Consider the following 71,444-nt stretch of genomic DNA (forward strand, 5'->3'; position numbering starts at 1 on the left):
AAAAAAACATAATAATTCTTAGCATGTTTGGATAAGTTTGATATGTTCAATTAGTTTTAATGGAAAGTAACCACATTTTCAGCAGATCCTAAAAAAACAAACAAGCTATTAAATACATGCAGAATATTTGAACCTGAACTTGAACTACATCTAACTGAAGTGTTTTTGTAATGTCATAATATTGTATGTTTAGTGCAGCTGAATATGTACAAATACAACACAATTAGCGACATTGTGTGCTCTGACTAATATTCATGTATTCATGAAGTTTGTTTTTGTTTGGTCTAGACGCAGTTACATGGTGTGGCCGAGGCCGGCTGTGTCTTAGTTGGTCTATTGTGGCTTACATGGCGTGTCATGCTTTGTGGACAGGCACGGTTACACATGGCTTGTAGCGCCCTGACCTACAACTCCCCCCTTTTGTTTGTCAGCAGTTGTTTGGCCTACTTTCACAAAGACAAACACGCCTATTTGTCTTGTTGTACATTTCCATAATACAATACAATAAACAATTAACAACATGTTGTGCAGTTGTAAGGATTAACAAATGCTTAATTATTAAATATGGCTTCCATTACATTGAAACTCAGATAAAAATAAGTACTTTTTGCTTTTTGAGCACAGAATGCTTACTAGCATAAAATGAGTGCACACTTTGCAGTTGGTGGTTGTGTGTGCCTCCCTCCTCCTGTCTGTCGACAGTGAGGATGCTACAGTTTGTTAATGAGTGTACTCCATGGCTCTTAAAAAGTCCTTAATTAGTGGCACACGGGCACAGAGTGGGAGGGGCACAGCACAGAGGGGGAAGAGGAGTCAGAGTCAATGGACCAGCCTGTGGTCTTTACAAAATCTGTCAATCAAATCAGCAGCAGAGCTGTGCAGAATTTTCAGCACAAATGTTAAAAATCAATTGTTTTGACAACGGAAATTCGATCAAACAAAACTGATTAGGCCTTTGAAAAGGCTGTGACACGGATAGCTCTCTATAGGCTGGGCAGTGGACTGTAGCAAACACGTGTGATTGAAAAGCTTTAAATGGGTGTCAAACAAGCAGCGACATCATGTTTGACTTAAATTATCAGCGTTCCCCCAGGAGGGTCTGTGGGCCTCTCCCCAGAGCCGAGCTGTGAGTGGAATACCAACAGCAGACTGACTGGTGACCAGGGTCAGAGCCAGAGGAGCAGCCAGGAACACTCGGCCCTCTGGGACTTGGGTCACATTCCTACAACAGTTTTTTAATTTACTGGACGAGAGCCCCTCCCCCTCCCCAAACGGGACAGTCAGACACCCACCCGTGTGTGTGTTTGTGGGGCACTCGGGGGTGCTCTGGTCTGTTGGAGCTCCCAGATGGGTTAACAGGAAGTTATCAAACACTGATTCATTACTTGTGATTGCCTTTTTCATTTTGTTTTCTAAATGATAATATATAGTATATAATTCATATCATAGAAGTATATAATGTTCATAGAGGTGTATTATAAAATTATGCAAAGTGATTGACATTAACGTTAAATAAGAAAAGATAGATTTACAAACATTTTATTTCATTAAACATAATACTTGGAGAGTCCTCAACCTTAATTACTGCTCCACAGGGTTACCAATCCGTCAAAGACTTGCTTTGACTCCGCCCCACCCACTCTGACTCCAGCTCCACCAGTCCAGAGGACTGAAACGTTGAAGGCATAGATGGCAAGCTCACAAATTAAATTCTCCAGGTCCATTAATCCCTCACACCAGGAATCAGACTGGAGGACAGGGGGCTTGAAACAGCAAGTTTATGTTCAATGCAACTAACCAAACCATGTGTTAAAGTGCGCACACACACACACACACACACACTCTCTCTCTCTCTGAGCTATGGCTGCCAAGTATAAACTTCTGTGACATAGCTTTCCTTTTTTGTTTGTCTGAACAGTTTATAGGGAAATAATACAGTTTATTTGCCAGACTACATGAACCTTGAGCCCACCTTCATTTTTCCTGCTCATACCTCTGGCCAATGTAGCTGATACATTCACATTGCCAGAAACTTATATTAATATAGTGTTAGAGTACTAATGGTAGGCTGATAATAATTATAATATAAATAAGTCATCTTAGTGTGTGGAATGCACACAAACAAAACTCATAGGGAGCCGGTCCAGACCACTTAGGCATAAATCAGGGCATACCCAATAGTTACCAAATGCATATCATCTCTTCTTTAAGGATTGTCTCATATAGAAGAAAACAATAACATTATTGTCATTTATGACCATATAAATGACACACGTGGTGCCAGTACAAACAGACCTGTGTTTCTGCTGTTAAACATGGCTGCTGAAGACATGATGCATTTACTCATTGTGGGCCTGCTGCGTCACACACGCCATGCGCCTGCGCTGCTGCTTCGCTCAGAGGTGTAATGCCTGATTAGGGGATTACAGGAAAAGTGCTTCTTTGCAGTTCTGTGAGAAACAATTATTAACATGTTGGTGTCTCTAATCCTGGATAAACACAGCTTTTCAAGAACAACAGTGAGTCTCTTTTTTCCCCCTTTAAAATATCCAGTGTTTAAAGCCCATAGTCACTTGAACTCTAAAGCCTAACTAATACCAGCAGAGGAGACAGGCCAGTCATGTGGAACACACTGTCATTACAGAGGTTGTGCTCCTGGAAGTCAGAGCTGGCCAGCGAGAGATCCAAATTGAGCAAAGGGAGAGAAAGCCATTGTACTGAGCAGAGCTTGTTGAAAGGGCAATAGACTGAAACATGTGCACACTCTGTAATCTTTCATTTGTTTGCACTCTTGTCTCATGTAATCTGCTTTCTAGTAATGCAGAGACAGTGCAGAGACAATACACACAGAGGATTTTATGTGCAACATATAGGTGCACTTGAAGACACAGATTTATGCATTTTGACATGTAGCTTTGAGTAAGTCACCAGATACGAAGTATAAAGGGACATCGATGTTGTTGCAAAAAAATACTTTGCATTTTAAAATAAAGGCGGTGTTTTCACAAGTCCTAGGTCTGCTTGATCCAGGATGAGTCATGATGAAGACGTAGTTTGGTTCTTATCCTGGTCTACACACTTTAGTCCCAATTTGATTTGACAAAAAAATGACTTGTGGATGAAACATGTGTGTTTGGAATTCAGGCATAAAACGGTGTACAAATGGTGTCTGTCGTAAGAGGCCAAATTGGTGATATTCCCACCCAACAAAAAAAATAGGGTCAGAGTTCTTCAGTTAATTCCTTTGTCTGTTGACGAATCATCGTCTGAATTCAATCGAACATGTTTCATCCTTTTGCTGTGAATTATGAGGTACAAATCTAGAGCAGCAAGTGCCCAACACTCAGCTCATGCCTGAAACCAATGGAGACTCACCTTACACTCCCAGTCTATCATTTCAGTGTTGCCTGTGGCTCTGAAATGGAGCACATCAAAACAACCTGGAAGTTTAATTTCTGATAGCCTTGAACATGCTGACTGGTTATAATGTCCACTAACTGGCACTTTGAAGAGTACAGCCCAACTCAGTCATCTGTCCTGCTGGACACTTTCTCCTGGAACAAGACCATCAGTATTCACCACATTGTCTACACATAGTAGCACTCTTGTTTCCAAAAGCATCACTATTGGTCATTTTGAAAGTGGTCTTCTGACTTTACAAAGAATGATTTGATGTGAGAACGACTAGATTGAATATAGTAATGAAAGTGATACATTTCAACATTTTCACACATGATAAATCTATGAGACGTGTAAAATGAGTGTATCCTGAGTACACTTTGTTTGACCTCTGGTGCTGTGCAGAAAGGCCTGGTCTGCTGCACTGAAGATGGGTCGCCTTGATACTGAAGCTGGTTCTAGTGTATGATGTTAGGGATGTTTTGTGCCCATCTGGCGTGGCAGGGTTTAGCCCTAATCCTTGAGCCCCTCGGCAGGGGAGCCACAGACTGTTGATCACATCCCTCCTGCTGCTTCACAAAACTCTTCTGACCTCCTCAGTAAACAGTTACACCTCCCTGTGTCAAGGAAACAAACCAACCAACAACTGGAACACATTTTGCATGTTACAAAAGACTCCTATGAATCCATTAATTACAACATAGTATAAGAGGGCTGCAACTAACAATGATTTAATTTGACTAATCAGTTGACTAGTCGAACAATAATTTCTGTTGAACATTGAGAAGTACAGAACCAACCAAATATTAATAATAATAATGCCTTACATTGGAAAGCCTTTTACAGGATTGTTAAAACGTCTCAAAGAGTTGCACTGTTGTCATAATTCTTTCATGGTGCACTCAGTGGTAGTAAACTAGCCACAGTAGCCACATCAGAACTTGGTCCGAGGGGAATCGTACCTTCCCAGTTGATGGATGAGTGCTCCAACCACGAGCTACTGCCGCTCAGCAATGAAGGTGGAAATATGGAGACTGACGGCTTCAACATACAACAAAAAAGTGTATTATTCACTTAGTCACTGTATTTAAAGACTTTTGAGGTTTTATAGACCAGATAACGATTATTATTTCATACTAGACAGGTACCAGCATCGACACCTCGACCATCACCCCCTCTACCCTGGTACGCAATCTCGGTGTCATCATGGACCCCACCCTCTCCTTCACTCCCCATGTCAGCCACATCGTCAAGACCTCATACTTCCACCTCCGCCGCATCGCCAAAATCCGACACTGCCTCACCCTCCCCGCTGCTGAATCCCTCATCCATGCCTTCATCTCCTCCCGCCTCGACTACTGCAACTCCCTCCTCACTGGCATCTCCTCCCATTCCCTCCATAGACTCCAAATGGTCCAAAACTCCGCTGCCCGCCTCCTCACCCACACCCGGTCCCGTGATCACATCACTCCCGTTCTCCGCTCTCTCCATTGGCTCCCCATCAAGCAGCGCATAAACTTTAAAATACTCCTCCTCACCTTCAAAGCTCTTCACCACCTTGCCCCCCCCTACCTGTCTGACCTCCTCATCCCCCACCACCCCTCCCGAGCTCTCCGATCCTCCTCCTCTCTCACCCTGACTGCACCAACATCCCGACTCAAAACTTTTGGCGACAGAGCATTCTCCCGAACAGCACCCCGACTCTGGAACTCCCTCCCCCAACCTGTCCGCCACTCTCCCTCACTCACAACATTCAAATCCCGCCTAAAAACATACCTCTTCACCCAAGCCTATGACCTCCCCTACCCCTAGCCTCCTCTACACCATTGCCTACTCTTCTACCCCCTGTTACATCCCCATCTTTTTCTCTCTACTTCTTCTGTCTTGTTCATTTTATCTGTATATTAATGTGTATTGTACGTGTTGTCCCCCCTGTCTGTAAATACCCCCCCCCTTTTTTATATATGTTCAGCGTCTTTGGGTCACTGAAAAGCGCTATATAAAAAAAATATTATTATTATTACTAAACAAATCTGTACAAAGTAAAACACATCATTTACTTTTATTAACAGTTCTCCTTTATCATGCAGAACAATAACGCATTGTTGAATTCAAACTTGTGCTGCTATCTTTTCTACAGTATGTCAATAATTGTTGGGTATACAGGCCTAAGTGCACAGATATACAGTAAACAGACATTTGATTGGCAAGATGGTAATGACCCAACCGACAGAGGCATGTCCACGCACAAGGAGGCAAAGGCTTGTTTTTGTCAGGCTGTATGGAAAAACATATTTATCATACACACAAGTAGAGCTCTGATTCAAAAGCAAATAAATGTACATAATTACAAAAACAGAGACGGATAGGCAAACACACAAAGACGCCCAAAAGCAGTGAGCAAGCCGTACCCAGCACACACCTAACCACTGATAATCCTCTAGACACAGGAGCACACACACAGAGCATCATTATGTTTATCAGTGTGAACCAGCCCACCGACACCCATCACTCTAATTCCATTTGTCTGTTTAGATTTGTTTTGCTTTAATCCCCTCTTGTTTGTGCACATCTGCAAGCACTGCAATAGTACAGAGTAACAGACAGAGTAACAGACATACTGACAGAGTAAGAGACAGAGAGACAGAGTAACAGACAGAGAGACAGAGCAACAGACAGAGAGACAGAGCAACAGACAGAGAGACAGAGCAACAGACAGAGAGACAGAGCAACAGACAGAGAGACAGAGCAACAGACAGAGACAGACAGAGAAACAGACGGAGAAACAGACAGAGAGACAGACAGAGAAACACAGAGAAACAGACAGAGAGAGTAAGAGACAGAGTAACAGACAAAGTAACAGACAGACTGACAGAGTAACAGACAGCGAGACAGACAGAGAAACAGACAGAGTAAGAGACAGAGAAACAGACTAAGAAACAGACGGAGAAACAGACAGAGTAAGAGACAGAGAGACAGATAGAGAAACAGACAGAGAGACAGACAGAGAAACAGACAGAGTAAGAGACAGAGAAACAGACTAAGAAACAGACGGAGAAACAGACAGAGTAAGAGACAGAGAGACAGATAGAGGAGCAGACAGAGAAACAGACAGAGGAGCAGACAGAGAGACAGACAGAACAGAAAGAAAAAACAGACAGAAGGACAGTGAGAACAGAAAAACAAACAGAAGGACAGTGAGAACAGAAAAACAAACAGAAGGACAGTGAGAACAGAAAAACAAACAGAAGGACAGTGAGAACAGAAAAACAAACAGAAGGACAGTGAGAACAGAGAGAAAGATGGAGAGAGAGGCAGAAATACAGACAGAGGAACGGGAGAGGAACAGACAGAACAGGCAAAGGAACAGCTAGTAGGAGAGAGGGACAGAAGAATAGACAGAAGAACAGAAAAAAACCGAGAGGGACTGACAAAGAACAGAGGAACAGATGGAATAACAGACAGAAGGACAGACAGGAGCAGAACGATGAACAGACAATCAAACAGATAGAGGAACAGGCAGGATTCATGTGCAATTACTGTCGTGATCACATGCAATGGTATTTATTTATTTGTCTATGGGAGTTTTTATTTATTTATAGGAGATCTTCTACTGAAAGTGTTTTTCAGACTTCCTATAAGTGATCTGTTCTTCTGTATCTACCTCTGTATCTTCCTGCGTTGCACCAATGAAATTTCCCCATGTGGGACAATAAAGGAATATCTTATCTTATCTTAAGACCCAAGCCGTCCGGGTGTTGTTGCCCCTTCAAACCAGAGAGGAGCTCCCTGTCCCAGGCATGGAGCTGCAGCCAGGCCCGCAGGCCAATGTAATCACTGCAAACAGTCAAACATCCAGTCACACAGCTTCTCACACCAACACAACATTACAGGCTTTTTACACAGTATTACACCACATCTTATTATCCCATTCAGGTCCCTTTATTAGCTCAATTGGATGGTGGGATTTTCATTTGTAAATTGGAGGATTTTAGATTAGCTTGTCTGTCAGCAATGAAATGCCCCCTGAGACTGTGAATTATGTGACCAATCACATAAGAATCAATGCTTATGCATGCCTTAGTGGATGAATGGGTGGTGTCAGCAAGAGGAAATGAACAACTTTAACCTGGATTATGTACTATACAGTGTGTACACTAGACTAAAGGTTTTATCTCAGCAGATATCATAGCTGTTTGGCCACAGATTAGGTACAGATCAGAGGCATTAACTCTTCTCAGGAAACAAGAGGGACAAATTAGGGCTAATGTCTCAACAATGAGTGGATGACAGGATTCCATATAGCTGACAATGAGAAATGTTCGCTTTTATAAAGGCAGATCATCTAGGGTCTAATAACGAATTATTAAAGAGATGAATATTAGCTGCTCTACACACCTAGCAGCAACATTATGCAGAACTGAAGCTGGTTGGTTGAAAGGAGGCAAGTGAATTAGCCGTCTCCCTCCTCAGGCTCTCCGTTCAGACACGGAGTGAGGAGGAAAGGCAGAAAAGGCACCCCGAGCTAGAGGAGACCCGGCAAATTATGAAAATGCCTCTCTGTGTCCTAAATGGAGGCCGAGCTCTTTAATGTGGCACAAAATTAGAACCTGGGGGAGCGAGTGTGGCCTGCTTGATTGGCGAAACCCCTCCTGGCCGACTAGCACCCCACCCCCTCCTTCTCAAAGCACACAGCAGATATTATCCAGGGCCTCGTGGCGCTCTCTTGTATTGGTGAAACTGTAGCACCCCAGATAGAGCCCCGGGCCGCCTATAAAGGTACCTAATTTGTCAGTTTACTCCTCAATTATTTAAATAGATCTAAGAAGAGAGTGGAGCACAGGGCTTTTTCTGCCTCTTCACAGCCAAAGCCGAGAGAGACCTTTCTCCACGCTAGACATTTTCAATTACTCGCCGCACTCCCGTCTTTGATATACACAAGTGCCGTAGTGGAGAGGGGCTGTATCAAATAAACAAATGTGTGTATATAAGATAACAACAGGAAATGTTTACACTCGGAAGAACTCAGCAATTTCATGTCTACCATAAAGCAAACTTTGAGCACATAAGGGCTCACAATTATCAAGCACCCATGTGTTATACTGTATATGGCTGTATCTGATACTCTCTGTGACCAGTGATGCCGTTTAGGGGCAATTTGGCATTACAGTCTGGATGTCCAAAAGGTCCCGATACATTCTACAACTGACACCAGGGCCCTCTTAATCGGAATGCTTTTAGAAAAGCTCTCATCTCTCAAAACCTCTACATCTTATGTTGGCCAATACAACAGTCTAGCCCTTAGAACATGACAAAAAGACAAAGACAGCACAATCACAATTGTTCACTTTTAGTCCCTAAGACATGAAGTGACAAAAATACAAAATTAAACTAAATGGAGTGGCTACACACAGAGGTTAGGCGGTATGCCAAAAATGTATATCACCAGATCATGATCTCAATCTTATTCATATTTGAGCACAGCCTATAAAAGGGAGTCTTAAAGTCGTCACACTTCACTGTGATTGTTCAAATCCACCTATCACTCACCCAAAGAATGAAAAAAGTTGAACAATAGGAGGAGTGATTTGGGGAAAGTGTTGTTTTTGTTAACATGTGTATTAAACAGAGATACAACTATTTTACCAAAATAGCAACTTGTCTCTGGAATTAAATTACAAATGGGTTTTTATCACCAACTCTACTACAAATATGCAAAATGCAGTGTCGTAAACATACACTACCTGTACTACAGTGACACTGCAAGAGTGACTGTAAACTAACCCAAAGTCTCTCATTACATTCAGACCACACAGGGAACTTTCACTAACCGTAAGCCTGGTGGAAGAAGGAATTGCATTCCATCAGAAGCAAAAACATAGGTTTTGTGATCTTATGAAACAAACTTTTATAGAGCATAAGACTGTGGCTAGCTCAGTACAGAGTCTGTGACACTGTATTAAGCAACACATCACAGAGCTCCACCCTCTCTCGTCTCCAAGCCTCCATCCAGCCAGGGAGGGTGGAGGAGATAGGCCCAGTTGCTAAAGCTGTCTTTTCAGCCCTTGCTCCCACTTGGACTATCGGAGATACACAGCAAGCGGAGGTGTCGTTTTCGGCTGGCATTTCGGACAGTATCTACTTATAGACAGGAGAGAAAGAGAAAAGAAAAACAGAAGGGGTATTATCAGGAAGGGATGAGAGCAGCAAAGGCATTTTGTCTTTTTATTCCCCTCCTAAGCCATGGGCTTTGCTCCCAATCCGATTGGTCGATACGGCCAGGGATGTAAATGAAATGCAAAGAAGAATAAGGCTGGCTTCCCATCTCCAGAGTGTGCCCCACTCTGTATCTCACTCTCCTCTAGCTCTGTGGCTGTTTATGGTGTTGTTTCTGATTCCCCATTCATGGACTTGTGCGCTTCCTGTTCCCCCACCCCACACCTCCAGCTCCTCTCCATCGCTTGCCTCTCTCTGGCTGGGTTCTCAGCTCTTATCTTCTCAGACGCCCCACATTCCAGCTTCGCTGTGGCTCCCTGCCTGCTCCCCTGGTCACGGCGATTCCATGGGTTCCCACAATCCTCGGCAGCTTGCTGATTTAGGATGGGCTAAGAGACAGCAAAGAGGAGAGGAACAGAGAGGTTAGGAAGAGGCAGGATGTGCACTGAATGACACTAAAATGGTGAAAAAATGGGTGAATAAAACTGCAAACAATAAGAGCAACCATTAATGAAACACAAAAACTACAAACTGAATAGTTTTCAGTTGGCATTAAAATAACATTTCAACATTTCTAGTAATTGAACTCACAGGTGAAGTGGGCGTACAGATGCCAGCATGTCTATGCCTTCATCTTGCCTCAGCTCAATGTTCTAACATTTTAGCAACACTTTTAGCGTTCTGCAGAAAGTTTCTGATTCAATATTCAAAGCTTGAAACACGCAGTTGTTGTGGCAAGCTGCATCAGGAACTTCCTCAGCCTGGACATACTAGGAGAGGAAAATGCAAAACAGTGGTAGAGAATATTCAGGGGAAATCAAAACTGTGAAGAGTGATGTAAGTTTGAGGGAAACAGTCTGATGAAGGTCAGGTAAGTCATCCTTAAATGAATAAGAAAACTTTTATGTAGTAAACAGTTAACAGTAAACATTATTCCGACAGTACAAAACTTCCTCTTGTTCAACAGTAGTAAGCATGACATCAAAAAACACTGGAAAAATGTCTTCCTGAGAAAAGACCCATATTCATATTCATGTCTTTAGGCTTCACTGCTAAGTCCAGACAGGTCTTCAGAGCCGCTCATGTATTATTCCTTGGGCTCTGGTGGAGTCGGTCCTTTTCCTTGCTCAGGTGGGTGATGGCAGAGCGTATGGCAGAAGCTTGTGGATCATTGGGCTCCTTCTTTAAGTAAAGACGGAAATGTTGCACACTGCAGGTCAAGAGGCTGTCGGCACTGTGGCCCTGATGACCCAACCGAAGCAGCCTCTCACAGGCCAGGGCCAAGTTTTTGTCCCAGTTTGAAGGGTACTGTGAGTAAGTCTCCACATTGTCCTTGTACAGCTGCAAACACACAACAGGCAGTTTGATCTCAGCAGAAATAACAAATGGCACTTTTCTTGGCATGACATTTTTTGCAGGGTTCAGATATGAATGTGCGTTTGGTTACACTCACAGTGTAAGAGAGCTCAAAGAGGCGAGCTTTTGCCTCTCCCATCATCCTCTCTGCCAGGTCAAACAGAAAGAAAGCCGTCTTCATCCTAAACAAAGCACACAGGGCTCAGGGCTAAGTGCTGGATGGATGAGCCATGCAGATCCACACTGTTCACAGACGCACTACCCCAATGGAGTGATTTATGTAGATGCAGCACCAAATTCAATGTACATGTAGATGCTCTGGCACACAAGACTGGTTTATGGAGATGTTCAGGCACACTGGTATGCATCGTGACTCAGCTTTCATGTTCTCCATGCAGCTACAGGACACAACGGCTGCACAAAAGCAAAAAGAGCTGACTGTACCTGGCCTGCCACATCTCCTCATTGGCAACACGCTCCCAAGACGAAAGACTGAAACTGCGGAGGCACAACAAGGCTAATCAACGTAAAGACTAGTGAGGATGTGTTACAAATAAATTTTTCTCTTTGCTGTTCCACTATAATACAAGAAAATATGCTAGATTGGGGGGGAAATGTAAATTATAAATTAAGTTTATTTAAATGTTCAACAGTATGAGTGCAAACATCTGACCTCTTCTTCAAATAATCATTTTAAAAGGGTTGAGGAGCTAATATTTGGCTTGTTGGTCTTGGTGGATATGGTTGTCATGAATGTGTGCAGAATAATGTCACAGTATTCAGCCGTGGATATCTGAGTGAATGAAGGGCTTCGGGCAAGAGCCAGTGAATACAGAGCTTTGACTAATTCCACTTTTGACACAGCTATTGACAAAATGCAATATGAAACTCATTCTTTTCCATCTAAAGTCTCATTTCATATGGACAAAGGCCTAATGTTTTGCTGTGTCTGTCCACAGACAAAGACATTCTCACTGGGAAAATGGAGATACTTCTTTATTTAGTTCAACTTTATTTATCCAGATTGGTCGACTGTGAACAATTAATTTACAACAAGGAGCTGGTCGAGGGGACGACACTGATTAATCTTTGTTTTATAGTCTATATTAATGTAGTCTAGTAGAAATAAAACAAGTGCTAAAAATAGTCAATATAAATGATTATAGGTAGTGTTCAAACCTACAGTTAGTAAGGCACAGAAATGAGCGCACCTGCTGTGTGGCTCACTCCAGTTATAGATGTGGCGGGTCCGCTGAGCCCAATCTTCAGGATGAAATTTCTTCTGAACAGGCACTAAGTAGTCACATACACCAAAGGGCCACTGAGAAAAGCTTCGCACCCAGCTCTGGTCTTCATTAGGCAAGCCAATACAGGCAACAACGTCTCTTCTGCAAAAAGAACATTTTAACCATATGTTTTTAAAAGTTACTACCACCTTTTAGTGAGCATGATGGTCTGTGCTGTTCACTCAAACTCAGAGCCCCCAGGCCAGTGTTGCCCCGCACGGTGTTAGGCATGTTGGCCTGGCAAACACTGCCCCCTGGTGGGCTTGGTATTTACAGTCCCTTTTCCTCCTTAGGGTGATGGATATAGTGCAGAGAACTGAAATGAGCCCATCAGAGGCCTTTTAACTAAATATAGTAGATTAGTTAACCTCTCTGGTTCATCAAACTACTGTTATGGCTGTAACGGTCTTTGGAGCTTATCTTCTTCCTTCACTCACAGGTTCACAGAAATCTGCCTTATTAAGTCACCCACTTGTTCAATGGGAACAATGATAACCACCCATTAGTGCTAAAAGGGCTGTGCATTGTCTCTAATCTGACCGTTTAGTATGTATACATCCCAATAGCAAGGACAATTTATTGCAATTTTTTTTCTATGATTTTGGAGTCGTACACAAAATGAAAACAGTGATTTAATTCATTCTGTTTTGATGAGTTATTAGAGAAAACACAAAGGCAGCAGAACACAAGACTGGTATTGACACAGAATGACTCACACTGAAAGTATTGATATTTTGGTAACACTGGGCGGACAAAAGGAATAAGTCACCTGTCAATAATACAATAAATAATAATTACATAAATACAATAATTTGTACAGCGCTGCCCTGTCCTGTCCTGAAATAATTGACATTGACATATCAACTGAAATACTTCAATACAACAATGCAGCCTCATTAACATGTGATGTCATCAAAAATATTTCCGTATCACAATATTTAGGTGAATAGAGGTTTTTCTACTATCTTTAAGCTACATACATTCATACCATACATTTGTGCTGACTTACTGTGGGTTATGTGACAGAAAGTTCTTTAAGCTGAAAGCGTCATTTTCTTCGGAATGAACGGTGTCCCAGAAGCGGCCGGGAAAATGCACTCCGTGAAGGTGATGTCCTAGTTTGTCAATGTACCAGTTGTATGTCATCATCTACAGACAAAAATGAGATACAGCATAACCAAATACAGTTTAAATCATAGGCACAGTAGGCTTCTATCTTCAATAAATTCAAAATTCAAAATTAATCTTGTTCTTAACTATTCCTATAAAAAGGGCCTCACTTTTTGAGATTTTCACATTTCATGTAGTTTTGTATTGAAACGCTGCTTTGGCCTCAATTTATTGCATTTAAAAGTAATTACCGACTGTGGGTAGGGGTGGGCAATAGTGGCAAAAATTAACATCTCCATATTTTTGGGGGATTACCTCGATGATGATATTCATCTGATGTTAATGCGATTCATCAGAAATGTGTTCAAATGTGCCTGTAAATGTCATTTTTTTTGTGTTGAAGTTTTCAGGACAGTAAAATTACCCAAAAAAAGTGCAGAAATATCAAAATTGTCTTTGTATTTTATAGATTATATGGTAATGTGTCCTAAATTTATTCCTAAATTGCTTAATTTACAGTCTTTTTAATAGTTCTTATTAGATTCTAATTTTGCATATTACCAAAACAACAACTGTGACGTTATCCATTTTTAAATATACCTCCCACCTAAAGTTGTGGTCTGTGTGTTTTATTATCTTTCTGTAATGCATTTACAATTAACTTAAGTTATTTTAATGCCCTACATTTACAAACCCTAACCTTAAACTGAAGGGGAGCTACGCGTCCGTATCACATCTACATACGGCACTTATCATACTGCGAGCTCACCTCCTGATCCACTAGTCGCACATCTGGCCGCACATCTTTGCAGTAGTGCAGGTAACGAAGAGAGTTCCCAGGAAGATCTCCTCTGGTCAAGATGATGGAGTTTTTGGGGAAGGAGGCAAGTAACTCCAGGCCAAACCTTTCCACCACACTGTTGGTACTGAGATTGCATTCCCTACAAGACGCATGACATAAAAGCAGTCTTTAGTTCAACTTTTAGAATAGTTGGAAGCCTTCTTACTGCTTAGAAAGGAAGGTTATTGGTATAAAAGATTTTGAGTTTTCAGGTATGCATCAAGGTGTTGGGAAGGTAAGTTGTCAGTGCGCCCGCCCCTCCCGCTCTGCTGCACTGCACTGGCTGCCTATCTAATCACAGGCAGACAGGTGTGATGGGTGAGACAGCATAGGCCATGCACTCCCTTTGATCAAAGCTGCTTCCTGATGGCTGTCTGGCACTTCCCGGCACTACGCTGGAGTAATCTGCCTTTTCGGACAGCCAACATCTGAGACTGAGCTCTCGCGGTGGAATCTATGTGCTAACCGTGCCTCTCCTTAGCCTCTACCATGGTGTGAGCGCAGAAAACCTGACACGCAGAGTTCAGACCTGCAGTATGAAGTTCAAAAGTAAAGCAAATCAGGTTGACTCAGGAAACTTGCATGAGGGTTTAGCCTTTTTACACCAAATTTTTACACTATTTTTTTTTTACCTCAGAACCTGGCTAATTTGAAATCTGCAGAACAAAAGTAGAAAAGCGGTGTCGTGTAAAGCTCACTTGTGATTGGTGTGCACAGTATGCACCAAAAGAGTGATGGTAAGGAGCCAGCCTGTGATCTTCCATAAAGCCCCACTGCCCAGTTTCCTTTCCAAAATACTGCAGGTCCGATTTAGGCCAAGGCCTGCCAGCACACACAATGCAGCGTCGCTTTGTAGCCAAAAACGCTCAACCTGCAGGAGGGAGGACACACAAAAAGAGTTGCTTTGCCTTGGTAGGAAGACTGAATGCATGTCCATCTTTAATACAATCAATTATGAAACTGTCTCACCACTCCGAGCAGCAGGGGTCTGCCTATGTCCAAGTTTGCTCTCCATGCAAAAAACAATGAGTAAACCAACAGCATGGCAGTCACAAGCAGGGAAATGGTGCCACATTTTCTGAAAAGCAAAAATGTGCACTCAAAATAATCTCCCCTTGATTTTGTAATGTATTTTGTCAAGACAGATATTTTCAGAGTAAAATGTTTAGTACATTGAATTATACTAAAAACTAAGTTTAATTTGACATCACAAGTCAAGAGGAAAATGAGTAAGTAATCCAGTTAAGAAATGCATGATTGATATTCTAAAGCTGACTGAGTCACGTTTTAAGTTTTAAGAACTGTGATTCATAAGTAGTTACAGTACAGCAGCAATTCTAATTATAAACAGAGAAGAGTATTCTAATTATTGTTTAATTTCATATTTCCTTTCTTACTTATCCTTTATGGAGAGAAGCAGCCCATTTCCTGCCAGTACAAGCACAGGAAGTGAAAGATCTGCTACGCAGTGGTGCAGCTGGGCTCTGAAACACAGAAAGAAAAAATAATAATCATAGTACACCAAAGTCACCATAACTACTTTCAGTGCTGCAGCACTCATGGACACCAATTATGAACTGGCTGCTCCTCTATCAAAACAAACTCAGTGGACGTGCGTGTCTTCTTTCAATGGGATTGACAGATACAAATGACTGTGTCATCCACCACCCGCTGCCCTGTCCGCTCCTCACAGCTGCTGTCAGTCACAGAGCGCTTGCTCAGAGCACACACTTTTCCTGCCTCTTCCTTAATACCCATCTCTATTTGACAGATTATTGAGTCTCTATATCTCCCAATGTACACTATGTGTATCACTGTTGACTATGGGAGAGTGCTTCCACATGTGTGTTTGTGAGAGAGGGTGCCAGCTTCTCCACAGGGTTTACGTCTTCACTGTGACAAGCTTGTCATGTTCGCCTCTTTCCCCCATCTTGAAGGTGTGCTTGTCCATCAAGCAGCAGGGGTGCCGGGGAAGGGTGGGTGCCTGGCAGAGGGGGGAAGATAGTGGGGGGCCTTAAGACGTACATGTATCAGCTGAAGGATGATACTTGGTGGCAGCGCTGGTGGAAGAGAGCAGGGAGGGATTCGGGTGGAGGTGGGGGAGTTTGAGGAGAGAAAAAAATACAATTTCTCAAGCTCTATTGCAGTGTCTGTCATCACAGCTTGTCACGCTTAAACACCAGAGCTGAGTGATCATTTCAAACTGCTGGAGAAACAGAACACAGCGATTTGGCCCTCTAAGCAGGTTCACTTCTGCTTTCATGAGAGAGGTAGAAATGGGAAGAACAAAAGCTGCTGTGGGGAGATGGTGCACACATGTCTGTGGTCCAGTCCAGTGTGAGTCTAAAGCTGTGTTTAACACCAGTGACTGTCTCTTTTTATCATATATTCTTACATCTCCTAACCCACTGTCAAAGAACTGCAGTATTCAGTAAGTATTCAGATACAAAATAAATATTGGACTGCAATACTTAAGTACATTGACGACTTTACTAACCCCTATTTAAGAAGTGTGGAGGAGTGATCCTACAAAAACATGTAGTTATAGAATAGAACAGAAAATTAAACAGAAAATGAATGGTTTGATGAAGGTACGATGTAATTTATTCTTAAAATGCACTTACTGCAGCATCATGGTCATATTCACAGAGCCTGACGTCTTTGCCTAAAACCAAAATAGAACATGTAAAACAATTAAAAACAAATGGTGCCAATACAGAGCAAACCCAAAAGCCATACCAAACTGAAGGTGCCATACTCGGCCCTGAGCAGGTGTGTCAGGAGCCCGGACAGAGAGGTCTGGTCTCCCCAGCTCCAGCGAGCAGTGTTACGGTAGGACGACACTGGTATGTAGATGTACGGCAGAAAACCAGCTCCAAAACACACTGCCAGAGACACAAGGCTGCGCAGTGACAACTCCTGGAAACAAGGAACACTTTTTATACAGCAGTACAAGTAGCATCATATCAACATCAGCAATTTAAAGGGATTTATGACTGGCCTGTACTGGGAGGGTCAGGTATAATTAGGTCTCATAAATTCCATTCTAAAAATCAATGACAGTATGTTACCTTTTCCGAGTATAGACGATACAGCACCCACGGGATTATTATGACTATGTAGAGAATCAAGGTGTGCTGGTTACAGAGCCCCAAACCACAGCAGAAAGCCCCCAAATGTGCAATCTAAAAATGCAGTTTTAACAGTCATCAGTAAGAAAACAATTCAAATAAGCACCGATAGACGATGTTGTAGCTTACTTTGCTTCTTTGGGTGCCATTGTCCGCACAATGAAAAGTGGCAGACAAGAAGAAGAGCAAACCAACACAAAGGTTGTTGAGGCTGAAAACCTCTGCCACCACAGACCACTGCCAGCTCAGTCTGGACACAGCGAACATCCCTCCAGCCAACACTGCTCCAGGAACCGGGCCTTCTAACCTGTCCAAAAAGTTTCAGGAATTAGTTTTGAAGTTTATTTCAACAACATTAGCTCAACTATATTTGACTTTTTGGCAAACTGAAAAGCAATTACATTTTATTTGAACTATAATAGATCATTTTATCTTTTCTATTTGTCCCAACTTACAGTGCGGCGACACAAAAAGCTTCACAGCCGTTTCACACATAATTTAAATTTTCCAGCCATAAAAGCAGCCACTTCTCCAGACTAATTTGGAGGGCCGTTCTAATCTTTCCTCGGCCCAAGTTTGCTTCTTGGACGAGACCTTGAAAAATATTGTGAACTGAAATGTTCCGCTATCACTGGAACTCTTTCCTGAGCAGCCGGTTGATCTGGGCCAGGCTGGAAAAAGAAACCGCTGTGTGGGAGATAGCACTTTATCCTCTACTTCTTAAATATACTGTGAGTGCAAAAGTATGGCCTTCATCCTCTCCTGTTCTGTCTCCATCTCTTTTGCAGTAATTGAAGCAAACTTGGGATAATCTGTCATACGCTAAGACCCACCACTTACCCCAATAAGCGAGAGAGTGGGGAGCAAGATGCCACAAATTAATGGGGGGGGGACAAAAGTGTGCGTTAAACGGGTGCGAGTTTGTAGGGTGTGAGACAGTGTGCGGGATGAAAGATGAAATTCACAGAAAGGGAAGAGAGAAAAGTTCAGGACGAGTGAGAGGAAAAATAGAATAAAAAGCAGCCCCGGCATGCTGGCTCGGAAATATGAGCTGCAGCCTCGACAATTAGGGAAGTCAGGCAGTATGGCCCTTTCCGCCATTGTGTGGAGTGGCTTAGAGTCCTCATCAGCCTATCAGCTAACTGACAGGCAGAGAGCTGCTCTATTCAGCACCGCAGATACAAGCTGCAGGCCAAACGGCTGCCAGGTCCCTTATGACCCCACAATCCCTCGCCGGTGACAGCTTCAAGCTCCATAGCAAATTAGGCGCTCTCACATTACAATCGCACAAGACAGATTCCATTAACGGTATCTGAAATTGAGTAGAGAGCAGCCCGTTATCAGACCTGACTCATAAGCACCGCCATTAATCACAAGGCATGATACCATTTATACATTTCCAGCTCTCTGCCTGCCGCTGTGATAGTCAGCCACAAAAGGCCTGATGAGACTTAGGCGAGGGGAACAATGGAGCTTTCTGAGGGGAGCACAGTAAATCAGAAAAAAGGGAGCGCAAGAAAGGCAGAGAGAAAAGTCCTGTGCACTGACTACTTCCCCTCTTTTCTTGGGTCGTGTCTATCGCTCTCTCTCTCGCTCGCTCTCCCTCTGCGGGCTGGGGAGGGGGTTAGTCAGCTGTGTTGATGGGGCGTCTAGGAGTAGCTTTTAATAAGAGATAGCGACGTCTCTCTCGCCACACCGCTTCAGGAATTAGTATTAAGTTGAGGGGAGGATGAAGAAAGGGAGAGTGGACTTTTGTTGAGGTGTACAGACCCCCGCACCCATAATTTTGCCTCACCGCATGACAATTAACCCATATCTTATAATTCCAGCAGGGGGGCGATTTGAGGTCACACTGGGTGCAGAAGAGTGATGGGGGTCTGGGAATGGGGTATTACCCTGTGTGTTCTGGCATCTGATATCCAGCCCACTCCAGCACACACGCGCACTTACGTACATACGCAGGCAGCACATATTCTTTTCCATGCACTCCTTTATTCCCCCTGAGTGACTGACAAATCTCTCTTTTAGAGTGTGTCAGTGCGGGAGAGCCAATTGATGTGTGTACAGTGCCGCTGTAAATGACCTGTCTGTCTGTCAGGGACCACCTGGGCCCCTGGCTGCCTCTCAGCCGCTCCACAGCTCATTCTCCAGGCTGCCTGCTCCCAGGGCACACAGATAAAGCACGACATCGCCTCACCAATGTGGCCATGTTCCTTGTTATCACAACTCAATGTGGTGCTGGATGGTGCTGTGTTAAAATGTTGTGGCTCAGTGACAATGGCCTGAAGAGAATAACAACCCTCGCAACTATAGCATTCAATCACACTGCCTGTCACCACCAAAACGTGGCAAATATTATACAATTTAGCTTCGAATACCCAATAAAGTCATTTCCACCTAGTGTAAGGGGTCGTAAATATGGCTGACAAAAAGTAATTGATTAATCACAACTACTGTACCGTAATTGTTTAATCGTCAACTAAATTAGTAATCAAATAATGGTCATATACACAGACTCTAAAACATGCCATGTGATGAATGAAGAGGTTTTATGATTCCAGACAGAGCAGGAAGTTAAATAACAGAGGAAACATGTGAATATAGTGTTTGTGACTAAAAACCTGCCTCCATCTCCACATCCTCATCTTAGCTTCATCTGGGTGAAATATCGTCAAAATCATATAGCTTTCGTGTTCACTAATCAATTAAATGAAAGAATAATCGCGAGACTGTGTGAATTTTCAAGCTACTAACCAGTATTTTCAAAAACGGAATAAAAGAACTTATATATTGTTTGCAAAAGTCCAAATGGGTCTTGTCTCATTGACCCGCCGCAGAGCCGTGCCAACACCAGGCGCCTGTCCTAAATAACAGCACACAAAAAGCAAGTGTTTTGAATGAGGCTTGACAATGGAGCGCGCCAAAAGAGTGACTGTCACACACCACCCCGGGGAGCAGACAATAGCAGAGCCGTGCCACTGCAGATGAGCGCGTCTCTGTAGTCCAACCCAGGCGAGGTTTGGGGAGGCAGCGCTGGAAAGGAATCACACATTCCTTAAGAGGGTAAAGAGCCCCGTGGAGGAGGTGGCCTGCTCGGAGGCGGAGGTTTCCAGCTGGCCCGTGATAACACCCCGCGGCTCTCCTCTGGCCAGGACAACAGCAGGGTACTTAGCAGCTATTATATGGAACTGCTAAGTGTATCATATGGTGTTTGGATTTCAGACGCCAAGCTTTTGATACAGAAATGAAAGCTTTGTATCTGAGCTTTGAGTTGGTCCAAGCAGACATTGTTCTTCTTTTAAAACTAGACTGAAGAAACATCATTATTTAGAATCATTTAAGCACATACCTTTGGCTATGTAAGTAAAATATACCATATATAACATAAGTTATATAGTTATACAATAAAAAAAAATAATTAAACAATACTTACTTGCAATGATAATAGCTAATAATAAATAATAATAAATTGCCATCAGGTATTTCAAAACAAGTAATAAGTAGTGGTAGGGATTTTGTGAGTTCAAAACTGGCTTCTTAAATTTACTGTGGTTTGCTTTCCCCCCAAACGCATAGAAAATCATATACAATTTAAATAATAATAAAATACATAGTAGCAATGATTTTTCTTTTTTGTATCCCGATAACAATATTCAGACAATGCTCTCTCTCTGTCTTGTGTTGAAACTTTTCTTCATACATTTAGTTGGGGTTTAATTAACAACAACAAAAAGCAGATATATCCCCTTTACCCTTATTTTAAAGTTTACAACATAACGTTTTCATTTTTATTTTTAAGCAGCTCTTTTTGCATCGTTTGCTCTAAACGAGATACTCGATATTCAAATCTTACATATCTCAAAACAACATGTACTATATTATCTACATTTCTAAATATTTTGCCCACCTCTAATATAATGAAAAGGTATAATATCTTGTCTCTCTAAAAGGTGAGAGACTTCATGTGGAGCTGCTGCCCTGCTACAGCGAGCACTGGGGAAATGTGGCCCAGCTCTGCCTCACTCAAACCCTCCTCCAGCAGAACGCCTCAGTGCCTGTAAAATTAATCACCACAATTCAGCTCAAACAATGCAGCCACTGACATGACAATTTCTCCCGGAATGCCATCTTAATCTCCTCCTGACACACAAAAATTATAGGAAGAGGGAGAGGGGAAAAAACAATTTGCAAAAATGCGACGTTTATGCAATTCACTGTATACCATTTTGCTGCTGCCTCCTCCAACAAAGTCATTAGGCACACACCAGTGATACATAAATGTAGCTGTATAGATTCCATTAACTAATTCTGTCTGAATTGTAATTGCGGGGCCTGATCCGCCTTGGTGCCCGCTGCCTTATTAAGGCTGCCTGTGGTTGCGGAGCGCTGGGATATTGACGTCCGAGGCAGACACAATCTCAGGCCCACGGGCAAACGGAATATTAAAGTGTGACTATATTCTGCTGCCTATCTAGCCCTTCTGCCTCCTCCTCTGCCGCTCTCGCCCCGTCCCGTAGCCCGTAATGAGGAAATAACATCTTCATTAGACATCTGTTTAACTGTATTAGAGGATGAGTCCTGGGGGAACCATTGGTCATGCTGACGATGGGGGTCTGTTGGACTACAATATAACAAATGCGATACTGAAAGAATGGAACAAAAGGTCCGGAGATTGGGCTCTATTTAAGCAGACAAAACTCAAATTGACATGTGCAATTATATACAAAATGAGTGCACTGTCCCTGCCACTTGTAATGATGATTTTATCCAAATACAGCGAAGGTTTAAAAAAAATGTAAGTGTGCTACATGTGGGGAAAGAACGTTTCAGACGACACCATTTCCTCTGTCAACATTTAGAATGAAACAAACATTCTGATTCTAGATTTAAAGTCACAGTCATTCAGACATGATACTATGTATGTCTAATATTACAGGTATGTGTAGTAATCAAAAATAACACTTATGAAGAGAAATACTTCACAAAGAGGTATTGTCTGGAACCGGATCTTCTCTACTGCCGTTATGATGGGCATGACTGACCTGACAGAACAATCAAAGAAATGGCTGTTGGCTTATGAGTAAAAAGGAAGAAAATGAAAAGGAGAAGAAAATAACATAGAAGATTGAAAAACAGCGTGGACTTTTGCAAAGCAACTGTGTAAAGTAGTCCTGCTTCATGCTGATAAACGGATGCAAGAAAATGTATAGATTTCGTTCCAAATGATATAAGGATATAGGAGAAGAAATGTATTCCGCCATAAGACATGTGCTACCAATTAGCAGTTGTAATTAGATCACAAAAAACTTGTTTGGGAAATGATTTGCTTTGCGCCTGATCCCAGAATTTCCATCGTTCGGACAGAAAGTAGGAGGGGCTGGCTCGCCAGGCTACAAGGTTCTGCCCGGAGACACACAGATTGTCCAGGGATTATACCGCAAGTGATCACTTCAAATGATCTTATACCCCTTTTCAAACTGACCGGTTCTCTTTTCTGGCACAGCTGTTAAGAACCAGGTTTTGAGTGGAAAACTGCAGAACCTGTTCTATAACAGACACCAGTCCAGAACCAGTACCACAACCAGAAAACAGGCATTAGTCAGGGTCCTACAGGTGCATCGGTCTGAGTAGGTGGAACCAGACTTCCCTCATCCCAGACACTTCCTCCAGCTCCTCCAGGGCGACCCCAAGGTCAGCCGAGAAACAGCTCCTCTAGCCTGTCCAAGGAGGAGATATGCCAGAGCAGTGAGTCTGACCGGAGCTCCTCACGTGTGACCACCAAGCTCCTCACCCAATCAATAAGGGAGCAACTCAGCACCTGGGTTCTTCCCAGAGCACATAGAAGGTCAAAAAGGACAAGATAATCTTCAAAAAGATGGGATGACATCTTGCAGTGGCCCTTTTGTCCATGGCTGTGCAAAGAAACACCTCAGAATTGGCAGGTCAGTGAAAGTAAAAGCTGGACATGAAAAGAATCCCTCTGGTGTCTCAACAAGATACCCAAGAACACAGTGCAGCTTGGCCTTAGCGGTGAAGGAAACATGGACAGTGACTTAGGAGCATATGGTGCAGGACATACAGTATAAGGAACACAGGGCTGTGATGGCACCATGCCCATGCTACACTCCAAAGTGAATCAGCGGTGCAAAAGGGGACAGAAATTGGCAGGTGTGCCTTTTACAGGTAACACTGCTGTTATGTAATCATGTGATCAGACAGAGTGCTGATGATCAGCATTTTGGATTGTTTTGCTCTAGCGTCTGTCAATATGCTAACGTATGGGTTTGTGCTGTCTCAGGATAATCTCGAGAATGGAAAGAGATTCCTCACAGGTAGCAGAGATTGTGAGCAGCTTTAGCAGATAAACTGAGAAACGAGGGTTACAGAACGCCAAGCTGTCAGGATTATCTTGCCATAATAAAGACAGCATTCCTCTCAAGAGCCGTGGCAGAGGCCTTTAGCATTCTAAATGCCAAATGCATTTTTCTGGGAACCTCCAAGTGCAATCGATAGCAGTTATCACAACGTCCAGCATCCTCAAAGGCTTGTCACACCATGGTGTGAAAACATAACAAGACATGTAATTTGGCCATCAAACGACATGATCAAGCCAAGAAACTGTAATTGACAAATCAAAGGGAAGCTAAGTGCTACATTTAAACTCATGAGAGAGAAGTAGCTTCCAAGCCTATCAACTTATATTCCCTCACATTAAACACAGAACACATTAAACTTAAATTGATACATCAAAGGCTTGCCATGTTGGGAGTATTCCAGATGAATTTCAAGGTTTTACATTTCTGCCTTCCAGTCCTTATATTAACAGCAAATTATCCTTCCATCTGAAAATAAAATCAACAAAAATCATTTGTTTTGGTGTGTATATGTATTGAGTGTGTTTTCTATTTCAGATAAACTAATACAGTACATACATATTGTTTAAATTGTATTAAAACTCCTGGAAAACCAGGTGGCACAGTGGAGCAGCAGTGGCTCTAGGGCATTACTGTTGATGTGTCCTTAGGCAAGACACTTCACCCACCATGCCTATGTTCAAATGTGGTTTGTGACTGAGTGAGTGAGTGAGTGTTGGTGGTCAGGGGGGTCGATGGTGCAGATTAGCAGCCTTGCTTCCATTAGTCTACACGTGGTAACATAATCTAAGTACTATTATTTTGTGCTTAAAAGGACTGTCTATTGTCTAAAAAATATATTTTGTATTATCATTGTGGTATCAAAATAAAGCTTGAAATGTTAGTATGGTGACAATAGTAAAACACACATAGCTCCAGTGCAAAAAAGCAACAGAAAAAGAGAAACGTTGCCCAAAAAGGAGAGTAGCCACCCAACACCCATACACAAACACACACATATATACATACACATACACACATACACATATACAAAGGAGGAAAACTTAAAGGTTGAATGGACAATTTTTTGGCACAAATCTAAGTCTTATTTCCTCGTGGCGTGGACTGACGATTAGTCCTGCCACGTATCAATCATAAAACGCACCTATCGCTCACCTACAGCCGCGTGCGGTTCCTCCCCACGTTTCCGCGTGCCTAAGCGCATGGATCTATCATAATTTAGTTCCCTCAGTGTACGGGGCAAAATGAAGACGGAGAAAGACAGTTCGAGCTGACGCAGAAGAGAACAGAAATCTACAGGAGACGAGAGATGTGATTCGATCCGTCGCGCTAATAAACAAATGCACGTGTGTGTTGTATCAGTCCGCACGGGGGAGTGCACATGTGCACTTTCGCCTGAGTTCTCAAATCGCCGAAAAATTGTCCATTGCCGCCTTTAAGCAGCAGCAGGACAAATTCCAGAGTGGTTGACAGTATCACATGTTCATATGAGGTGAAGGGGTGAATGTGGAGAGACAGGAGTCTGAGAGGAGACATCAGAAGTCATGCCATGTCGGGACTGAGAGCCTGCTGGGCTGTGGGGGTGGGACCAGGGACAGGGGAACGAGGAGCAGGGAAATGGGGGATGGAAGCCTGGATAATTGTGATATACAGAGAGGCGTGCGCTCACTCCGGGTGGCTGATGGGTAAACAGGCAGGGCAGGGTACTGGGACAGAGGACGATGCCTGGCTCCTGGTTGAGAATACTAAACAGAGGATCAGGAACGTCACTGCTAGAGCGCTGACCGAAAGATTCACCATCAGCATACAACGAGTCACATAGCCGTAGTTCTGAGACACTAGCTGGAAAAAGTGCATGAGTGTGGGTCATATAAATCAGAGTGAAAGAGAAAGCAGTGAAATTCAAGTAAGTCACAAAAAGAAAAGACCGCGTAAAGCTTTTTTTTCTGTCCTGTGGTACTTTCAAAGCAAAATACAAAAATCATTTCAAAAACAAAGCAGTTCTACAAAAAGCCTAAGGAGTCAATTTAAATGACACCATGTTCAAATATAAGACAATTACCTAAAATGTATTATGTCCCTCTCCAATCAATTTTTTTTTTTTTTTTAACAATCAGAATTATATTTTTCTTAAACAGCTGTGACACTGGATCAAACTGGCCCATGATCAACGTTTTTACAGAAAAAGAGGATTTTACATTATTTATTTTGACCTGATGCTTAAACCCTGAACCCCAGATTGTTCTGGAGCATCAATGACAAACTCCTTCTGGTTTTTGTGGAAATGTGTGATTTTCATGTCACACCACAGGACACCTTTTAAATTACAGCTTTTCTTTTTTTTTTTCTTTAAAGTAGAAATAATGGTTTACATTCTTCTACTCTGCCAGGGCTGCCCTTTGTCACCGGTTCTGTTCATAATTTTTATGGACAGAATTTCTAGGCGCAGTCAGGGGTCGGAGGGTGTCCGGTTTGGGGATCACAGGATCTCATCTCTGCTGTTTGCAGACGATGTTGTCCTGATGGCTCCATCAAACCCGGACCTGCAACATGCACTGGGACGGTTTGTAGCCGAGTGTGAAGCGGCTGGGATAAGAATCAGCTCCTCCAAATCCGAGGCCATGGTTCTCGACCGGAAAAAGGTGCCTTGCCCTCTCCGGGTGGGTGGGGAGTCCTTACTCCAAGTGGAGGAGTTCAAGTATCTCGGGGTCTTGTTCACGAGTGAGGGGAGGATGACTGACGATTGACAGGCGGATCGGTGCAGCGCCTGCAGTGGTGAAGAAGGAGCTGCGTCGAAAGACAAAGCTCTCAATTTACCGGTCAATCTACGTTCCTACCCTCATCTATGGTCATGAGCTTTGGGTAGTGACCGAAAGGACAAGATCGCGGATACAAGTGGTCGAAATGAGTTTCCTCCGCCGGGTGGCCGGGCGCTCCCTTAGAGATAGGGTGAGGAGCTCAGTCACACGGGAGGAGCTCGGAATAGAGCTGCTGCTCCTCCACGTCGAGAGGACCAGCTGAGGTGGCTCGGGCATCTGTTCCAGATGCCTCTTGGGCTTCTCCCTGGGGAGGTGTTTTGGGCTAGTCCCACTGGGAAGAGGCCCCAGGGAAGACCCAGGACACGCTGGAGGAACTATGTCCCCCTGGAGGAGTTGGAAGAAGTGTCTGGGGAGAGGTAAGTCAGAGAGTCCCTGCTTAGACTGCTGCCCCCGCGACCCAGCCCCGGATAAGCGGAATATGGATGGATGGAAGTTATAATCAGAAAGAAGAAATAGAACACTATTTCTAAAAAAAATGTGTGCACTGTTGAGTGGAATTTTGGGGGAATGAAAAGATTGGACGGTCCTTACCTGCACACAGTGAGGCAGAGGGCCCCACTGGCCAGAGCCCCCAGCAGGCTGCTCATCAGGTTGACACTGTGGGCTGGAGACAGTGAGGGCAGAAGATGCATTGACAGCCAGGCTAAGAGCGTGAAGACGGGATATCCTGGTGGATGAGCAACCTAAACACACAGGGCAAAATCATAGAGAACAGTGCAAGTGTGCAAGAAAACACTGATGATAAAAGATGAACAAAGAGCCAGAACTGCAGGGGTGTCTCCAGGCCATAGTAACTAATATTACAAAGAAACGTGTTATATGGCAGCTGAAGCACAAGAGTAGAAAGTCCTCCTCTGTTTTATATTTATATTAATACTTATTATTGCATTTTTTAAAGTGTTCTCTTTTGTTCCTTGATCGTTTTTTTTATTGTGTATATTTTATGTTTCTATGTGGTTGTTTTTATATCTAAAATTGTGCATATTAATGTCCAAAAATAGAAACATTCCTCCAACATCAAAGTGTTCTTGTGCCTGTTCTTTGGCCTCTTCCCAAGGACAGTGAAGTTCCCCAGAGTCCACACAGAGAAGTGCACGTGGTGTTCTGAAGCCCCAGCCCCAAACCACCTCAGAGCTCAGTGGCAGTCGCCTGGGGGAACTCAGCAATCACAGCAATTAGCCGCTAAGTCTCCTTGTGCTGATAAGGGCTCAGTCATTAAACATGGGCTCATTTTCCGCTCTGATAAGATGAACCGGAGGAAGAGGGGCCGCTCTTCAAATAACACTGAGCACAAAGGTGAGAGCTGAACTGTACTGGTCACCTCCACACAACGATTGTGTGTCTGGGACATTATGGGCTAAACCTAGTCACATAGCAGTTCATATAAAGAAATAAAACCACTACATGTAAACACAGACTAAATTAAGACTGCACTGTGGAGGTAGACTGAGGCTGACAGCAGCACAGTGCTGAGTGCAAGCACAGAGAGGGGAGAAGAGGGAAGATGAGGGGAGGAGAGGGGAGAAGAGGGGAGAAGAAGGGAGCTTTGGAGGTCTGGGTCCAGAGAGGGCTCCAGGCCCTGGGGAGGCCTGAGAGGAGACAGACAGGCCACACGGACTGCAGCACTAACGACAGGATTACTGGCATAGTGACACAGACACAGGCTCCCTAAAAGGATCACAGCGCCGTAATAAACTTTATTAAATAATAAAACTTATTATAACTGGTAACCCGATTTACTTCATTCTTTGCGGCTTACACACACAAAAAGAGGGGTGGATATAATAAGCCTTATACCGTACATAAGGCAAAGCCTACAAAAGCTATCGCCTCACCATTGATTTTAATTGGATTTGAAAAACGGGTTGCAAATTATAGCATTCTCTCCTTGCAACTTAGTAAAATAAGTGTATAGAAAAAAGGGGGAACCTGTGGACTGAAAGTAAATTAATCTGCTTCTGCCCATGCTTAATTAAACTTCCTTAATGCTTATGAGAGTTAATGAGTGAATTGATTAAACAATACAGCTAATACTTACCCCCAGCTCACAAGCCGTGGTGATCAGCTCTCCTGTGGAACAGAATAGGAAGGAAATTAATGTAAACCCAATCATTATTATTAAGAGACAAGACTCCCAAAGTTTTCCCAAATCAAATACTTGCACTGGGGTTTTGCATTAATTTGCCAGGATCAAAACCTGCAAATCTTCCCAGTGTGACATTTCCTAAGCGGCATGCTCATTCTCTTCATCTCTCCCTCTCCCCAGACGCCTCCCTCCCTCTCTTCTCTGCACATAGCCACATCCACACTAAACATTAGGCAGGCTGCCTCTTCAGTGCTCTGTCACACAAAGACACACATATGCTGATGTGAGAAGAATGCTCCCACACTCACTGTCTCACTGTCTCCTCCAGTCCATTGGGCCCAAACAGAAAGGAGGCTGCTGACACTCACAGAATGAGCCGTAAGCTCTTAAAATAAGAGCAGGTTGCACATTTGTGATGCGCTCAGTGTGAGGTGCAGCAGAGACTGAAGAGAACAGCCCTAAAAGCTATTTGTGGAGCTTTAATGGATTTGGGCACAAACCCATTTGTGCCAGAATACATCCAAAGCGTTTCAAATTACACTGATTTCTCACCCAATGTTTGCCTCTCCCACTCATGAAAATTGAAATTTTGTTCAGATTAAATGACATTGATAATGGTTGGATTCAACACAGCTCCCTCTACTGGTTAATGAGCAGAGCCCCACTTTTCTGCATTAGGGCCAGGTCACAGGTGTCACTAAGACCAGGGACAAAGAAAGAAGTGCTAACATCTTATAGCACGTTAAGTCAAACATGTCCCATGTGGAATATGCAGTCTGGTCATGTATCTTTTTAAAATAGGACTGCAGCACTTTGTTGATGCTGCACTTGTGAGTGGAGTCTAATGGAGCATGAAGCCAGAGCTCCTCCACCTGTGCAGCTTAAGCTCTTTCACACTTCACCTGCATCAAGCAGCTGCCATCACTTTACATCACACGTTCTCATCCGGCCTCGTCTCACTCATTTCCCCTCAGTAATGGCACACTTAGCACTAAGCACAGCAGCAGCAGCAGCAGCAGCAGCAACACCAAGCCAACAGCCATCCCAGTGCCATGGAGAGGCATTTCTGCAGCCCTAATACCAAAAAGAGAAAATATTGAGTCGACGGGGAAGCTGCACGGGTGCCAAGACTCTTTGTGATGGAAGAGCATGGGCACCCACACCAGTCTGCCATAATCCCCGTCATTTCCACACTCACATTCCTAGACAACAGCGTCCCCGCAGGGCTGCGCTCCAGCCCCTCCAGGGCACAGCACACCTAAAGAGATTAAGACACAGAGACGGAGACCTGGAGAATCCAGGGGTGTTCAGCTGGCACTATCAGAGCGGGCATCCTGCACCATCCCTAAACGCTGTGGAGAAGGGGCTGGCCGGGCTTTCAAAGCAGCGCTCAGTCGACAGGCGCAGCAGCAGGGCCACTCGTCCTCCTCACTGCTTCTCTATCTGTCCGAGCTTTCATGTGCTTTCACTGCCAATGTGCATTCCCTTTTGTCACTCAACTGCCAGAGCAGCACAAACCTAACAGGCACAAGCTTCATGCTCTCACTTCTAAACATAGTTTGTAATTGTGGAAGGCCTGAACACAAACTACATTACAAGAATGTTGGAAGGTACTGCGCAAATTACATTTCTCTGAACTTTGGAACTCTGGTCCAAAACATTGGCTTATAACTACACAACTTTGTTCAATTGAAGAACAATGGAAACGGTACGTTACAGTAAGACACTGCAGGTGAATCGAAAAACAATCATTTGTAGCTTTTTCTGTAATTTACATACTGTAGATAAATGTAAGAAAACCTTATTATTACAAGATTTTCATTGCTATATTACATATTTCATATATTTGGGACAAATACATGAATGACATTTGATAGTACCAGTTTTAAATATTATTGCTTCATTATATTGATATGATACAAAAAAAAAACTATTCTAATTTCAACTTATTTAAACCATATATAATATCATAATATATTATATATAATATATATGTATGATTGGAGGAAAAGCTCATTAGGAGGAGCAAGACTAATACACAACATGCTTCACTTTGTACAGTGCTGTTAGCCCTGTACACAGGCTAAAGGAAACTTTTACTGGACTAAAAGAACCAACATGTTCTCTAAATTCATCTGACTGGAAATCCCCATCACGTGACACCTTTGATTGTTTAATAGTATATAATAGTATAACTGATGTAGATGTAAAACTGTTACACATCTACGCCTGTGTGAAATTGACTTAACCTATAATTAGATTCACATCCTAACTACAACTAAAGCTTCACTTCTTGTGAGTAAGTATGTAGTAAGTAAGTATGTAGTAAGTAAGTATGTAGTAGGTAAGTATGTAGTAAGTAAGTATGTAGTAAGTAAGTATGTAGTAGGTAAGTATGTAGTAAATAAGTATGTAACAAGGTGTTGACAGAAGTACCTCTGATACAGGGGCTGCAGGACCACGGACAGCACCGCTCATGTGGGGTGTACACACACACACACACACACACACCCCATGCACACACACACACCCCATGCACACACACACACACACACACCCCATGCACACACACACACACACCCCATGCACACACACACACCCCATGCACACACGCACACCCCATGCACACACACACACACACCCCATGCACACACACACACACACACACACCCCATGCACACACACACACCCCATGCACACACACACACACACCCCATGCACACACACACACACACCCCATGCACACACACACCCCATGCACACACACACACCCCATGCACACACACACACACACACACACCCCATGCACACACACACACACACACCCCATGCACACACACACACCCCATGCACACACACACACACACCCCATGCACACACACACACACACACACCCCATGCACACACACACACACACACCCCATGCACACACACACACCCCATGCACACACACACACACCCCATGCACACACACACACACACACACCCCATGCACACACACACACACGCGCGCGCACACACACACACACACACATACACACACACAAACACACACACACACAGATACACACACACAAACACACACACACACACACAGATACACACACACACACAGATACACACACACAAACACACACACAGATACACACACACACACACAGATATACACACACACACACACACACACAGATACACACACACACACACACACACACAGATACACACACACACACACGGATACACACACACACACACACACACAGATACACACACACACACACACACACACAGATACACACACACACACACGGATACACACACACACACACACACACAGATACACACACAGCAGCTGCTAGCTCTGTGGACAGACAGTGGACAGACCTGAGTCTCCGCCGGGCACAGTCCTCTGGACACAGGGCACGTACAGAGCGGCCACACACGCGGCCGTGGCGCCGGACAGGATCCAGCTTCTCTTCACGGACCAACACATTTCTAGAACAGAAGAAATCATGTTGTTTTTCCTCACGAACTCCAGGAGCTAACGCACCAGTGGCTAATGCTGAACCTACCTTTTACTTTCGACCACTTTAAGAGAGGCTCGGGAGGACGCTCAGAAGCCTCTACATAGCAGCTCCTGGTTGTATTTGAACGCTTCTCTGGGAGAGCAGAGACCTAAATGTTTTCAGACGAAAAGGGAAAGTTTCAACCTGAGGCAGCCTAGCATAGCCACGTGCGTAGCCGCGCAATTCACAAAGGACTTGCGCTCGCGATACTCCAGCAGCGTAAGCACGAGCCCCTGTGGAAGAGGCTGCACTGGGATCGTGCAATGGAGCTCCCAGTTTAACAAAGAGAACTAACACAAGTGTGTCACTGTCAGGATGCCAAGCACTGACTGACAGCTTCAGCCCAACAGAGCTTATAGAGGGAAGTCTCTAGATAATATGAGAACACTGTGAAAAGAGACCTTACAGCTGTTCAGCATGTAAATATTTAGTCCATAATTTCTCACCAAGAACCGTAACATCTCTTAATTTAACATTAATTCTTATTTTATACAAAAATAAATAAACTAAATGATAATAACATACTCTTAACTTGGAATGCATTTTAGAACGATTTTATATTTAACTCTATAATCTCTCTTTAAGTGAAATAGAAAGTTCAATTTTCAGTAGTGCGGCCTTTTTTTGAGTTATTACTTTTCACCGTTGGCTTTAAAGTAGATCATTGGACATTTACTCCCTACACGTTCACAATATCCGTAACTGCCCTAGGCTGACTGATCGAGACATGGCTGCCTTTCTCTTGCCAGTCACTCACTCACATGTTGGCCAGGCTGAACTGCACTCAAACTCCCACATTTCTGAGTAAAAGAAGAACATTCTACCAACATCCACTCTCTAATTGACAAAACAAAGCAAATATAGTGATTTATTCAACGTTAACCTCACTTCAGCTTTTTAAATCCACAACTTTAGTGATCATTTGGGGTTTAGTAATGCTGTTATAGCCGAACTTGAGCCCATATACCTCTAAACGTCTCACAAGTGGCTGTATTGCTTAGGTCAGAGGGTTACTGTAATAAGGAAATTGCCCTATTGAACCGATAATAATCCCTGGCCAACATAAATGAGTCTGATCCCTTGGTAAATTGAGCCCTTGGTGGGGTGGGGTGGTGTCAGCACCTAGCCCACTCTGACGACTGGCTAATCCTCACTTCCATCCCCACACCGCCTTCCTGTCTAATCAGTCCGGAGCACACATGTTTCACTCCACCCCGGCACACCCACACCCAATACCCATCATTCCTTACAATTGGGATCTGGTCTTGTCTGATGTCACCGCACTAATCTTTGCTTGGCTGTTCTGTAGGTTGCAGCACCGGAGTGAAAAGATGGACCTATTGAGCCTGAGGATGTCCCAGAAAAAAGGTGGGATGTCAGACAAAAGCCCAATTGTTTAGCAAAAGTTTCTGCACACATTTTAGCAATTCATTCACAGGCATAAAGATCACTGGAGCGGTGAGGATTACCCACCCCCCAGCCTCCCTCTGTATCCCAGGTCCACAAAGATGTGTTTTACTGACAGCCTGTCTAAAGAGAGGCATTACCCACATGGCACATGAAGCTCCATATGCTGTCTGCTTATTAACAAACATTAGTCCAGGGTAATAGCAGCGGTTTTGAATTGGTTATCGTCCCAGATTGCATGCGAAGTGCAATATTCTGTGCATGTGCCAAAGTGCGTGATTAGAGAGTTCTAATGTTGCAGCTCGGGGGATTTGAATTGGAGCATAAGATAAGGAAGGCATTAATATGAAATTGTATGGTCCAGTAGACAGAAAAGTGTTGGCGAGAGTGAAGTCAAGGGTAAAATGATGCTGCGTACATATTTTGGAGTAGGAAGCTGGAGCTGGATTTCCTCACAGATGTTGAGATCGGACTTGCTCAATCCAGAACCAGTCGGAGCAGTAGCAATAAAATACTGCCTAAAAAGGTGCACTGTATAATAGCATTGTGCAACATTGGAAAAGATTGCAATATGTTTGTTAATTACTGCAATATTGATATTACTGCGATTGTTTAGTACACTTTTTGACACAATAATTTCAGTTCTATTGAAACTGAAATGTGCATGTCTTAATCTATAAATCTATTAAAATTAAGATTAGAACAAGACTAATTTAGAAGTTTAGGGAAAACTTAAAAAACAAAACAAAATTTAGTTGTACATTTCTATCAGACCGAGAACCTTGGTGTTATTGCGATATATTAAGTGAGTATTAATTGGGCTTATTATGTCGTAGGCCAATAGTGCGATAGCGATATATTGTGTACTAATTTCCACTACCTGCTCGTCTCATGGAGTGTTCTGCAGAATGGCATTCAACTTGTCCTATATACCTATAACATTTATTCAATCAAGTGTTGCTAGAACAAACGTGACATAGTTCACCTTTAAGTCATCCATCTCTAGTACATATTTATTTCTATTATGTTGAAGAAAAATACCCTTTTCACATTTAGAACATACTGGAAATACATAAAGATTTCAGGGATTACATTTAATAACACATAACAACGACAAAGAAATATCACTGCAAGCTAAAAGAACCATATAAATACATACAACAAATGCATGTGATTTTAGACATAGAATAAAATAAAAGGTTCACATGTGGTTATGTATTGTATGGGTTTAAACAGGCCAGCCCACAGACAGTCATGCTTGAAAGAGTAGCTTAAGAGACTAGAGTGTGAAATTGGGTCTATTTGAATTTGTATTTTGCTCACTTTACCACATATCTGTTTTAATCTTACCTTAAGCATCCTTGAAATGAGGTGTAATCTAGTTAAGCCCCTTTTGCAGCCACATTACATCCGTTCATCTCTTCCAGCATCCACACAGGACTCAGCTCTTGTTCTTGTTGTTCAGATTTACAGAAGGATAGTCCAGTAGGTGCCAGTGTACTGTTCTTGTCTTCTTTCTTCCTAGTCTTGTCTGAATGTTGGTGTGGTCTGTGAATGCCCCGTGTCAGACATGTTTTGAAATCTGTTTGTTTTATCCCAAACAATGTTTTAACTGTGGAAATCTGTCATACAATTTTACCTTTGAAATGGACAAAATAAAATCTGGTTTAATATAGACATCATTTGACAATCACATGCAAAAACATGACAAACTGCGAGGTACAGAGTGACACTTACTCAGTGCTCTCACATTGTACCTAGGAGGTTGCAGGTTTGATTCTTACTTAAATCAGCCTCGGCAACTCTGGCTCCCCTCTACAATTCAAAGACTGGCAGCATTTGTGAGTTGTGACTTTTAATAGTTCATTGGGATTGAATTTGTGTCAGGGCATCTGAATATGTATTTTGTATTGCCGCCTGAGGGGAGGAGCCTATTGTACATGTTTTTATTGGAAGGGGAAATCTACAAAGACTCTTATCCTTAGGTAAGACACTTCACCCACATTGCCTATGACAGTGGTGAGTGCGTGACTGGTGGTGGCCGATGGTGCAGATTGGCAGCTTCGCCTCCTTCAGTCTCCCCCAGGGCAGCCGTGGCTACAATAGTATCTTACCACCACTGAGTGTGGACTGAATGAATAACCCACTATAAAGCACTTTGAGTGTCGTGAGGCCCTATACACAGCTAATGATTAGTTAGTTAGTTAGTTAAGATGAAGAAAAGGATATAACTTAGAGAGACTTTATTAATCCACAAGGAAAATGTCATGGACATAATAAGCATGTGTGATGTGCAGAGCAGGATATGAAGGAAATCTTCCCCCTGGAGACACTGGTGGTGATGAAAATAAAGATCTGAAAGCTCATCAGACTGTAAATATGGTGCTGGGGTGGAGGAAGCCGGTGTGAGCTGAACTGCTGTGAAGGCTGAGTTTAAAGAGCTGTGATAGGTCGAGCTGAGCAGAGCGGTGGAGAGTCAGATTGGATTTCAGTTTTGTAATTTGGAAACTCAGAGACTCATGGGAGGTTCTGATCATCTGGAATCTGGATAATCACCTTGAGTACCAAAATATCAACAATCAGCATTACAATTGCTGATCTAATCTAATTGTTAGCAAAAACTATATTTGATTTAACCCTTCTGAATTGAGTTGCAATTATTATCTGGATTTTAAAGGTACTTATGTAACATTTCTTCTGGAGGGTCCAATGTTCTGTTGTGGATTTTCTATGCAGAGACTTAAAGAATAAAACGGTCAAACTTGAGTTGTCTTGGGTCAACGGCGTGATCATTTATTTCACAGGTGCGCACAGGTGAAAAGATCTGTTCCAAAGAGAAGACACTACAGGAATCACACATTATTATAAACATGGACCATGCAAAACCTTTGTAAAGAATACGAAAAGAAGAACAATCACTACAATCATTGATTTTTATTTTTACTTTTATTGAACTGACATAGACCTTTTCAAAACAATCAGATGTTGCTTTGCTAAGGTTGAATCCAGTGGAGTGGCCAAAAGTAACTACTGACAAACTAATGGTGCACATTTTTAGGTAGAGGATCTTCTATTCTCCATGGAAATGTTGTTTTTTCTGGAATGTTCAATAAAATGACATAAAACTTACCAATGTATATGCAAGATAAGTGTATGCAGCAATAACATTTCCAAACAACAACACGCGTGACTCTTGACCAGCTCCTCTGCAGACGAAATTGCGGGACGTCTTCACATGGAGTGGCAGATTGCTGACTCTTCACTTTCCAACGTATTCCTTGTACACCAACCAGGAGCATTCCACTTGATATTTTCAGTTAGAACCTCCTCTTCAGTAAGTTTATTGGTCCGTCTCTCAGTAGTGGAGCTCTACGGATGGTTGACTCCTCCTCTGCACTTTTACACATGTTAGCAGATTGGAAACCGTATTTTCAGGACTATAAGTCGCATCTTTCGCATTTTTTCATAGTTTTGGCCGAGGTGCGACTTATACTTATATTTATACTTATATACTTATACTCCGGAGCGACTTATATGTGATATTATTTGTTATTTTCACACTTGCAACCACATTTCATACTCCAGTGCCACTTATATATGTTTTTATCTTCTCTATTATGCATTTTTTGGCTGGTGCGACTTATAGTCCGGAAAATAAGGGTACTAAGATTTATTTCGAACTACCCATTTGTGTAGCCAGGAACATTGCAGATCTGGATAAACTCACCGTCTGACTCATGCTCTGTCCCAAATATTACAGAGTGAAGTCTTGACCTTTCTCCTCAACATGCACTTCCATACGTGTCGCCAAACTGGGAAAATATTATATTAGGTATGAAAATGTGGGACAAAGTCTTGGGGACTAGCATTTACACCAAGGATAAGCATTTACTGTCATTAGTTCTTAGCATTTACAGCGATTTCTTAACACTTCAAAGGTCACTCTGGGGCTCACTTAGCTATGTGACAAGTGCGTGATCATTCTTGTTATTTTTCAAGGTATTTTGAGCAATAAAATACCTTTAATTAAATAGTAAATGCGATATGATCTAATAAAAATGTAAACTATAGAATAATCCTTCTTCAAAGTAAGTGCCAAAATGTTTATTTCCCGCCTTTCATTAATATAGCTGCCTATTCTCCTTTACAAAGCATTTGAACTAATTCCCCATTTTACTTCAAACTTGGCCAACATCTTTTATATTCTAATACGAGGGTCAGCGAGTCTTTGGATAGATTGGTTCTGCCTATGATCTCAGCAGCAGGCGTCACAAATGCACATAATAACAGGGCCGACCGCTGTTCCTTTGTTGCGTGTGGCTACCTAAATGATTCTAAATAAGATAGATGACAAGGATAAAGCCACTCGTAATCACCATTTTGCACAATGGAGCATAATAGTCGGACCGGAGACGGGGACAGCACATGGAGCAGCTTTTTTGCGTGGCCCCGAGCGGCGTACCTCGTCGAGAGCAATTAAAATTAGAGGATTCAATTTTGACAAACACCAGGAACCTCTGATAAATCTTGTATCTCATTTTCCAGCCAAGGACCCTCCCTCGCGTTTCAGGCCCTATCATTTTTCTTATTTAAAAAAAACAGCTGGTGATGGGGCAGAGTTGGTAAAACAACCTCTAATGATCTTAATCCAAGTTATTTTTGGAGTGACAACCAGGAGCATAAAGTAGCGGTGTAAAAAGATGGAGGTGTTGAGGGTGAAATGAGAGCAGACGGGAGAGGAAGGCAGAGCGCCACAGTGGGAGCAATCCACTTACTTGAACTGATAAAGATTTAATTAACACACCACTCTGCAATTACGCCTTAATTGAAGTCATTTGTCCCCTTGTTTGGGTGAGTAGGCAAGACGCCACATGCCTCCCAAAGACGTCTGGAAAAGGGCAGGGAGGTAAACTGTGCGGAAGTTCAAAAGACACTTTAAGCTTTCTTAAATTACTTTTGAACAATTTTGTGTTTTGCATCTTAAAAATAAGATATGTATGTTGGGAAATGCATCTGTTTAAAGGTGCACTATCTAACTAACTGGCTTCTGTTCATGGACATTCAGTTTAGTCGTCTCCATGGAGAAAGGCATGCAGGTGACTCCATCAGGCCAAGCCAGATCTGTGGAGAGGCGACCCACTTTTTTTCTTCTTCTTTATTTAAGCACAAAAAAGAAAAGGCGGATATAAACAGACTTGACAAACACTGACTTGATCTTTTTTTATAAATGTTGTACTTCCAGTGATGACAACTTGTATGTGGAGTCAACATTCTTAACAAAACAAAGCTAGCGTACGCTAGCATCAGCTGTTTCCTGTTCCTCCATGCCACAGGCAAGATATCAAATATTTTACTGTGAATTGTGCCTCTAACATTATCCAAGCCCAATGTAATGCACATAAAGAGCCGTTAAAATGTGGCATAGAGGTGCAGATAAATGAAATAAATGCAGAAAAATCCAACTATAAACCTTAGTTTTGTGTTAATTCTTGCGTTAGCCACGAGTCACTGAACATATTTTTGTGAAATGTTGAGATCAACCTTATGATTAAAAAGCATAATAAGTCCAGAGCATGGGAGGTAAATGCCTTTATATACTATGGGAGTTAAATGTGCTTTTATGGGAGTTAAATGTGCCTTTATATACTATGGGAGTTAAATGTGCTTTTATATACTATGGGAGTTAAATGTGCCTTTATGGGAGTTAAATGTGCCTTTATATACTATGGGAGTTAAATGTGCTTTTATATACTATGGGAGTTAAATGTGCCTTTATGGGAGTTAAATGTGCCTTTATATACTATGGGAGTTAAATGTGCTTTTATATACTATGGGAGTTAAATGTGCCTTTATGGGAGTTAAATGTGCCTTTATATACTATGGGAGTTAAATGTGCCTTTATATACTATGGGAGTTAAATGTGCCTTTATGGGAGTTAAAAGTGCCTTTATATACTATGGGAGTTAAATGTGCCTTTATATACTATGGGAGTTAAATGTGCCTTTATGGGAGTTAAATGTGCTTTTATATACTATGGGAGTTAAATGTGCCTTTATGGGAGTTAAATGTGCCTTTATATACTATGGGAGTTAAATGTGCTTTTATATACTATGGGAGTTAAATGTGCCTTTATGGGAGTTAAATGTGCCTTTATATACTATGGGAGTTAAATGTGCCTTTATATACTATGGGAGTTAAATGTGCCTTTATGGGAGTTAAAAGTGCCTTTATATACTATGGGAGTTAAATGTGCCTTTATATACTATGGGAGTTAAATGTGCCTTTATGGGAGTTAAAAGTGCCTTTATATACTATGGGAGTTAAATGTGCCTTTATATACTATGGGAGTTAAATGTGCCTTTATGGGAGTTAAATGTGCCTTTATTTACTATGAGAGTTAAAAGTGCCTTTATATACTATGGGAGTTAAATGTGCCTTTATATACTATGGGAGTTAAATGTGCCTTTATGGGAGTTAAATGTGCCTTTATGGGAGTTAAATGTGCCTTTATGGGAGTTAAATGTGCTTTTATATTCTATGGGAGTTAAATGTGCCTTTATGGGAGTTAAATGTGCCTTTATGGGAGTAAAATGTGCCTTTATATACTATGAGAGTTGAAACCCTATAATAATCATTGTGGATATGATATTACTTTCTGAAATTTGACGGGATTAAAAAAAAAAAAAAATAATAATTGAGCCTCTTTTTCAGGGGAGTCCTGGACAAAGTGTGAGCGTGCCTGTTGTAGAAATAGTCTTAAAAAGGACACCTCCTTTTGTACCTTTGTGGACATCTCTATGTGCTTTTCTCTATCTATGAGGGCATTATTCATCTGTTACAGATTTGTCCTTCTCCAACATGATCAGTTTCCTTGGTTAACTCGTCTCACAGAAACATAGAAAGGCTTCTTCAGTTTCAGGAATCAGACCGTGGACCATTTTGCTGTGAGGCAACAGTGCTGGCTGCTCAGCCACTACGCAGACAAGAGACTCATTTTAGCAGTTGCTCAAAAGCACATTACCGGTATATAAAGGCACTTTTAACTCCCATAGTATATAAAGGCACTTTTAACTCCCATAGTATATAAAGGCACTTTTAACTCCCATAGTATATAAAGGCACTTTTAACTCTCATAGTATATAAAGGCACTTTTAACTCTCATAGTATATAAAGGCACTTTCAACTCTCATAGTATATAAAGGCACTTTTAACTCCCATAGTATATAAAGGCACTTTTAACTCCCATAGTATATAAAGGCACTTTTAACTCCCATAGTATATAAAGGCACTTTTAACTCTCATAGTATATAAAGGCACTTTTAACTCCCATAGTATATAAAGGCACTTTTAACTCCCATAGTATATAAAGGCACTTTTAACTCTCATAGTATATAAAGGCACTTTTAACTCTCATAGTATATAAAGGCACTTTTAACTCCCATAGTATATAAAGGCACTTTTAACTCCCATAGTATATAAAGGCACTTTTAACTCCCATAGTATATAAAGGCACTTTTAACTCCCATAGTATATAAAGGCACTTTTAACTCCCATAGTATATAAAGGCACTTTCAACTCTCATAGTATATAAAGGCACTTTTAACTCTCATAGTATATAAAGGCACTTTCAACTCTCATAGTATATAAAGGCACTTTTAACTCCCATAGTATATAAAGGCACTTTTAACTCCCATAGTATATAAAGGCACTTTTAACTCTCATAGTATATAAAGGCACTTTCAACTCTCATAGTATATAAAGGCACTTTCAACTCTCATAGTATATAAAGGCACATTTAACTCCCATAGTATATAAAGGCACTTTTAACTCCCATAGAATATAAAGGCACATTTAACTCCCATAGTATATAAAGGCACTTTTAACTCCCATAGTATATAAAGGCACTTTTAATTCCCATAGAATATAAAAGCACATTTAACTCCCATAGAATATAAAGGCACATTTAACTCCCATAGTATATAAGATAAAAGGCACTTTTAACTCTCATAGTATATAAGATAAAAGGCACTTTTAACTCTCATAGTATATAAAGGCACTTTCAACTCTCATAGTATATAAAGGCACATTTAACTCCCATAGTATATAAAGGCACTTTTAACTCCCATAGAATATAAAGGCACATTTAACTCCCATAGTATATAAAGGCACTTTTAACTCCCATAGTATATAAAGGCACTTTTAATTCCCATAGAATATAAAAGCACATTTAACTCCCATAGAATATAAAGGCACATTTAACTCCCATAGTATATAAAGGCACTTTTAATTCCCATAGAATATAAAAGCACATTTAACTCCCATAGAATATAAAGGCACATTTAACTCCCATAGTATATAAGATAAAAGGCACTTTTAACTCTCATAGTATATAAAGGCACTTTTAATTCCCATAGAATATAAAGGCACATTTAACTCCCATAGTATATAAGATAAAAGGCACTTTTAACTCCCATAGTATATAAAGGCACTTTTAACTCTCATAGTATATAAAGGCACTTTTAACTCTCATAGTATATAAAGGCACTTTTAATTCCCATAGTATATAAAAGCACATTTAATTATAAGTTATAGAAGAGCAGACATTTAAAAGGGATGACACTTAACTGCCCCATTCACCCAGTGCCGTCTTATTTTGTGATGAATGTGTATGAATGTTGAATTAAGCAAAAAATACTTCGTGTTTCGGAATAGTAAATATCATATCACATCAGACCCCCTTTAAGGCTTGACGTTCCAGGTCTATTTCTAGTCTAGTAACATTACCCTGGCCGCTCCTCTTGCCTGTGTTTATTTGCCTTTTATTTGACAGCTCATTTGTTATTCATAGAGAAAGTAATGAGCTGAGTGGTTGAGTACAGAGTATCATAGAGCCACATGAAATAGTAAATAGGCCTGATATAATCGTAATCCTCTTCAAACCCAACTGCTGTACGAGTGGAGAGCAGGGGCTGCATGGAGCCGGGTGAAGGCAGAGGAATGTCCTCACTGCCTGTTTTACCTTAGGGTCAAATCAAACATGGAAGTGACTCAAATTATCAAGGTAAAGTTTTTGTTCAGGAAGCTGCAGAGGATTTATCATTATTTGCGAATATTCTTTAAATAGAGGAGTGTAACTTTTTTGTGGAGGGTCGGCCACATGCTGATTGCTTTTCCTGGGATGTTCCACAATATGGCATTAAACGTACCATGGAGACAAGCAGGGCCATGTTACAAGTGTAGAATGCAGGTTTACCAAAAATGAGCAATAAAAACACCAGTAATTAGATTTATCAATTTAATGCCATATAGTTTAACATTAAAGTCAAAGCAACATCATCTTCAAAGAGACATGGAAGTGGCTGAAAAGTTACACAGTGCACCTTTAATCAATCAATTTACAAGCATTTATGTCTATTTCTTTGACAAAAATATAGTGTTTTGTCAAGTTTTTATTCCAGATGCCCTTTCTGTTGCAACCTCAACCACAACATGACTAGTGACATATTACCAGTATGCATTTAGCTGAGTTGAACCAGTGACCCTCTAGGTACCGGGCAAAGACTCCACACTCTGCACCACTGTCACTCAAACAAACCTGTTTAAATGTGTCTCTTGCTGTATTTTGGATGTTTTAAGTGAACAGCCCTCTCTTATTTTCAATGGTTGTCCAATTTGCCTGCAGATAAAAGCCATTGCCAAGACTTGACTCTTTGCAAGAGCCAGGGACAGAGCGAGAGGAGCTGTGAGAGCGCACAGGCGAGGGGAAGACTACTATCTCTTATTCACACATGTCGATCTGCATATCATTGGCCTCAGATGCATGCTGGGTAATTGAGGTAAATATCACAGCCTCCAACTTAGCTCCAAAGGTGTCGTGCTGATAACCTGGCCCTGCGCCTGCAGACACCTGTGGCATTTCACATGGAGGGCTGAAAGGACACGGGACACAAAGGCACAAAGTGAGTCCTAAAGCAAAATGGTGGAAGGTCAAACCAGTTTATGATCAGGACTAAACTGTTGTTGTTTTAGAATTACAGAAGTGCTTGATTAAAGTGCAAGGTTTCTACACAGGATGCTGGAAAGTAAAAGTATCAAACTTTTAATTAGTGCCCACAGGATGACCAAAAGAGCCTGGTCCTATTTATCTCATTATTTTTTACTATAAACGCCAAAGTCAAGATTTTCTGCTCAATTTATTAATACCAATACCAAATAATACAATAACATTTGATGGATTATTTTCTGTTTGTCTGTATTATCATTTTGTGTTACAGTTAATTGACCTTAATACCCACTCACTGATGCCCAAAAGTCGAATGCATACGGAATATACCAAATAAATCCATACCCCGTAAAAAAAAGGACACCAGGGTGCTTGTGGTGCAGTGGATAAGGGTGTTGCATATGTGTGGTTGCTGCCACTGCGGTATCATGGGTTTCATTACAGCCCGTGACCATTTTCCCAAGTTTTGCCCTAATCTTTCTCCCCTTTTTTCACACTACAACTGTCCTCTCAAATTAAGCCTTTGGACCAGAAAATGCTTTTAAAAAATAATAAAAAAGGGACACCAGGATGTGAAACTGCTTCTTCTGTTCTCAGTTTAGTGCAGTTTAAGCTGTGTGGAGTGTTGAGCAGTCACATTGAACTCAGTGTGTGTCGTGGTTCTGCGTCACACCCAGGAAAAAAGTGTAAATTGGCCTTAAAAAAGAAAAGTTAGTTCTGCTAATGCCAGTGTGTTTCCTGCTGCTGGCAATAATGTCCAGGATTGTGGACAGTTAGTTACCTTGAGCAGACCATGATGGATGGAGCCAGAACGTTATCACCACTTGAATGACAAACATGCCAAGTTTATAAAGCACAATATTATAACCATTTCATTCAATTGTTGAGGGTTCTATGTATGGGTGACATATATTAAACCAGCTCTATTTCTTTATTTTGTATTTATTCTTGGAACAGCAGCAGGCCTATTCATTTACAGTTGAGGCCGGCCTTGTGTCCCACTCAGTGCAAAGCCTGATCTGATTATTGGAACACAACTGATTTAACAATTAACAATTAGGCTATATTTAATTGCACTTCATTTAAACAGACAAGGCTAATAATATCATTTACTTCCATCCAGGTGCCACCAAGCCTAAACCTATTTTTAATGGAACCCGCAAAACCTCAGAACAAGTAAACTACAAACTTTTATTTCATCACCCCCAAAATAACATGTTGAAAAACAAGTCGTGCGAACAACATTTCCTGTGAAGTTAATTAGGATCATCCAGGTTAACGCACGTGAACCCTGCGTCCCGTTAATGGCGCGAGTGAAGGAACAACAGTGGATCGTTTTACTTTATTTGCATAACCCTGCCCTGCTTAAGGCGGGGGAGCCACCGAGTGATCTCACATTAGCATCCTGTCACCTTCAGTGTCTCTGCTGTCATTCAGGAGGAGCGGCGAGTGCGCAGACGGATGAACTGCGCTCGCATCCGCCGCGGAAATGTTAATTAGGAAGCGCGGCGTCCCACGGCTCCAGTCCTCTGCGAGTGCCCAACTGACATGTGATGTATTTAAATCCCTTTCATGTGCTGGAATTAGAGAGGAGATAAAGTCACGTGTGAGAGATGGGAAAACGCCACCGTCACAATATTTTGCATCTAATAAAAGCTATTCTGATCTGCGCGTGAAAAAATAAAAATGCAATGGTGTGTGGTGGAAAAACGTAGTCTGAAATATGCGTGGTAAAATATATAGTAATAATAATAATAATGCTACAAGGAGGCCATATGGAATCGAGATAAATAACTTCAAATAAACGCAGCGTGTATAAATAGGCTGCATCCATGTTTGAGTCCAGTTGCGCACGGACTTGTACACTGTGCGCGCGAGCAAATTTAATTAATTTGTTTTGCTTGATTTAGATGTATTTACAGTGTTTTTAATCAGACGTTTTTTTATAATTAGCATCAAACCTGCCTTCCATCTTTGCACCGCCACAGGCTGAAGATGTGTGGGCTTCTTGCCAAGCGATCTATTGTTGAGGAAGCAGTGCCCCCCTGTGGATGGTAGTGGAACAGCACAATGGAGGATCCGCTGGTTCTATTCCTGGGCCCTTCAGGCAGAGAGCCCCAGATACTGTGAAGACTGTCTTTGTTCAGACTTGCTCTTCTTTGATCCAAACAGTGAGGATGTCATATTATAATAAATCATATCTTTTGCGTCATGCCTTATACTAGTATGAATGTTGAAAGTTACCCTCACTACTGTGAGACCCAGTGCGCCGAGGCCCTTTATGACGACGAGATAGACCTTTACAAGTCTTATCTCTCTATTGTGTGATAGATGTATCAAATATTGAGAGTCATTTTCTAGTAAAAAAGATCCAAGGGAAGTGTTGGCACAAAGGAATGATGAAACCCGCATGTAAGAGTGATTAAACATCACAGTTACTACAACGTGCTCTCAGCCAACACATCTGCACTTCAAAGGCCTCTGCACACTACAGGACTAGACCACATCCCCCATTTACTTTAATGACCACAGCCTTCCTGAGCTATACCTGCCCTCCAAATGTTCGAGCCAGATGTTGGGCAAAGACAACAGCACAAGGTGTACTTTTAAAAATACTTTATTTCTTTGCAAAGGAGGCATCAGGAGCATCAGAGTGTTCTATAGCTTGAGTACAGAGCTCCTTTAAGAGACAGTAGTCATGAAACAAGGCCTTGTGTGAGAGGAGGGCCCCACCCATGTTTACCAAAGAGGAATGTTAGACAGGCAACTCCTCCTGCAACTGTTACAAAGCGTCTGAAGCAACAACAGTGTTCAAGAGGGAAGGCCACAGGACAGTCTGTCTGTGCATCAGATTCAGGATGTACAGTCCCAAAACCTAATACTTTAGTCCTATAATGCTTTATTGTTGTCATTTTAAAGTGTAAGCTTTAAGTTTCATAAAAAAACTTAATTAATGCATCAGAAACCATCAACATACAGAAGGCAGATTTTTCTAGTGACATAAACTGGACAAAATCTTGGGATGTTTTAGTTCAGGGACACAAAGTCCTCTACAACTACGTTGCTCTTTGCTAATCTTTAGTAGCTTTTGGCTTCAGTTAGTATCTTTGGCTTGGTATCTATTTGATGATACAATGTTTACACAAAGTTATACATTCACATGGTGTTCTAAACTACAAAGTAAACATTCCTTTCTTTACCCATCGCTGACCTCTTCTGAAAATGTAATCCAATCAAACATTACTTTTAGAGTTATGCTACTGCAAACCAGTGCCATCTCAAGCATGAATATGTGTGGTGTGCTCGCCTGATAAGAACGCTACAATCTGCCCCAGATTCTTTGACACACTTTCTATTCAACTATATATTTTCTGGACAACACATCTTTGCACATAATTAACTCCACCAGTCTTGGCATTGTATGTGATTATATTATTCCCATGGAGCTGGGTTGTGCATCCGTACAGCCTCGACTGTAATCCGGAGCTGTCATCGTTCCACTATAGCAGCAGTGGGGTTCAAGATTATTTACAGAAAGACACTTTGGATTGCAGAAAAAAGGCTGTTGTTGCATCTTGAATGTGGAAGAAACAAGCCCTTTTATATTTGGTATAATCTTGAGAAGGTGGTGAGACAAAACCCAGTTTTCCACTGATTTAGGCCCAGCATGTGATAAAGCTAAAAACTGTGCAGATTGAAAACAGTACGTGGCGATGGGCCGGGGGTCCTTATAGTTATATGTGCATAGAAGTGGGCCTCATACAGCGCCACCTGTTGGAAGAGTTGCAGTATTTTAGCATATTCACAATAAAGCCCTGCTTTGTTTCTTTGTCTGTTGGGGGCTGCATGAGAGAATATATTGTTGTGAAATGACGCTGGGTGCCCACTCAGTCAAACCCACACACTAAACCATTCACGCACATATTATTTATGCAGAAAAAATATATATTAACATTTGCATTACAAAACAGTACAAGGAACTCAGTTTAGTTCCTCTGTCTGGTAAAATTCAGAGAATATGTGTTCCTTCCTTTTCAGTATGAAATCTATCTGCCTTTGCCTTCAACAAAATATCTCTTAATCTTAGAAAAAAAAAATCCCACAGTTCACTTGGATTTGAGGCACTGGTTAAAATCTCTATACATAAAAGTCCTCCTTGTTTTGTACTTTGGGTGAGTATGAGGGATGAAGCCGAGAGCTCCTTGTCTCCTGGCTTTTGTCACAGCCAACAGTCCAGCTGTCAGGCTCGGTATAAACTTAACTAGTGTCACACCCGCCAGGAACTCCACTATAAAGCCATGGCCACATTATCACCTTTACAAACCAGAAGTACACCTGGTCACAGATCCCTCCTGCCACTGTAATCGGACAGTGATTGAAAACCAGGAGTAGATGTAGTAGTTGTTGTTCAAGCTCAAGCCTTGTAGACAAAGATTCAGTTCACAGAGTAGGATAAATATCTGAGTTCTCAGACTCAATTCGCAGATTGAGAATGACTCTTGGATGAGTCGAAACGTTTTGTTTTTCCAAAAACAGTCCAGATGATACAACTGAATCTTTTTCTACGATGGAACACTCCTGGACGAATGAGGGATTACACCAACAAGCTCAAGCCTTGTTTCAAGAGATTAGTTGGCTGGAGCTGAAACAGTATTTAATTATAAATGAGCCAGGTATTGTGGTGAGGTGTACTCCACGTATCTGGATCCCAAAGTGGCCTTTCATGCAGCGACAAGTGGCTCCAACAGTCTAATGGCTCTGTTACGCGCGATCCACAGTATATGACCAGAACTTTGACAGTTTTTCCACTGCCCATCTTACACAAACAATAGAAAGCACTATATATTCTAAAGAGTTTCACAGCATGTTGGCACTTGTCTTAAATCCTTGAGCCAGACCAGGCCTCAGTCCACGGGGCCCTGGAAGATTAGTTTGGCATAGCCCAGAGGGAGACTGAGCTGGGTGGCACAGAAGGGGCAGGCTGCGTGGAAGGCATGGGTTCCATGAGGCAGGGGGATTTCAGACCAGTACTTAACCGACTTCTCTGAGCACACGTGCCCACAGGGCACAAAGGCGTATGTGGGGGCTCCCGTGTCCACATAGAAAGCAGGCTCAGAGCCCAGCCAGAGCGGCACATAGGGCCCCACCATACGACACATGGGGCACTCCCGCTGGGTGTTGGGCTCCTGCTCTGAGCGGTGGCCCCAGTTGTGGTAGCCGTGAACGTGGCCACAGGCTAGGTAGACCCAGGGCTGCTTGTCCTCCAGACAGGAGAGTGCACGGCTGCGCTGCATGCTCGGAAAGGCCAAGGTGTTAAGCCCCACAGGGCACTGCGGACGCGCCGCATTTATCTCCTGTCGCAAAGCCTCCAAATGTTTCTGTGTGGGAGTGTGAAAGAGCCCCTCCGCTGTGCGCCAGAGGAGTGTGGCCCCACACAGGTCCACCAGGGAACCGTCCTGAAGGACATTACTCTCATGTTCCACCTGCACAAGAGGAGCGTAAGCACACACCTTCAGTTAAATGTAAATAGCTGTAAGAGTTATACACAAGACCTTGAAGTACAAATACTGCAGACAACTGACCAGCTTTCCGGGGGTCTGTGCTGATCTGGTCTCCCTCAGCGTATACACATCTCCACACACAGAGATCTCTCTCCAGACGCCAGGTTTTGAGTCTTCTGTGAAACCACCTTTCGGGTGCATAACTAGCACACCATTGGTTGTCAGGCCATCCATGTGACCATCGGGGTTCTTCCATTTTGCAGCTTTTTCCTTTAAAAGAGAAACAAATTGATAAGTCAACTATGACAAAAAAGTTGGAAATGATGCTTTATCATGGTGCAATAACTAGTAATTACCCCAAGGAAGATGTTTTTGGAAGAGTCAAACCCGGCGGCGTAGATGCGGGCGGTGAAGGGAGGGTTGCGCTCACAGACCACACGGCAGGCAAAGCGGGAGATGGTGCTCTGAGTGATGGGGGTCTCCTCGCCCTCCTGGCCTCCAGCTACAGTGTCTGTCACCACAAAGTCTATGGGGCTCTCTGTGGAACGCCCAATCTACAACAAAGTATACAGACTTTAATATATATACAAACATGGCTGAATACATTTCTTCTTTATCCTCTTTTACCTGAAACATGTCTGTGTCTTTGTCATGGCTGTACTCTACAACTACCGTCTGGTTCCTGGACAGTGTGTAGGAGATGCTGTGCTGGCCTTTACTATTGACAGCCTGGAAAGCAGATAAATAAACATCTCATTTCACCCATTGTATGTTGCGAGCAATTGAGCACAAGCAGATGGTAACACACTATTGTCAAGTCGTTTCGTGTTTGTGGCTTTGACAAAGGAGCTGTGAAGCACTGGCAAACAGGAAGCAGCTACCAAATGTCTTACACAAACATTGCATCACAGCTGTGGTAATGACGGCTCAGGGCAAACGGTGCCCTTCCATTATAGAGTCCCTCGTGGGTTATGGATCCAAATAATGCAACAATACAATAAAAAGTCAGAACCGTAAATGACACTGTAGAATCTTCATGTCTTGGGATATAATAATGGCCTTGATCAACAATGGTTTTGAATGTTTGTAAAAATGGAAAACAGCAGACATGACTTTATTGGGTAATGACAAATGCAAGATCAACAATGCAATAACTTGCAGAAGCATGTCAAAGGGCCAACTGTCCAACCAAAACTGCAACGTGACATTTCCAAACCCCATAAAGTGCGAGTCTTGAAACGTTGTGACGTAGGAGCAGACAAGAAAGTCAGCCTCCTTCAAACCACAGAGGGCGTAATGTTAGGAAGGCCTGTCTCCAAGCTAAAGTTCCCCAATTTAGTCTGTGTGGGGTGGGGGTGTCCACGGAGCCCCGGGCACATCAACACCTTACCACATGCTATTATCATCCCAGGCTAATCTGTGAATTCCATTACCCAAACAAGCCCGGCTCGTCCACGTGTGCGGGGGACAGAAGTGGGTCAGCCGCTCTGCTCTAACCTCAGACCGACGGGGACAGATGCCACCAGTGCAGCACAAATGGCCCTCCACCTGTTCTTCCTCCACTTAAACCTATATTTTTACAGCGCTTGTACTGTAAAAATAACACCCCCTCCCCCTGGATGTCCTCAGTCCGTTTTCCTTACACTGGTAAAACGTGGGAGAGCAGTGATGGGTGAAAGCTTCATTGCGGGTGCTGCATGTTAGTGTGCGGGGGCACGTGAGTGTTTCCATCCTCGGACCATGCTGCTGGAGCTGCTGCAGCACAGCAGGGAAACTAAAAGTGTAGAGCTAAAGGCCATTCTAATCTGTCCTATGCTTACATCTTGCCTTTTGCAGTGTATTTTTGACCATCACAGCAGCTGGTATTCAGGGGTCAGCCAACTGCAAGAACTTAATGTCCACCATCTAAAAATGTCACCCATTAGTAACAGGTTGACAGAAGGGAACCGACATGCAAAGGGGAAATGGTCATTCTCAATGTTGAATCTGAAAAAACATTGCATAACCTTATAGGAGGGATCGATAGTCAGGCATCCTGTAAGCTTTATCTGTATACAACAGACATTATTGTTCCTTTTTTGTTCAGTGGGGGTAGAAGACAACTTTAAGGCTACAGTTATAACTAAAACTTTCCACTCAGCGAGTGCTATGTGTATTTACTGTGTGGTCTCTTGTTCTCTTACACCATCACAGCAGAAATACAACAGAAAAGGTATGTGTGCAAAAAGTGCACAGGTTGAGAGTAACCTGAACCAAAGGGCCCCTGGCCAGAGCTTAACTCCTAACAAATATCTAAAGTGTGGGCCTCCCTCTGTAGCTGCAGAGCTAAGCAGCTCCTCTGGCTGCTCTAGCACTTTTGCTTGGGAACCAAAGGCAGGAATGCAGGAGCCCGACACGTTATACAGGACAGTGCAGTTTTTGGCAGCCACTGCGGAGCAGAAAACGCAGTACTGGTGTACTGTAAATGTCAACATAACAGAGGCCAAGCACAATGTCAAGGCTTTTCATTTCACCCTACAAGAGACCACACCGGTGACTTACTGACTGAAGATGAAGAGTACAGAATGTTCACAGCTACAAAGCGGTTGATATTAGTGCTCATGAGTGGTGCCTGTGTACCTTGGAGGCCTGTGGTGTGTTGAGGATGTGCACTGTGCTGGGCTTAACACCGTTGGCTTTGGTCCTCTTGTACAGAGCAAATCTGCTTTTCCGTCTCCCCCGGTCTCCATTGGGCAGTGAGCCGTTGTACCTGTTATAGAAGGAAGAATAGCTTATTATTAAAGTACATATTTAGATCTTTAACCATCTAACTCTTTCTGCTTAAGGCACGCTAGCTTCACTCCATCTAATATTACAATAATGTATCAGAAATGTTCTATTAAGGACAGAACCTTAAAGTTTGTGGTCACATTGTAGGCCTGAAGTTGTACAAAATAGGATTGAAAAAGGCTTGATACTCAATACCCATTTCAATAGCATATATATTTTATATAACAAAGTTTAATATTTACCACAAAATAGTTTTAATATTACCAAGCAGTCTTATTGTTGATATAGATCAAAAAAGACCATACACATTGGCTTTTGTCAGAATCAATACAATACTCCAATTGAGTATCTAGTTTCAATACTAGTTTTAGTATTTGAGAACCTTAGTCACTACAGATTATGGTGTGACACGTACCAGCCAGGCAGGTTTAAGTCAAATTGAATAATGTTGTTTTAAATGTGTACTTTGCCAAAGGGGACAGTTTTGTGCTGCCTGAAATATGATGACTTCATCATCTTCCACTTGAACTGATTCAACAGGTTCAGCTTTTAGCAAGATGAATACTGCACGTGTAAGTTTGTTTCAGTAAAAACAGAACCATTTGCAGGTGATTTTTCCCTGTACTAGAAACTCAAATGTTGACTACAGCCCAAATATTCCAAACACAGTCGAACCCCATGCACATGTACTGCTGAGGGTTATCCTCCACTATGCCTTCTGAATGGAGAATTCCCTTCCGGAAAGACTGGAGCACCCCCACCTCCCTCCCTCCACCAGCTGGCTCCTTCAGCTGGGACACCCCATGCTCTGAAGCCCACGCACACCTTCTGTCACTCGCTCCAACATGTTTGGCACACGGCACATCAACACGATTGCTTTATTCTGGGATGATACAATATAGAAGAGTGATACATACGGTATACTTCACTTCAATAGAAATATTATTTTCTCATGTGTTAAAAGAAAAAATGTCTTCAAAAAGTCCTGCTGCCCTTGCCTTCATTCCCTCCAACGCAGCACCCTCTGTGCCCTGTCTGCACCGGCCGAGCAGGCAGGGAAACGCATGGTCCTGGTCAGAGCGGACAAGCCCCCTACAGGGACTTATCAGGCCGTCCAAGAACACCAAAACTCATATTTTGTGACCCTACAAGAAACTACCTTCTTGCCTTATAAAGCTATAACTAGAGTTGCAACGTTTAAATTGACTACTACGGTGTATATATATATTTTTTAAAAGTATAATTTATAATGTAAAGTATTTTGATCATTGTCCATCTCTACCTCTACCTGGAGTCCTTCAGTCTGCATATGTTCAACCTTTATTTGGTTGATAATGTAAAAAACACTCGTTTGACTAGCCAACTAATCCAAAAAAATTATTGCTGACTAGTCGACTACTAAATTAATCGTTAGTGACAGCCCTAGACAATCTGAGCCAACAATGGCTTGAAGATAGTCAAGGCCAAACCGATGCCTGATTCAGCTCATCTTACTGTATGACAAGGCCACTTTGTGTGTTTTGCCAGCGAGCATGACTTCACTGTTGATAAAACGTGTAGGCCAACTGAATGGGCATGTTGTCTTTTCCAACCACTGCGTTGTTCCAAACTCTATTATGCAACATCTGGGAGAAAAAGCATCATAATTTGTTAGTCAGAGAGGCTCTAGGTTGCGTAATTAATTATGATGACTTGTCTTTTTGACCTGTGCCAGACATATACAGCGGATTTACATTGCAACACTAAGCATGGGATTAGAGACTGGCATATCAGCTCCCTTCAGGGATGTACTCAGGAACCAGCAGCACCTCCTACCTCTTCAGCAAATAACTAGAACTCCCCAGAATTAAGGAGATATGAAGAGTATTTATATTATAACCCTCATTAACATCAACATTTCTTGGAGCCATAGCACAATCTTCATTTTATCACCATAGATGACAGATACAAATATCCTGTCACAGTGTCAAGTCATCTGCTTTTTCAGACAGTTAATACATTGTATAGAGTGTGATTGATGTGCATGATGGAGGCTGACTACTGGGAGGAGTGGGTGAGGAAAAGTGAGCATAGAGCTGCTTTGAACAGTACATATCTGAATGTCATCTCATTCTACTCTCCAGACCCTTCTGCATTTTACTGGCTCTACCCTCAGCCAATAAGAAATATGTTTACATCCTAAAAACACTTCCTGTGTTTAAATTTTTAAATATGTTTTTGAATTTGTTTCCAGATAATCTTGAAAATGACTTAGGCCATTGAGGTTTATGAGGCTGACGATTTGATTTCTATTGCCATAACAACCAGCCCTAGTTTATGGATCCTCAGGGCCCTCCATCCATTTCCATTTCCATTATGTACTCATACAGGTCAATGTTTCCCGCTACTTCAATTTCCCAGTGGACAATTGGCTCAGGCTGTGAAGAACGTACAATATCTTTATATCAATAAGGAATACTGTGGTCACCATTGCCCTGACAACAACCTACTGTACGCTGGAGCATTCAAATAAGCATAGTTCACAAATAAGTGACAAACATGTAAGAAGCAACTGATTATACTGAGACACAGTAAGTAGTGTAAGTGAAAACTGAGACATAAACAGAAAATAATTAAACACTGATCTTGTGATAAACCGGTGTTTTATCCAGTGGGGGGCTAACTTTTAAAACACAATTGCTGACCCTTTTTAATGAATTGCTGAGATCGGCTTCAAGATTAAAAAAGTATAATTCAGGTACAATACTCCGCCGTGAAACAAACATGCCAGGGCCAGTCAAAATGTGGCTCTCTCTTTTCTAGTGCTTGAGATACACATCAGACCTTTTTTTTAATCCTAGATTAAAGTAGAGCTGCGTGATATGTTCTTCCTCTTGCATTGATCTATTATCAAAAAATGCCTTATCATGTTTTGTTATAATGTGAAGTTCATGAACACTGACAAGACATTTGAATATGAACCTCCAGCTTAAACAACACACACATCCACTCCAGTGCCACTGAACTAAAAAATATCCAAAGTATCTGCCTCAAACGTACATTTACGGCCTCAGGAACTGGGTGTCGACCTGCAGATCAAAAAAAACACAGACTATTTGAAATTAACTGATAAACCATTACTAATTGCACAGCCCAAGACTAAAGCATGTAAAGTTCTGAGGCTACTTCTTGTGACCTGGTATTTCAGACAAATGCTTGTTCTAACTGGGTAGAACAGATCCAGGGCAGACCCCATTCTGTTAAGTGGTACACAGTCTACCAGGATCACACGTAACATAATGCATCTCTGCTGAGGAGAATGCAAACGGATATCCGCTTTCCTCCTGTAATCAATTATAGATGCACCACCACCACAGCAGCAGCAGCAGCAGCCGAGCCAATTCACACTGTACCAGTCTTTCCCCTTTCTATATTGTGTTCTTTGGGTAGAAATGTACAAAGCTCCATCAATAGGCCCCAGTCTCCGGACCACAATGGACAGAGAAAGCTGAGGAGAGGGAAGAAGGGAGAGTCCGGATCAATCCACTCTTTCATTTCCAGGATCCCCACGCAGCCTGGCATCACCAAGTCAGGCCCGGGGAGGCAGAGATGGGGCGCAGCCATGCACGTAATAAAAGCCACTGACACAGAGAGAGACGCGGAGGGAAGTGCTGTTCAAACAAGCTTTGTTCCATACTGTCAGCTCTCTGTCCATCCATGGCTTTTGTCACCGGGAGATGATGTCACTGCGGCCATTATGCACTTGTCACAACGGATCTCCACGGAGTCGTTTGGTTTGCTTGATATTTCACAAAGTCGTCAATAATATCCATGTTCTTCTCAATGTATCATCTGAGTATCCTGTGCCAGAAGTTCATTCGCAGTTTGCATAAGAGAAATAATTTAAATCAGCGACTTTACTTGAACTTTGATGCCAGGGAAAGGAGAGAAAGTTTTATTTTATATATAGTTTTTCTTTCTGTGTTGTAGAAAACAAAACCGAACATATACAAATAAAAGGAACCAGACACAGAGTGTAAAAGATCTTAAACAAAACAAGTGTAGCTCGTAAAAAAAAAGCCCCCTCAACAAAAAGGTCCCATCTGTCTGTCTTAACCCATTGCTGTTTATCATTTACAACATATCACAAAAATAGACTGATAGGGGCCCTCCATGGCGGCCTTTAGTTGTTTTTGCTTTGGCGTGGCAGTGGCCCTTGTCTTATGTCAGTCTACCCCATAATTATTACTTACAGAACTGCAACTAACGATTATTGTATTGCTCAACTAGTCATATGATTATGTCTATTGTCCATTGAGATTAAAATACATTATCAACCAAACAGAGATTGAAATATGGTGACTGAAGGCTTCCAGCTAGAGAAACTTTATGAATAAGGTGTATTGTTAATGAAAAACAGATCTTTGTTGGATTTTGTCTAGTCCAGATAACAATAAATAGTCGATTACTACTATCAGTTGATTAATTAATATTCTACACACATTTTCAACTGTTCCATCTTCTATTCCCTGTGGCTATTATTATGAATGTTTTTTATTGTATTTTTGAGCTACTACGACCAGGTAACTCAAAAATATGTTAAACTGTCGTCTCACCAATAAACATATACTATTTGTTTAGGAAGAGTTGACGCTGCCAGACACCCAGACACACACCCATCATTTATTAAGCGGCAAGATGAGACATGCCGGATATAAATGTGAGAAGCAGAAATGCCATGCACTTACAGCGGGGAATTTACAGGGGTCAAAAGTCAACGTGTAATTCATTTCAAACGTTTAACACCCTCCATTACAGGCCCAACAGAACACAGTGGCATTATACATGGCCAGTGTCTACCACAGACCCTCCTGAGTGTTGTTATGTAAAGTTGGGGCTGTTCTTTCTTTTCAAGCCCTGCTCCTCTGTGACCCACTCTGCCTTTTCAAACAATGGACCCCTACCTGGAGACGTGAATACCAGATTGTTATTCATGCACCAGAAGGTATTCAAAGATCAGAGGGTTGATACCAGTGTGGAGGCTCTGTGTATTGCAGTTTTAAGGTGATTATAATGTGTGCGATGCATAAGGTACTTTTCTTATTGGTTCAGAAGAGTCGTGCACGTGTAAAGTTGTGCAGAAAGCGTGGGGGGAAAAAGGGAAGATCTGTGAGTCCTGGGGGGAGGGGACCATCGCCACTTCCGAATTCCTTGAACTCCACCAATCCTGCTCTGAAAAAGGCCGAAGTGGTCAGGGCTGCAGAGCATGGGATCTCAAATAGAAGAAGAAAAAAATCCCATCGTACGTGTGCTGCAAGTTTGGTTGCGTTGAGCAATCTGGTGTTTTTCCCTGGTCCGCACAAAGAGAGCGTAAAATCCTGCGTCGTCATCAAAAGCGCAAACTAAAATGTACACAGTTTTTTCACACGCACGTGTCTGGGGTCCGAGAGTAACGTGAGGCCATCAGACATCCACTTTTGGGTCTATTACAATATTAGATTATTATTATTAGATTTGCCTGAAATAGCACACAATGAGTCGAAAGTGTGATTTAAAACGCGCACTGCTTAGTTCTCAAAAAGCCGCGTTGACTCGTGGTTAAAACTTCTTTGGGATGACTTTTTAGTGTTCCAAGCTCAAATGTTGTCACTATACTTCAAAAATAACAACTATACACGTTGAAACATTGTCATAAACTTACCCTAGTACCACAAGTTCCCCGTATTTGACTGGATCTTTGGACGGGGCGCAGTACTCCTCTTGGCTCGACGAAAACATGTCACTTCAGCGTTAGCAATACAGTAATAACAAACGGACACAAATAATAACGCCGCGGGTTTCCGTCCAGGTCTTCTCATATCATAAATCCGCTCACAAACGTTCCCGTGGACAAAAGACTCGAGAGATCACTAATTATATCACTCCTCAAACTTCCTTAGCGTGACATTGCAAGTTAGTTGGCGGCTGCATCGTCTGTGAGAGGCAGAAACACAAACAGCGAGCAGAAGGGCCGGACCGTACCATTCAGACACTTTTGCGCTTTCCGTGGGGGTGGACGTGAAAACACGCCTTATTCACGTTGCTTTTTTGTTTTTAAATTGTTTGGGGAGTAGAAAAATAAGCCATTTTTAATGTGATTTGATTGTATTTCATATCGACTATTACGTTCACGTCAGAATTTTTCGTTTTTATGTCACATTAAAACTTGAAATGGACCCTCACGTGGTCCAAAACCCCATTTAGTGTTTATGTAAACAAAGACTACACTCTGGATTCTTAAAGGGGACAAATGAAACGTTTTTGAACTTTCCAGTTTCCATACGTGGAAGCTTTCTGAGTCACTGCTTTCCTTTCCGTTCAGCACTGCCACTCAACACATCGTTTAAGATAAAAATAAGTTTCCATATGACATAATTGCGTTACATTGTAATTACTATAACACAAGCTGAGGTGGAGCTGGGGAACCACATCCTTTCCCAACTCTGGGGGGCAGTGAGGAAATTCACAAATATGAATTAACTGAAGACCACCTCGGGATTCTTCAAAACTGATTTTGAATATTATATTAGTTGGCTCCTACAACTATATATATTATATAGTTGTGTATATATTGTGTGACTAAATAAAATCACATGCCAGAAAAAAATATGGTTGACCTGTTTTATTAGTCCCAGAACGTTTGTTTATTTGGACCACTAAGTCATTGCCAAAGAAACTGTTAAACATTTCACTTCTAAATAAAAGTTATTGTGTTTGTTTGTAAAAAAAAAAATAAGATGATAAGAACTTGGTAAATCTTCTGTCTCTCCCTAGATCTCGCTGAGACACTTCACCCTTTTCTTCTTTGTAATCTAATCAACCTTTCCTTTGCCTTAAGTTTACTGCCCAGCCACCGTCTTGTTTTTACAAGACCCTGCCTGGCTGGAGGCTCCCCTGTGGAACTATTGCCTCTGCAATTATGGCCTCATGTTTGAACTGGTGTGCAATTTCAAAGTGCAATAACACTTGACACAAAAACAAAAGGTAGCAGGGGTCACAAGAGTTCTCATGTGAAAGCAGTGAGGATGTATTTCAAACTGACTGGTCAGTAGGGGTGGGCGAATCTTTTTGAAGTATATCCCAGTAACACTTTTCAGACAATATTATGGCAGTCAGAAATATGTTAAAATGTCTTTAAATGTATTAGTTGAGGTTTATTTGTCAGACAAATGTAAAATGCCTGTCAAATGAATCTCAAAAGTACAGAAATACTACTGTTTACCCTTTTTTCATTCTTATTTTATAGTTCCCTTTTTGTAGTACCTGTTTACTATAAAGTTCAAACAATACACTCTCGATTCAGATTTTTCATTTCTACAAAACAACATTGACAATAGTATCTAAACTGTGAGATAAACAGACATCCTGACCAGTGGAGGTGGGCATTATAAGTAAACATCCTCTATTTAAGCTGGGAAAGCTCCTTCAGCCTGTGGGCGACCTGGTATAATGAATGTTAAATGGTCTTTTTGTGGCTCTGTTGCCTTCTCCCTGCCTTTCTCTACAGCCCATTGTATTTGTACAAGAGCACTACAGTCTTTTCAGTGTCTGACTAACCCCTCCGACTTGAGCTGAGGAGTGGGATCAAAGCCTTTCTCGCACATACCACACTGATGGAGAGCAGATGCAGGGAGTGGGCCTCGGAGTTGTGTGTCTATGTTCATGTTTAGGCTGGAGACTTGGAAGGGCGATCAGATTTGTGGCCCGCAGAAAGCCACTATTGCGTAATTGAGACTCGCAGCATCAGCAGTGATGACAGAGGCAAGACAAAGCCACTATTAACTTCTTCATTACATTTTCACAGTTTTAAAATGTCAAGGCAGTCTGAGATCCTAAGGCAACTCTGGAACTGAATCTCTGACTAATTCATTTCATAATACTTTGTTCAGTTTAATGGAAGAGCTGAGGAAGTACTGTAGATTAAGGCCTGCAGTAAAGCAAGTGACAGGTTTATACAGGGGAGGGAAAAGTTCAGAAGTAAAAGTAAAACATACTTTTCATTTTATTTGAGGGGTTGTATTTAGCACGCTCATGGCGACATCCTGCATAAAAGCTGAGTTCAAGTCTCAGCTTTGAGCAAACATAAATATATACACATACAATTCTGCAGAAAAAATTGCAAATGTATTAAACTGTGACTGTTTACCAAAATCTGCACAATTCTTTATCAAAATCACCCCACACATCACGCATAAGTAGATTTTTGTGTGTGCTACGTTTACTTTTACTTGAGTATTTTTTGCAGATGTAGTATTGGTTTTATATATAAGAGATAATTACATAGTATTCCATAGTTTGAATAATAGATCTTAATAATAATAGCACTAGCTCAAGTCGTCCACAAGTTTGTGTGCAGCGGAAACTCCATGCAGCCTTATGAATGTGGTGTGCATGACAACAGTGGAGCCAGCCGACTGGTGAGCAGTGTGTGCTGTCTGGTTGTTTCCATGATGGTAAGAGCCAGATCTCCAATCAGCTGACTGCAGCATGACAGTGTGGGAGAATGTGAGGAATGTGCTGATCCCATATGGCTCACGGACTTGACCTGACCCCTCCCACCCCACAGCCTGCACAACAGGCCTGTTGTTGGGGTGTCTTTTAACATGCAGGAGATGAAAGCAAAGCCGCCTATGCACCAGGAGCAGAAATTGGAGGCATTTTGATGATTGCAATATTGTATGTAGATTATATTAATACTTTTGGTCAGTTTCTCATGGGATGTAAGCTTTGGAACTGTGGACGTGTCTTGTAAGGCTATCATTGATGATTACAACAGTCAATTATATCTACAGCCCTAGTGTCTTAATAAACTGGAAAAAAATTGCAAATGATCCATACTATTCTAAATTATGTCCTCTTGATTTGTCACGTCAGCGTTTGACAATTGTGCTGTAATAACCAAAAAAAAAAAATAAACAGTGCCACATCTTTTCAAACTTGATCAAAATCTCTTGTCAGACTCTAGTTAAAAGGAAACTCAAATTAAAATGGTGCGCTGGGAAAGGAATAAAAAAAAAAAAAACACTTAACATATCAAGCATCCCTTTTTTTTTTATTAACATCGCTTATTACAAAAGAACAAACCTTCAGTGTTAATGAATATATCGCAAGTGTTGATTACAGATGATACGAGACGCTAGACAAGTTACAACACTAAAGACTGTTGATCTCATCCTTTCGGTCTTAGGTCACATAATCTCTTAGTTGGAGATACAGTATAGACTTGTGTGCAATATGACCCTGTATCTCCAAACAGTGACCTTCTGATATGCTCCAATGTCCCTACTCTCCGCCCAGTATTGATCCAAGGTGTGCACAAAGCTTTTATTTCATCAAAACACCAGGATGTAGTTTGATAGGTTGAAAAAGAATGCTGTGCCTCTGCAGGTCCTAGTTCATGTGTTAAAACATATTTAAGTTAACACTCAAGTCATGAAAACCTGTTTATTTCATCAATAGTCAAATATATAATTGTCCTTTGAGACAAAATAAAAAAAATCTACTGTAGGATTTAGTTAATTTAAAACAATGTGTGATCTAAACAGAGGAATGGCTGCCACAAGAAGAGCAGAAAAGTTTCTAATAAAATGATCAGGCTGCTGGAGAAGAGGAATGTGAAAGGAGTGAGATTTTGGTACAGAGTCTGGAATACACAGGCGTTTCCAACCAGCGACGTACATGAGGCGCTCAGAGCAGGTGAGGTGACCAGAGAGTGAGAGGAAGTGGCTGGGTGGGTAAGAACGTTTGAGGTGAAGGTAGTAGTGATGAGGCCCACGTTCAGTGTCAATCCATGAGTGAGGATCCCACTATACCTTGGGCAAATCTTTCTCTGCCTCCTGAAATAAAAAGCATGATTAGGCTCTGAACTGCACATTATCGTCTAATAATAATAATAATAATAATCATAAAATACGTACTCCCTCAGGTCCCTTGGTGAGCTGCTTGCTTACAGCTTGTAGCAGAAGCTGCAGTTCGCTTACAGTTTGGTTAAGTCCTGCGGCCATTTTTTCCTTTCTTTCTGTTTCCTCCTACAAAAGGCAAGCATAGTGGAATCATTATTACTAAAAAAGTATTTAATCACAATAATGAACCCCAGTAGTGTACATACATTCTGTGAAGACATGGTGCTGTTCTCAATCAGCTCATCTGCATTGTCTGACACTTTGGCGAGCTCACCCTGGATCAGATCCACAGACTGTTGTGCCTGGGGCAAGAGAGAAGACCACTGTCAGACAAGAATATGCCATACTCTTCCCTCAACTCAGACCGACATGCTAAAGCATTCTTAGGACCTATGCCTAAAGATTCGGTTTCCAGGGATTTCTGTTTGTTTGCAGGCAGGATTATTTAGTAGAGGGTAAAATGTCAGACTAACTGAAACACATTAGCATGCTTTTACTCCACCGTTTCAGAAAGTTGTAAAAAGGGTGTGTTCAACTTTTTTTTCTTCTTAAATGAATTAATTCACATCAGTTAGGACCAAAAAGAATACATTTGACTAAAATAATAATATTTCTATGGCTCTAACCATAAACAAAGACATGAATGTCCCATTTTCCCCATCTTAATAATTCATATACAGTAGAAATTATATCTCATTTAGGCTTGAAAAACCCCAAAAGACACAAGTGTTAAACGCACTGCCCGTGTGGATCCATTCAGAATGCCTTCTCATTGCTATCTGTTTTTCAAAGGCAGGTTTTAAGAGGCTCAGGAGTTACACTGTGTTTGACACAGGACTAGCCACAAACCAATACCTTGTACAGGTTAGCTGCCACCCTCTGCCGCTCAGTCTCCTCAGTCTCCAGTTTTGACAGAGTCTCTGTGAGTTGTGTTTTCAGCTGGTATAAAAAAACAAACATACAATTTTAGACCTTTAGATCAGAACATACACATGTTCCAATGATGAAACTGAAGTGCACCATAACCCATTCCACATCCCATTTGCACCGTTACACAGCAAGTGAAGCTAAAAATGTGTCAAATACATCTCGAAAACATGGGTTAGTTCTATTACTACAAGCCATCATTCACAACCTTTGTTACAACGCAACTGACATGTAGACACATTTTGTGTTTGAATAGTTGACATCTAGTTGATTATGAATGATGAGAAGAGTGTTAGGGAAGAAGCCTGAGACCCATGTTCAACTGCAGAACAGACCACCGACAGCACTGGCAGGCTACAAAGAAGCTCTAGCTACAAGATGTCCCGTGCTTACCAAAGTCAGCTCCTCATTCTGTCTGATGGCCTCTGTATATGAGCCATCTAGTCTGGTCTGCAATTCAGTCAACAGATCTTTGAGCTGAAATCAGTTTAAAACGGTCATTGGTACTGTGGGTGGAGCCAGCTTTATGTGCAGGTGCTATGAAGCCTATGGGTGTCTTGATAAGAGGCTGAAAGGCTGTTTTCATGAAGAGCCAGAGTCGAGTGATGCAAATATTACTGGGATGCCGGACAGTCGTGACTAAATCCACCATCAAGTGGACCCAGAAACCTGTGCTAGTGCTAGTCAATGATGGAGCAAACTGTAGAGAGTTTGCGAAGTTTCTGGACTAATAAACCTATTACGCTAACATAAGAGGGCGGGCTCTCAAAAGGTTAATCAAATCAAATCAACACGTACAATCTAAAGGATTTACAAAGAGATGGACATACAATCGTAAAGAGACAAAGCATAAATGAGTGAAAAGTACTCACCTCCCGGACCTCGGTCACATAAGTGGCACTCTCACGCTCTGCTCGCTCCAACTCTGATTCCAAGTGCAGCTTCTCCCTTCTCAACTACAAAAGCCAATGCAACAAAATAGGTTATTATCCCGTATCATGGACATTTAAATAGAGCAAACGCAAATACTGACATTTTCAAGCTCTCTTCCTTCTGTTAGTCTTTCAATCTCTAGTTCTAGCCCTGTTGCTTTCTGGGTCATCTGCAGAGAAAAAGGAACACACATTAACACTCTCATTATTTGGCTTGTATGTTGTTAATTCCATACCTCTCTCAGCTCTCCCTGTGACACTTCCTGCTTCAGTTTCCAGCGGGACTCCTCCTGCTCAACACTGCTCTGGAGGCGCTGCAGGATGCCCTCCTGTGGATAGAAGAGGCATTACACCTTTCCCTACACCAGCTTGTATCACAAAGACTTGAAGACATTTTGTCCAAAAGTATGGTGAACTTTGGTAGACCATTATATGCCATTCAACAACTAAATCAGACTTACCGTCTCTGCCAAAACCTTCTTGTAGGTTTCACAGTCCTTCTGTAGAATCTTTTGACTTTCTTCAGCTTCCTTCAGTTTACCAGTCAATTCCTATAAATACATTTTAAAGGTGAGCTCATCATTTTAGTTGTTTAGCTCATTTGTACTGTACACGTACCTCATAGTCCCCTGATACAGGGGTGGGTTGTGCGGCTGGAGCTTCTGATACTGCAGTCTCAAACTTGCAAAGCCATTCCTGATGGTTCTATAGAGCAACAAACTGTAAGTGAAAGACTTAAATATGGAGTGTATGGAGATAATGGTCACAACGTACCTGCTCAGAGGGCAGAGGCACATGGGGGAGGAGTCTGTGCAGAACATCTCGACACTCAGCCTGAGACGTCTCCAGGGCTGCCACGTTCTCCTGCAGGAAAACACACGTCTCAACATTCCATGACACTCTTTTGATTGTATTTGCGAACAAAAAAAAAAATCTCCCAAAACTGGCTAGCTACATTACATTATGACCACAATGAACTTACAAAAACCCCTACGCCAGGCCTTTCACCAGAAAAATTGTGAATACAATAAGTTTACATGGCAGTTTAGAGCAGCTGCCTAAGAACTGTGTATATCTAATGACTGAAGATATAGAGTACTGAGGCTGATAGCACAGAGGCAGCTGCGGTGCTGTTGGCTCAACATATCCCCTATTCTGGCACAGACTAAAATACATACACTTTAACTGTTAATAGAGTGACCAGTTAGCACTGGATGTCTACATGAGCAGCCCTTCTGCTACATAAAGATATCAAAGGTCATTAGGCGTGGGCACAGAGCATTAAGAAACATATGCATCATGGCAGACGTGACAACATGAGGGTGATTAATGAATGCATTAGGAGGACAAATCAGAGTGACGCAAAGCAGCAAACATGCACGACACGAGTCACGACACAAGACAATGTGAAATGATTACCATGAATCTCAAACTAATGGCACCCAGTGAAATCATGTCACTGCACACTCATTTAGGACCGTTCTGTTAACCAGATCAGGAAAATAAACTGTTGAAAGATACAGCCATATTCAGCGGCTCAACTGTGAGTCCACTGTAGGCAAATGAGTATGCAGCTTTGTGACGGGTGATGCGGCTCATTCATGGGAAACAGCATTTTAGGGAATGCGTCCGATTGGAACTAGAGTGAAGCAGACTGAGGTGGCCAACCTTGACAGTTTTGCTGAGTTTTCCTTGAAGCATGGACTCGGTGGCTGACAAAGCTTCCATTGCACTCCAGTTTTTCTCCCGAAGCTCCTGTTTTGGTCAGTTTCAGAGAGACACTTTCAGTTCAGCCTCGGGGAACGGGCCTCAAATACACACGAGGATGAAATACTTGAACAATACTGCTTTTCACTCATGCTCCAACCAACACGGGGTTGCTGTACTTTACCGTCACATGGTAAAGCCACATGCATTAAAGAAATAGATTAAATATACATGTCGGATGTCTCTCCAAACAGTATTAATGTGTTCAGAGGAAGAGTGAACATGCTCTCAAGAACAAATACTTCCTAATGCTCTGAAGAACCCAATAGAGTCAAAACTCCACTTCGAACATATAAAACTGTTCAGTATATCATCAACTACAAACGTAAGTGAAACAGTGAGGGACAAAAGCTCCGGCCATAAGATCTCACAAGATAAAATTGCCACAAGATTGTGCAAACATGCCGTGGGATGTTATTTCCCCACGCGCTTCATGTCATGTCAGCATCTTCTCATCTTGTGTCCCACCCGTAAAATCGATACAAGACAAATGGAGCAAACTGGCAGTACACAGGAGTGTGGATGTGTACAGAGTGAACATCACTGACGTTTGGAAAGCACATAAACATAGGGGTAATAGCTCCAGGACAACATTAGTCAATTATTGGAAAAAACATCTTACATTGTTCTTCTTTCTGTGGAGCTCCACTGAGTCCCTCAGCTCAGCCAGTTCTCCCTGAAGATCTGAGATCTGCTTCTCCTTTGCAGACAACCTGAGACACAAAGAAAAAACAGAGTTTAACACAATGGATACATATTGGTACAAATATGGTACAAAAATACTTACTCTCCAAGAAGCTCTGTGCTTGGCACTGCTGTGGTCAACTGTTAAAAAGTTTAAGAAGTAAATTAAGTCATTATTTTTCTTCAGTGTAACACAATGTGAGTATATAGTGTAAAAAATACTCTAGATCCATTAAATTATGAGAGACTGGGCCACTGTAGATCATATTTTGCATTAAGTGAGACATATAGTAAGTGCAGTTGTTTTAAAGCAGATGCTCACCTGCTGCTGCTCCTCGAGCTTCTCACTCAACTCCTTTGTTCTGGTCTCCAGCTCAGCTTTAAGTCCCTGGATCTCTTGGTCCTTTGCCACCAGCCTGGGGACAATTGCATGTATTATTATTATTGAGTTTTCCAGTGCTGCACAAGTGACTTACTGCTGCAAGTCTTGGAGTTGATCACTAGAATTGGTCGACTCGACAGGCGCTTGTTTCTGCAGGAGCTGCTCTAGCTCGGCCTGCATTGCTGCCAGCGCCTGCTCCAGTAGCTGTCACAGAAAAGAAAAGGCTTGAGCCCCCCAAAAGGCAGAATATCTTTCAGCTCATTTACTGTCTTATCCCATACCTCAGCTCGCTTTTCTAGAGCTGCACTGTTGTCCTGTGCCACGCGGAGAGCCTCCTGTAGCATTTCTACCTTCTGATCCCTTTCTAGAATCCTGAGATGTAAGAGTCATTAAATACTGATCAGAACAATTGACTGTATTTAACCCATTTGGAACTGAACAAGACTTACTGGCTTTGGTAATCTTGTACTGCAGATTCTGAAGAAGTCTAAAATAATGGTTAAAATAAACAGATGATTCAAATGAACAGTTGAGAAGCGACTAAACTCTTGGGAGAATCTCACCTGTTCCAACTGATTCTTCAGAGTGTCGATCTCATGTTTTAGTGCCTCAGACTTTTCTCTTGAAGCCTGCCCAAAGAACATTAGATTGTGGATATGACATCAACAAAACTAAGCAGAGAATTTGTAAATAGCTTTCTCCCTAAAAGGTTGCGTTCAAGTTCTAGAATAGGATGACGTTACAATCTCAGATGGCACACAAAAGAAACTGTGGGAAATTCACAGTTTTGGTAGTAAAACTTTCCAATATTTGTCAATATTCATATTGGCTCATATTAACTTTACGTCTTAAAGCCCTTTCACCTGACAACAATCACATCTCTGGAGTTGAGAAATGGCACCACTTTCTTTCCTTTTCCTTTTTGACATTGAACTTTATGCCAGTTTCTGTTTCTTGTGGACGCATTGTAATCGACTTGTACACTTTATGAATTGAAATCCCTGATCTCCCTGTTCCCAATTTCTTTCTAGAACATCAAAACACCAGAGACCTTCAGTTCTTCTTCCTTGTTTGCCACTTCAATCAGTCCCTTCTCCAGCAAGTCCTCAACAGTTTTCATGCTTTCCTCCTTTTCTTGGACACTGTGGGAGAGTCAAAGTTAAAAGCATTATGCAAATATGCAGCAGAACACGATTTAACACATAATCTGTTTTACACACCTCTTTTGGATCTGGTCCAAAGTCACCTGAGAGGCCGTCTTTGGTTCAAACAGAAAAGGGAGTGTCACAACGGGGCTCCAGAACACAGCGACACGTGGACATTGTTGGAAGCTGTGCACTTACCTGCTCAGAAATCTGGGCCTGCAGATTCTGTAGCTCTGCCTTCAGCGTCATGTTCTCATTGTGCAAGGCCTACACAGAAGGAAATGTATCCTTTCAACACAGATCGCAGTGGGAAACGGCACAACTTATGCAACTGAGCTCCACAACGGCTCTTTATGCTCCGTATCATATTGCTGACTCCACTATAGGGGAATTGTGTGTTTAATGGTATAATATTTCTTTTGGAAGGTTTTGATGATAGCGCAAGTATTGTGTCACTTTTTGATGATTTATTCTCATTGTGAAGTTAGCATTTGGTTATTTTTGAAGGAATGCAGAAAAAGCTATTAAATGTATCATTATTTTACATTTTGGATGTTTTGTATCGGAAAATGTATTAAAAAAAAACACATAATAAAAAGAAACAACTGCGCAGACTTCCCGTTAAACTGCTGATTTCTGCCTCCCCATTTACTGTAAATGTCATCGCAACAAAATGTGTTTGAGAATCTAAATGAAATGCTGTTTTATATGACAATAGCAATCAAAAAGAATTTGTAGAATGAAGTCAGTAAAAAGCAGTGGGTGTGTCTGTGGGATCAGGGAAAACAGGATTTTTTAGAACAATGTCGTCTTGTATGAAGGAGATTAAAGGTTACTGAAAATACATGAATCACTCCAATTACCACTTTGAATAAATAAAGTTGTAATTAGAGTGATTCATGCACGTTTGTATAATAGGCCTCCCTTAAACACACAAATAATTTCCATAAGTCAAAATGAACAACATATTTAAGTATTTAATCAAATAAATATACACGTCTAAAGCAGCAGGTAAAGAACTATATGAGAAGCATATTTCAGATTCCCCAAATTCCTCCGGTGCAATGAGCCCATGTGTTGTTTGTGTAAGAAAGTCTGCAGTGGAGTACCTGCATGTCTGTTTCTCGGCTGGCTCCGCTGCTCCTCTCTGCATTTAGATTATCCTCCAGGCTCTTTCTCTGCAACTCCTTATCTGCCAAACTGCACTCGGGAGAGAAAGGCTCGTGAAAAACAACTCGGACAGAGCACACGTTTATCAAATAATGAGGGAAATCTTACAGCTTCTGGAGCTCCTCCATGTGCGAGACGTGGGTGACCTAAATGTAAAACAGAGATCTCATTAGCCGACCTACATTAGACGTTTAGAGTTTTCAGTGACCCGTTTACCTGCGACGACATCTGGGCTTGAAAAATCTCATTTTGGACTTTGAGAGTTTTGTTTTCATTCACCAGATCCTGACAACAAAGTAAAAACGTCATATGACTGAACTGGATGTTGCAAGGTCTCTTTTTGTTTGTTCTTTTAGCCTTGTGGACTTACCTGGACGTGGGCTTGCATGGAGTCGTCCGCTGTGCTTTGTTGAGATGATTCCAACAGCCCCATAACTTTCTGCTCCAGACCCTCCTTGGACACCATGGCCTCCGTCAGACTGCTGTGCAAGGTCTGGATCTCCTTGTTCTTGTTGTTCATCTCCGTTTCCACCGCCAGCAGCTGAGTGTGGAGCTCTACACACGCACGTGACATTATTATAACCGTAGCTCTTTAGTCAGAATTAAATATGCCACAATGGGAATTACCTTGGTTAGAGGCCTGCAGCTTTTCTTGGTCTGAATTGACATTGCGGAGGAAATTCTGCATCTCTTCCCACCTCCGTTTTGCATCTTGAAGTTGGGCCTTAAGCGAGACAGAAAACACTTAAGCTTGCTTTCAGTTAATCCAAGTGTTTAGCTCAACTCCTTAAAGCGTACGACTAGTAATGAGTCGACTAGAAAAACAAGAAGAGCAGGAAAGTGCTGTTTATGCTCAGTGAAGCTTCAAATAAGACCGCTTCCAAAGACAAACACCATCCTCCTGACGTGGAGTTGATTTCCCACACCCGTCCTCGGCACTTCCACTCAGGCCTCCTCCTCCCATTCCCCCGCTAATGCTAACAAACATGCGCGACAGATCCGAGGTGGCCGTGCGTGGCTCGGCTGTTCGGCATCTGGGAGAAACGAAGCCTGGGCTAAAACAACAGCCTGTGCATGTGGATGAGCGTACCTCCAGCTGGGACACGTTCTGCTTGTAGCTGACCTCCAGTGACACCCTCTGGTGCTCCTCCTGCTGGAGCTTGCTCTTGTTTTCCCCCAGTTCATTCCTCATGCTTGTGTATTCAGCGCGCAACTTGTTTAGCTCGGCAGAATTCCTGAGAAAATCAACGCACACAAATGAGATGTCAATAATTTGGATTAACTGGCACATGCAAGTACAAATTAAACTGTAAAGCTAGGCCCATCACGATTCTGAAAAGTTATGTATAGCTACTGAATAAGGCCATGTTAAATGATAATATTTAAATAACAAACCCCTTTCTAAATGTATAATAGTGTTAAAAAACATGTGCTGTAATAAATAAGAGGCAGAATGAAACAGTCTAGTAATTATTTAGTATTTATATTAGTCATAGAAGTTATTTATTTGACTCTTTATAGTTGAAATCTAATCGTACAACAAAAAAAACATAATTCTCCACTTGCCAAAAAAAATTTACACACAATAAATATCGAGTTTCAGCTCGTATCTATAAAACAGTAAGTCGACATAGTAGTTATTGTGACTGGTGTATGTATAGCCGCCACGTGCAGTACTGACTTGCTCTCCATTTGGTTGGTGGCAGAGCTGACAGCGTCTCGGAGGATGCCGTTCTCCTGTTGCAGTCTGGTGATCTGGCTCTCCAGCTGCTCACGCACCTGTTGGAACTAAACATTTCAAATCAATGTTTGTATTATTCGGGCCCGGAGAGCAAATCCGACAGCCTCTGGGGCGTTACCTTCATCTGCATGGTCTGGAGCTCCCCGTAGCTGCCCTGGGCCTTGGCCTGCATACCGCCCAGCTCCTTCTCCATGGCTGCACGCTGCTCTCTCATCATCGCTTCCACCCGGCTGGCTTTTTGCTTTTCTACCTGGAGCTCCTAAAGCAAAACGGTGTGAGCATTGAGCACCGATTTATTGTGTGGTAGCAATGCAACTCTAATCAAAAAGAAACCTCACAATACCTGGCTAAGCTGTTTGACTTTGTCCTTCGCAATAGACGCTTCTTCTTGGAGTGTGTTAAAAAGCCTCTCTCGCTCCTGTTCGGCTGGGTCGGGCCTGGCGGCAGTCTGTGATAGAATGATCCTGTTTATTTCACAATACACCATTAATAAATCTACTGAAGACTTCTTGTTGAGAGTCACTTCTTACCTTGTGCCAAGCATTCAGGGCGTTGGGGCTCTTCTCTCCAAGAAGGGATAACACACTGACAACTTCTGCATCAGACAGTGCCAGACTGGACAGGCCAGAGAGCAGTTCCTTTAGCTTCAACCCAGCATTCTCTAGATTATTGTACGAGGAGAGATAATGACTATGAGTAATAGTTTAATAGAGGACGAAGCCACGTCAGTATGAGCATCTCTGCACCTTTATCAGTCTCGTTCTTTGGTTTCTTGCCACTGCTCTTGGGTGGTGGGACACTGTCATTGTTGCTTGCCTGGTGGTTGGTAGGTGTGGGTGAATCAGCCAATGGTTCCTCAGCTGGATAAAAGAAACAAATGGTGTTATAGGGCCCTTCCTCTTTGGCATGAAG

At 42.1% G+C, this 71,444-nt stretch overlaps 3 protein-coding genes across 9 annotated transcripts in view; all 3 read right to left on the reverse strand.

The window, feature by feature from the left end:
• Window positions 1-9,305: 9,305 nt before the first annotated feature.
• On the reverse strand, window positions 9,306-32,111 carry tmem260 (transmembrane protein 260). Its single transcript, XM_072457580.1, has 17 exons — window positions 32,003-32,111; window positions 28,571-28,602; window positions 27,064-27,215; window positions 17,469-17,646; window positions 17,280-17,393; window positions 16,948-17,127; window positions 16,833-16,873; window positions 15,606-15,692; window positions 15,178-15,286; window positions 14,907-15,079; window positions 14,137-14,308; window positions 13,267-13,406; window positions 12,183-12,359; window positions 11,416-11,469; window positions 11,069-11,153; window positions 10,207-10,956; window positions 9,306-10,004 (listed from the first exon to the last, which is right to left on the reverse strand). The coding sequence occupies exons 1-16, from the start codon at window positions 32,109-32,111 to the stop codon at window positions 10,696-10,698; spliced, it is 2,064 nt and encodes a 687-aa protein (XP_072313681.1). The 3' UTR covers window positions 9,306-10,004; window positions 10,207-10,695.
• A 14,084-nt stretch (window positions 32,112-46,195) lies between these two features.
• On the reverse strand, window positions 46,196-57,829 carry peli2 (pellino E3 ubiquitin protein ligase family member 2). Of its 3 annotated transcripts, XR_011928350.1 has the most exons (7): window positions 57,545-57,829; window positions 51,715-51,844; window positions 49,723-49,824; window positions 49,452-49,649; window positions 49,177-49,365; window positions 48,209-49,104; window positions 46,196-48,014 (listed from the first exon to the last, which is right to left on the reverse strand). XR_011928350.1 is itself a non-coding variant. In XM_072457121.1 (6 exons), exons 1-6 carry the CDS (start codon window positions 57,619-57,621, stop codon window positions 48,499-48,501), a joined length of 1,302 nt encoding a protein of 433 aa, XP_072313222.1. In that variant the 5' UTR covers window positions 57,622-57,829; the 3' UTR covers window positions 48,074-48,498. The 3 variants fall into 3 exon arrangements, 2 of the variants coding, with proteins under 2 accessions (XP_072313222.1, XP_072313223.1); XM_072457121.1 differs by lacking the exon at window positions 46,196-48,014 and having other exon boundaries at window positions 48,074-49,104; XM_072457122.1 differs by lacking the exon at window positions 46,196-48,014 and having other exon boundaries at window positions 48,083-49,077.
• Window positions 57,830-60,913: 3,084 nt separating this feature from the next.
• ktn1 (kinectin 1) overlaps window positions 60,914-71,444 on the reverse strand; it is a 14,493-nt gene continuing 3,962 nt past the window's right edge. For 2 of the 5 annotated variants that reach the window (XM_072458010.1, XM_072458006.1), the window contains 33 exons: window positions 71,279-71,392; window positions 71,063-71,193; window positions 70,876-70,980; window positions 70,651-70,791; window positions 70,473-70,579; window positions 69,882-70,026; window positions 69,419-69,515; window positions 69,162-69,346; window positions 69,008-69,076; window positions 68,900-68,937; window positions 68,731-68,821; window positions 67,820-67,888; window positions 67,697-67,734; window positions 67,528-67,618; window positions 67,040-67,105; window positions 66,926-66,963; window positions 66,758-66,848; window positions 66,571-66,680; window positions 66,417-66,510; window positions 66,198-66,235; window positions 66,033-66,123; window positions 65,312-65,398; window positions 64,418-64,507; window positions 64,262-64,348; window positions 64,105-64,194; window positions 63,880-63,972; window positions 63,745-63,813; window positions 63,584-63,667; window positions 63,105-63,188; window positions 62,640-62,723; window positions 61,991-62,086; window positions 61,800-61,910; window positions 60,914-61,718 (listed from right to left, as the gene is read on the reverse strand). In XM_072458010.1, coding sequence (XP_072314111.1) covers window positions 61,689-61,718; window positions 61,800-61,910; window positions 61,991-62,086; window positions 62,640-62,723; window positions 63,105-63,188; window positions 63,584-63,667; window positions 63,745-63,813; window positions 63,880-63,972; window positions 64,105-64,194; window positions 64,262-64,348; window positions 64,418-64,507; window positions 65,312-65,398; window positions 66,033-66,123; window positions 66,198-66,235; window positions 66,417-66,510; window positions 66,571-66,680; window positions 66,758-66,848; window positions 66,926-66,963; window positions 67,040-67,105; window positions 67,528-67,618; window positions 67,697-67,734; window positions 67,820-67,888; window positions 68,731-68,821; window positions 68,900-68,937; window positions 69,008-69,076; window positions 69,162-69,346; window positions 69,419-69,515; window positions 69,882-70,026; window positions 70,473-70,579; window positions 70,651-70,791; window positions 70,876-70,980; window positions 71,063-71,193; window positions 71,279-71,392 — 2,954 coding nt within the window. In that variant the 3' untranslated portion in view covers window positions 60,914-61,688. The remainder of the gene's footprint in view (window positions 61,719-61,799; window positions 61,911-61,990; window positions 62,087-62,639; window positions 62,724-63,104; window positions 63,189-63,583; window positions 63,668-63,744; window positions 63,814-63,879; window positions 63,973-64,104; window positions 64,195-64,261; window positions 64,349-64,417; window positions 64,508-65,311; window positions 65,399-66,032; window positions 66,124-66,197; window positions 66,236-66,416; window positions 66,511-66,570; window positions 66,681-66,757; window positions 66,849-66,925; window positions 66,964-67,039; window positions 67,106-67,527; window positions 67,619-67,696; window positions 67,735-67,819; window positions 67,889-68,730; window positions 68,822-68,899; window positions 68,938-69,007; window positions 69,077-69,161; window positions 69,347-69,418; window positions 69,516-69,881; window positions 70,027-70,472; window positions 70,580-70,650; window positions 70,792-70,875; window positions 70,981-71,062; window positions 71,194-71,278; window positions 71,393-71,444) is intronic. The other 3 variants (XM_072458007.1, XM_072458009.1, XM_072458008.1) reach the window with 3 other exon arrangements.

This window comes from Eucyclogobius newberryi, unplaced genomic scaffold, assembly GCF_026437365.1.
Source record: "Eucyclogobius newberryi isolate DKJ021-1_F unplaced genomic scaffold, fEucNew1.0.hap1 SCAF_21, whole genome shotgun sequence".
Lineage (NCBI taxonomy): Eukaryota > Metazoa > Chordata > Actinopteri > Gobiiformes > Gobiidae > Eucyclogobius > Eucyclogobius newberryi.

Bases quoted from the DNA above. Each gene is read 5' to 3' on its own strand.
- tmem260 (XM_072457580.1), bottom strand. From the start codon at position 32,111: ATGTGTTGGTCCGTGAAGAGAAGCTGGATCCTGTCCGGCGCCACGGCC. The intron at 17,128-17,279 runs GTAACATACTGT...CCTTGTTTCCAG, and splicing joins ATCGTCTATACTCGGAAAAG to GAGTTGTCACTGCGCAGCCT. The intron at 12,360-13,266 runs GTAAGTCAGCAC...TTCTTTTTGCAG, and splicing joins TTTCTGTCACATAACCCACA to AAGAGACGTTGTTGCCTGTA.
- peli2 (XM_072457121.1), bottom strand. From the start codon at position 57,621: ATGTTTTCGTCGAGCCAAGAGGAGTACTGCGCCCCGTCCAAAGATCCA. The intron at 49,650-49,722 runs GTAAAAGAGGAT...ACTTTGTTGTAG, and splicing joins AAGACACAGACATGTTTCAG to ATTGGGCGTTCCACAGAGAG. The intron at 49,105-49,176 runs GTCAGTTGTCTG...ATTTAACTGAAG, and splicing joins CACAGACCCCCGGAAAGCTG to GTGTGTGCTTACGCTCCTCT.